Below are 60,948 nucleotides of genomic sequence, written 5' to 3' on the forward strand. Positions count from 1 at the left end.
TGGACCCTCGCCTGGGGATCTTCTCGTCGGTATTAGTCGGCGACTGGCTACTGGAGCTTGGGAAAGACGTGTAGGCTTATATTCATATTAATATGCTTAGTCGTCTTTAGGCTATAACACCCAACGAAATACAGCTTGAAACGACAAGTCGCTGTTTTACAAGGGATTGACCTATAGCCTATCTGTAGTGCAATTCTCATTGCGCAAAAATGCCACAATACGCCACAATATTACAGTCAAGAGTCGTAGCATATAGGGCTGATCACAATGTTCCATTGACCAATGACATCATTGGACGGTTTTTGTGTTCACAGAATGCGGAGAGAGCTCGCATCTTGAGTCTTACAGGACATGCAGGAAGATCCACTCATGTATTAGCCTATAACTACCATTAAATAGGTTAATTTAGCAGACACTTTCATACAAACTGGAAGATAATCTCACCAGCGCAAGGAATGTTTATTAACAATACATTGCCATGCTGCAAACTGTTCTTTGGTTAAATTGATTTCTTTATATTTTATATTCTGTGTTTCAATTTTTAAATTCGATAGCAAAATGCATGAATATAATTGTATCTAGTACATTTTGTATCGAAAACATTAAGATCTCTTCTTTTTTTCCCCTTTCCCTTTCTCTCTCTATCTCTCTATATATCTCTCTCTCTCTCTCTCTCGCTCTCTCTCTCTCTCTCTTTTTGTGCCGCATTGCAGTTGGTTGTAAATTCTTCTGCAGCTGCCTGGCCAGTGAAATACTGTCTTTGTTCGCGGTTTTACACCCTCAACGTCAGACGGGAGCTCTGCATTCTCCGTTTTAAAGTCACACATTCGAAATTATTCTTTTGCATGATTTACATTTTTAGAGGAATATATTCATTTAATCAAAAATCTTGTTTAAACTTCACACCTTACATGTTGTCATTTTTGGGCCTGCATGTAAGATGTTTTACAATTAAAATTAGGATGCATTTTAATGCAAGTTAGAGCAAAAACAAAGATTTTTTAAAGATTCAAAACGATTCATTCTACATTTTGTCTTGCATGTTGGATACATTATTTCACAATAAAAGTAAATTCAAATGAAAGAAACTTAAAATTAAAACCCTTACCCAACAAAATACAGTAGCCTAACCTTGATCATATTTTCGTTAGGGCTTTTTTTAGTGAATAGCTAGATGTATTTGCCTAATATGCTACATCCAAAATGTTACGTTTTACATTACAATTCTTACCGATTTTATCAAAGTAACATGACAGAAACGAAGTAATCAAATTGACATAGGCTCTAGTGACATGGAAATCAGGACAACCGTTGGACTAAATAAGCATATTAAATAATACTGTTTAATAATCTATGCACAACCCATTATATGAAATGTTAACACCGTATTTTTCTTCAAATAAAACCCAAAGTCGGCATACCATAAATCAATCAAATAATATAATCTGCACCATATTTCGGTAGGCCTAGTTGTTATGACATATTTTAAACATTCATAATTCTATAGTCAGTGCTCATGCATCTCTTCGGGTTTGAGCAGTTAGTCACGTCCTACCTGCTGTCATCGAGACACACGAGCTCTCCATCTTCCGCTCGCTTTGCAACACTAAACGCTGCTCGGGCAGGAGCAGACATCACAGTTTGGTGACCCTGTGCTTCCAAATGTGACAAGCCTGTTGAAACATACAGTTGCCTTTCTACTGGACCAACAACACACTTTTAGTGCATCCGGTAATAAGCACGGACTCAGCAAGGAGCAGATCGAGCAGTGGTTCGGGTGTTCCACCGAAGCGCGTGCGTGTGAAATGAGAGGGGTGGCATAGTAAAGGGGCCCGCAAGGAAATCATGCTCGCACACATGACCAGAGCGGCCAATTGCGGAGAAGAGCAGCTCGTAAAAAGCTCTGTGTCCAAAGCTGTAAATCCTCTTCCTCCGGGGAGGAATGTGGCTGTCTGCTGCAGACCGCAGTAGCTACTTTTCCTTCCTTTGGTGCATAATGGCGGATGCCTTTTCAGCAGGGCATCCAGGCTCGGGCCCCTCACCTGAAAATTGTCAGATGAGGTAGGCCTATACTGGACGGTGCAGGATTTGTCCCGAATACCACACAATGTTCTGTCATCTCCTGAATGTAAGTCTAGGTCTTTGTCTTATGAGACAGCCTGGAAAAGTAGGCGGTGTCTATGCTCCTCTCTCACACATTCACAATGGCAAATACATAGCAATGCACAACAACATCTGCATTGTCAACCATTCAGAATATGAATAACACCAGTAGACAGTAGATCTGCAGCCTTCCAGTCCCAGAAACAAAATCCCAGAGGCATTTTTCTCTGCAGAATCCGTAATTTATGTTTGTCCATCTATGGTATTTGATGAGAAGCTTTATTCCCATCAGGTTTTTCGTCTGCGGAATTAATTAGCCTATAGACATGTAGTTCTGGAGTGTCTGGAGGCGGGCTAAATGATGATTGTCCTCCATTAGCCTATTTATCTTTCTCGAATCTCTTCAAACGGTACAACACCCACTTCTTAATGTTTGACAGGTGTATTGTTGCACTCGGTATAGCCTATTGTAAAACGATGTCAATGATGGTATTCGTGCTTTTCGGTTGCCTACGTGGGATACCTTCTCATTGATTGTAACCCAGAAGGCCCAGAGCTCGTGCACTGCAATTAGGCTACTCGAGCGGATCCACATTCACTGAGACATGAAGTGGAAGAATATTCAGGAAAGCAACCTTGCCGCGTTTCCCAGATTCGTTAAGAAGCTCTTAACGACGCGGCCAGCTTGGACAGACTCCCTAACGACGTTTTTACGATGCACTTTATAAAGATGGCTCTATGAGCTGATTTGGGCCTACCTCCATCGTTAATAAATCCAGCTACTAGGCTACTGGACCAGTAGTAATCTGAAGTAGCTATAGCTACTATAGTCTACTAGCGCGTGACCAATGTCTTATTACCGACCAATAGACCTGTCGTTATGACAAGGCGAAGGCCGCGTTTCCCAGATTCGTTAAGAAGCTCGCGTTAAGAGCTTCTTAACGAATCTGGGAAACGCGGCCACTGATGGCAAGTAGGCTATCTTCTGGTGGAAGCTGAACCACCTTATGCTCGTTTTGAGAAGCGCTGTGCGGCGTATGTGCCACGCAATTAAACTTCAAGTGGATTTTACGAAAAATATAAGACCGTATTTCTTCTGATAGCCTATAGGCCTAATTAAATCATATTTAATCTAGGCTAAATAATGTCGGAAATCCTTTCAATGAATACCTAATAGGCCTATTGTTTAGATTATTGTCTGAGAACGAGCTTCATTAAGCTAATAACACGCAAACATTAAATGATTAATCGAATGGGCTGATGGGCATTGATTTATATTAGACTAGGCCTACTACGCGCATTTTTCGCCTGAATGAGGTGGTAGAGTGCAAAAGCAGTAGCCCAAAGACCATGTAACGAACAATGGACTAACGATAGGTCTGAAACCGTCAAGATGTTAGGATGGATTTAACGTGCCACGTAGCCTAAGTAAAGATCGGGAAACGCATCTTTAAGAAAACGTGGCAACAACGATGACATCCTATATCCACGTAGGCCTTGTGATTCGGGAAATCGGGCCCTGGACGGTCTACATTGTCATGGCCTGCCTCCTCCAAAATGTCGTAGGCTAGGCTATATCTTTTGGTGGCCTATTGGAGCCGTGGCTTAAGCATAGGCTAATTAAAAACTCCATCCATGTTGCAGCTAAATCTGGCAATAGACGTAAAATGTTGTAGGCCTACTCGCTATAGGCTACTAATTGCTTAACAAACGAATAACGTGTTTTGGAGGAGATGAGAATGACAAATATGTACGGTGCTTATACAGATATTTAAATTTGACTGACGACGTCCCTGAATTGTTCGGACTCGAGACATGCTTATGATGTAGCCTACCCACCGGTAGCCAGTAGCCTATAGCTTGCTAGTTGCCGAAGAAACTTAGGCTACTTTTAGGCTACTGCAAAATGAATAAATGTAAATGTGAAACGAGATGTGGAATAATATTAGCCTACACATGTGACATATCAGCTAGGCTATTGTGCCATATCCAGTGCCGGTAACACACAAATGGTCCTACATGTGAAAACCTGACCTTAGACCTGACAGACCTAAGAAGGTCGGGGCTGTGTTTCCTGATAATGATTGATCTTAGTTGTTAAGAGTGTTTTCTACGAGCAAAATAACGAACGAATTTTACGTGCGTTTCCCAAAAAGCCTACTCGTACCTGTCTCTTAAGAACTAGGCTACTTAAGACGATCAGGATGCGGAAATCTGATCGATCTGTCGCAACTTCAACCTTTTGTTAAATAAACTTTAACCAAAATAATTGAGTAGCCTAGGCCTAATCACGGTACACAAAAAGTATTAGCCTATTTAGGCTAGCCTACTGTCGGTACAGAAAACGTTTATGGGCAAGCCTAGGCTATAACATGATGATTATGATCGTTTTTTATATCGTAGTCCTATGTGGTTAAAAATAGTTTAGGCCTATACGATGTAGGCCTAGGCATGTGCAAAGCCTAGCAGGTGTCATGAATTTACAATCAACATGATGCATTTATGAAATGCTTACGTAATTTGCATACCATTTGATTTAAGGTAGGCTATATAAAAAACAATGATCCTTTTTAAATCTCGAATTATCTTTACATCCATTCAGACTTGTTTTTAGGGTTGGCCTATGGGGTCTCCAATGAGTCACTTTGCTTAAAATGCATTTAGCAATCTACGACTGAGCTGGAGCTCTCGTTAATGTACGATCATTTTCAAGAGTCTTTTTAGCTCTAGCTACGATGGCTTTGGCAAACGGCCCGTAGCCTAAAACTAAGATCCATCGTACGATGGATTCTACGATCAATTTGGGCTTAAGATCAAGGCCGTAGCCATGGACTCAACATGGGGGGAGGGGGGGGCGAAATCTGCTGGGGAGTCTGAGGGTGAATGATGAATATGATTACATTTTTATGATAATTTCGGACAGCGTGCGTGGTTGCCTGTCATAGCGTAGCACATTTATATTTTAGCTATTTATATTTTTATATCAATATATTGGGGGGGACATTTTTAACCAAATTTGAATATCGGGGGGATGTGTGTCCCCCAATAGGCTATATATTATGATTACAGACCTGCTTACAATGCTTTCGGGAAACACAGCCCAGTCCATCTGTTGACCATATACCGTTCAATACAGGGCAAGGGCGTCATCTAGCGGCTGTGGAATGTATCAAAAACCTGCAAGCATCTAAGAGGCGGGACGGTTCAGATGCAGGCCACACTTTGACAGTGACCACCATCCATAAAAACGGGTTTAGACTGCGGTTGCCTGGTCCGGAAATATGTGGCCAAAACCATTAGGTATATTCTAGCATGATAATAGCATACATAGTCGTCTAGTATGGACTATACGGACACCGTTATTTGCTGTATTTTGTTATTTTAACATGAAATAGGCCTAGTCTTTGTTTTAATGGCCAAATCTCCTAATTATTTTATTTGCTGTGGATCCTCGTTACTTTATAACGGCTTATGTGGATCACCGAGCTTCACCGCCTGGAGTCAGACATGCCGCTTATACCGGCTGTAAAGCTGCTGCAGTTGGTGAATAAACGTGACTTTCTGTTCATTCAGATCTGACTTCCCCCTCCGACGCACAGACGGACAATTCATCCGCCAGACACCCTTAGAGAAGTGACTGTCTTTTTGTATGTCAGCAACAAAGTCCAACAGCCAAGGAAAAGGGTTTTCAAAGAGGAGTACAATTACCTCTTTGCCCATAAACTAATTTGGCTCAGACGTCTGGCAGACACTGGGGCTTTATGGTTCAGCCGGTCTTCCTGTTCTAAAGACATTACTGCAGAACTGGACAATAAGGTGCCTTGAAACACCTAGCCTATTGGAGCCAACCCTCGAGCCAAACATCCTATGGGCTGCTTAAACTATATAGCCTAGGCCTAGTAAATGTATTCGCTACCTTAATTTAAATGTAAGCAATACACTAGTCCCACCATCAAACTCAGTTTTAATCCATTCCATTTAGTTTCGTTTAGAAAATTGCAGAGCCAAATTACAAAATTGTTGCAAATCTAGCAAATCCAAAGCCTATTATACTGTAACTCAAGGACAATCTCTTAACGACCCAGATGCAGAGCAAGAAGTGACAATTGCACGTTTTAGCCTGACAGTTGTAGTCTACGTGTCACGCGCAAGACCCATAATTAGATCATAAAAAACACAGAACACAAGCTCTATTCACTCGCATTGCATAAGTGCTTTCACAAAAGTAAACAAATATATCAAACGCAGATACTTTAAAATTGACAAGAGCATTTTGTCAAACTTTTTAATTTGGCCCATGCGCAAAGCTATAGCCTATGTGAGGCCTGTTTGTTTCTGCAAACCATAAGACATTTAGAACATTCTCAGCAGCCTACCTTTAATTTATTTCGACAAAAAGGGGGAAAAACACCAATATGGGAACAAATTACAAAATAACAGTTTCATGAGCGCCTATCTACATTTCCTCCCAGTTGGCTGAAGCCTAACCACAGAACCACAAGCTAGGCACGGGCCGTACTGTACAATTTGATATTGAAAGATTAAACTCATAGCTTATTCCTAATATTTCTCTCGCGGGTCATCTTCTTCATCTTCATTCGTCGGTTCTGAAACCAGATTTTGACCTGGCGCTCGGTAAGGTTAAGTATCCGAGCAAGCTCGTAGCGGCGCTCCCGGGTCAGGTACATATTGAAGAGAAATTCCTTCTCTAGCTCCAGGGTCTGGTGCTTGCTGTAGGGGCATCGCTTCTTCCTGCCGGCCCTAGCGTGGATCCAGTTGGACGAAGGGTTGCCTGCAAGAGAGGGAAAGGACCCTGGTGTTTAGGCCCACAGCACAAAATAAAGGTAGAAGTTCTGCAGTCGCCAAATTGTGTTTTGGTAATTTGCAGCTTATTACAGGGCTACGACATAACGAATAGGCCTTCTTATCTATTTTTTATGATGTGTGAAAAATAATAAGGCACCCTACATCCAAAGATGCCTCACGTTCAAAGGATAACAACACTTAAAATTCGTAAAACATACTCCCTTGTTGACAAAATCTCACATACCTTGTCAAACCCTAAAGCATTAAGTGGTGAGTAAAAATACATATCCTTCAAGATTGGCAGGCAAAGTAAAACAGGTTTAAGCCTATTCTGTTAATAAACGCTATTGTATTCTATTATAAAATTATCCGGCTTCAAATGTCTTTATCGGATGATTTTTTCACGACCCGCATTTTAATGATTCAGAAGGATATTTTGCCGATATAGCCTATACGGGTTGGACATTTATAGGTTAGTAAAAGTCGTGCTTTTACACAGCCGTGGTCGTGGCATTCCTTTGGCAGTAAATCAGACAGCAAAATATGCTTACTTGGGTCAAGTTGCTTTTCCTCTTGGGGCTCGCTGTGGTTCGACATGTCACTTTTGGACTCTTTGGAAGTTTTATCCAGGGCTTCTGAGTCCTTGTTTTCGCAGATACATTTAGGGGTGACTGGGACTGTATAAGAGAGACATTCGTTGTTCTTCGATGGAGCTGTGCTGTCCGGCTTTGTCTGGTAGGGCGGGCTGGGGGGGTGATATCCGGAGAGGGGCAAGGAGCTGGGGATGGGCTCAAGCCAAGAACGAACAAATCTGTTATCGGATGAGGAAGCAAGGTGGGACTGCGGGACGTAGTGGTGGTAAAGTCCGGGCACTGCGGAGACGGACGGCGGGTGAGCCGAGGCCCAGGACCCGGAGTAAATGGCTGGTTTGGGTTCAAAGCTGCAGGCAGAAAAGTCTGCACTCTCCCTCCCACCTGACGGCCTGGAGGGCTGCCCAAGAGAGCCCTGCGTGAAGCGCGCCCCATAAAGCTCCTCCGTCTCGTGCCCCATGATAGAGTCCACATAATAATTCGCCAGAGCGCTGCCGGTCGACATGCTTTTGATCCATCCAGAGACATATAAAAGGTGGTGCCGTTACGGCTATCCGGCCTCGCAACAATCTTGCATTTTTGCTGGCTTCATCTCCACCGATTGGTTACGTGGATCACGTGATCTTATTTACCAATACAACGAGTAGGGTAAATCAATCCGAATATCACAGCAATTAATGTTTGGACCTTTCTACTGACCAACATAGAAGCATCGCTGAATGAGGATTCATATATGAGCTTTTCCAGCGTTCACTCATGTCACGTGTCTTCAGAGCGAGACCCTCTTTTTTAGTCCGAGCAAATGTCGTTGAATGCTGCAGCTTGTTTCAGTAGTATATCTAGCCTACTTGACTGTGTAGCTCTACATAACGGGCCTAACTTGAGTTTCTGCTCTTGTTAAATATTTATGGGTAAACGGGGCTGTGACTCCACCCCTGTCATCTGTAATAGAACTAGCAGACATCCGTCAGATTTGAATTGCATTATTTGTTCATATGTCCCCGGTTCTAAACAATGGCCCATGGCAAAAAAAATACAAAAGGCATAAAGTGTTTTGCATAAACTTGTTTGCTGTTTGTTTTAGTTCGTAGGCTACCTACTTTTTTATGTCTGTCAATAAAAGGTTTTATGAGGTGTGTTTGATTGTGCACTAATGCGTCTCACTTGAAGCTACTGCCACGGCCTGCATCCGGCGGAACTCCCTTGTCCATGTTTTGTAACTGTGTTGGGCTGGTTGGGCTGTGAACGGGATTGTAATATGTTGAGTTGTGTGCTGTGTTGCATCTGGGTAGGTAACTTTGAATAGCAACTTTGATATCAATTGATAACAACAATGTTCGGTCCCCGAAGGTTCTTCTGTGAAATACAGTTTACAAAAAAATATGTGAAAGTACATTTGATTGAATCTTTCTTTAATATTTTGTTCTGTACACATAAAAACAGACTATTTCCAAAAAACATTGACAGTAGCCTAAAAATAACTAAATTCATCAGGTTGAATTTGAGTTTATTTTTGTCACAATAAAAACATGCACTTCATTAAAGGTTATGTGAGCTTTTGTGTAAAATTAGATCTCATGTTTGCTCATGATAACGTCCATAATTTTAGGCTAAGTGGCATAAGCCTACTTATGATTATTACAATAGGCCTGTTAGACCATGGCTATTACCGTTAACAGGCTTCATAGAATACTATTTCTATAAGACTGTTAATTTAAATATTTCCAAATATATATATATATTGGCTGCATGCCAAGAGGTTTTAATGTGTGGGTATATTGTTGTCTGCGTGCAACAATAGGACATTTTGAGACGTTATCTACAGTAAAGCTCAGTGCGTATTTGAGGCAGCTTATTTTGGATATGCCTATTCTACACCCGTGAAATATTGCATTGACAAAGGATTGCATTGAAACAAGAAAATAAAGCTTTGGGAACATTCATTTGGTCAGTAATATTCTGAATCTATTTAATGGAATACAAGCCACAGACCATGCACCAAAGATACATTCATTTGTGATTTGGCGTAAACAATAAATAGGGCCTACGTAGGCTACATATCAGTTACAAACAATTCACGCATCACGAATATAAAAAAAAAAAACTATTAACACTGATCCCTACTTATTAGTCTGAAACCATAGTCTTTTACGCACAGCAAAACGAATTGTGTTTTATTCATGTCTCGGTGTGGTCACGTTTTTAGATATAACAAATGATAAAGGCCCAAATTCAGTCTCATTCTCATTCTGTCTTTACGGTGTGTAGTAATGACGCACCAGTCCGTTGTAGGCATATGAGAACAGAGAAGACCTACAAGTGATAATGGCTGTACAGCAACTTGGATGTTACACTGAGTATGAGGTCAAGGAAGCAAACAAAGCCCGGTCCTCAGGCTCCAGCGGCCCGGAGTAGCCGAAGAGGAGATGAGGGTTCTGACCAGCAGCAGATCTCAGGAGAAGGTAAGGCTTGAGGTAAGGTCCCGAGCCCGGTTCTCCCGAGTCTCCCGGCTTAGCTTCTTCAGCTTCATCCTTCGGTTTTGGAACCAGATTTTTACCTGTCTGTCCGTCAGGTTGACGCTATGGCTGATCTCTAGCCGCCGCTCCCGGGTCAGGTACATATTGAAGAGGAATTCCTTCTCCAGCTCTAGAGTCTGGTGCTTGGTGTAGGGGCACCGCTTCTTCCTGCCGCTCCGCGCTGTTAACCAGTTACTGGTGGGAGCATCACTTTTAGCTTCTGGAAAACATAAATATTCCAATGTACAATTGTCACGAACACATTATTTGCAATAATTTATGGAATAATAACTAGACTTGATAATTGTGTCAATGTTCCTTCAATAAAGCTAATCACATTTACAAAATAAAATTGTTTTTAACAATACAATTAAATCTACTAAGTAATCAAGTTAATGTTCAACCCGTTACCTTTTCTTTGAAGAAAAGAATAGATCTTTTAACGAATATTTGTTAAGAAATTATGACAATATGTGCGTAAAAAGGTGCGCGTTGCTTTGAAGTTACAGTTAGCGCCATATGGGTTTAGCCTATCCATGCTACAGAAGCAATATTGCCCAAGGACACAAAGTGCTTTGGTGTGAAGAAAAAACAATAATCCTTTAAAATGCAAAGAAAGAAGCAGCAGGACGTATTAACGGCTCCTCAGGACACTGCGGTGGAAGCCTAGTCTAGTCTCTGTAAAAGCCTTTTACTGCGACTCGAGGAGGACTCTCATTAAACGTTACGACTACGGGGCTGTTTGTGTTTTATATAGGGGTTTACGGCGCTAGAGCCTTGCGTTACATTGCCTCTCCCTTTATCATACCCACCTCCCGCTTCTCTCACAGGCAGGTCCGGGCTAGCTGCGGAGACATCGGACGAGGAGCTCTGGTCCTCCTGCGGGCTGGTCTGCTGGTCCGGGCTGGCCCCGGCGGCACCCGTGACCTCCCGTTCTCGGGTAAATGGAGCTTCCCCCGTTTGTTTTTCCACCTCAACAGGAACAGACTTCTGCGCGTTGGACTTTGGGGCTGCTACGTTGAGCTGCATGAGACTTTCGATGCCTGCCTGATCACCGTAGTCTTGGTTTTTACCGGACGAGTATGTTTGGCTGAGTCTAAAGTACCCCGGGACCGGGATCTCAGGGCTCTCGACCGGGCAGGAATCTGAGATGAGGCCGGAGTAAGACGTGGAAAGCCTGGGCTGAGGCGAGCCGAGTCGCCCACTCCTGTCGGAGTACATGCAGCACTCACTCTCCTCTTTGATGCAGGGGGAAGGAGTGCTGCTCGAACCTGCCAGTCCTGCCAGGGTCCGGCCAGCTCTCATAGGGGGGAGGTAGGAGGAGTGGACGGCCATGCTTGTGCTGAGATGACCCACCTCCCCTCTCCGAGCCAGGGAGGGCACCACACCGCAACTCGCCATCCCATATCCTCCCGTGTCGGTACCTGGAGACATATACATGCTGTTGGAGTACAAACTGTCTGCCCTGCACGCACTGATCAAGGAGTCTACCAAGAACGTACTTGCAGCTGGTGAACTGTTGGAATAAGACATTTTGGAACGATTTCAAAGAGAATAGATAGACGTCCTTTGTATTAGCTGACATGTTTGAGACATAACAATCCTTGCGTAAAGTGGGCTACCTCCTCGCAACCACATGACAAGCACACCAATGGGGTGTGAAAATGGCCTTGAGTCGCTGTGTCACGTGGACACTGGGGCGGTTGATGGAGATTCCAGATGCAGCGAACAGCGACCCCCAGAACGCAGACTTGAAATTGATTCTTCGAAACATCCGCGTATAGAGAGTTTCCACGGGTGCGGTGTAATGAGAACATACTGTAAAGCCAGGTCCGCACTGCTTGAGGCACTTTATAAAAGTGACGCGACGATTAACTTGCCTTGTAAATGTCAAATTTATACGCTTCTAAAATGTCGATTCAAGTTCAAGATAAAATGTTTCGAAATGACAGGACACATTAAGAAAAATTTAAGCGATGCACACCATCATTGTACTTCATTAGTTAACCTATATGAAATATCAGTATTTTGGGGGAAACATTCGCTTTTTGTTGATAAACAGCCTTAAACACATTAAAGCAGCATGCTGTTCATTCTAAACGCCATACCCCAGCTTTTAAAAGGAAATAGGCTTTCTGTATTTAATAAACTGGGATGGTATTAATTTGATTATTACAACTGTAATTTTGATTATCACTGGGATTGTAAAATATAAATAACTGTTCATGAATAAATCTATAATGCCAAACATGACCGGTTCTTCCGAGTTTACATGGAAACATTCGTCCACGACAAGAATAGAGAAGGCATTAGTTTACAGAATCCTCACCATGTTCACCATGTCATCCACGTCTACGTCTCAAACCTACTGGTATTGTTATTTATTTAAATTGGTGTTTGGTTTAACATGTATGTACAGAAATATAGGCCTACATATATATGGCTGGTTTAGTTGTTTTTTACGCATTGCGCAATACAGGCGCATGTTCATAATAAAGCTCTATAGCGATACCCATTTATTATTTCAGTTAGTATGAAAAGCGACAGACAAATAGTATAATTAATAGCCCTACAAATTATTAATTATCGGTCTTTTCTTGATATTTTGGGTATTCTCGGTATTTTCACCAACATCAAAAATTAACACATTAACACATCAATTAACACATCAATGACACAGCCAATGTTGTGGTGGGTCAATTTATAGATATAGCCTATACAAAAAACACTGTGAAATCAATTACAACTGATATTGGCATTTGACAGTGCACCGCGTATTTGGAAAAGGCTAGTCATGTGTTGTTTTTATATCGGGTTAGATGTAGGCTATATAAATATATTTAGCGTGTGAAAAATTCTTACACCTCCAGGTCCCACGGTTCCGTTTCCCTGGGTCTCGTGGTTATGCCCTGATCAGCGGATCACTGGAGATGTCTCAGGCCTCAAGCTCCATATCCCTGGCCCGTGTCAATGCACCGGGACTGACAAGATGCTGTTCTGTGAAAATAACATCATGTTCATGTCACCTTAGGCACAACGAATCAATGTCTATATTGACTAGCCTGTACAGGAAAAACAGAAGGGAACACATTCACATGCGTTCAGTTCCGTTTCTGTTTATTGTGTTGAGGTACGATCACTCGCAACCGGTATAGGCTCTGAACTGTGGTTGTACCATTAGGCGTCCATGTTTCAAGGTTGTTGTTTTTTTACGACAAACTTCTTTAAGTAACTCCGCTCTATATAGTGAGGCCAAGAACATTAGCATTTAGGCAGCTGAACGACCAGCATGATCATAAACAGTTGAAAAACGTTGACAACAATATTAAATCATGTAACAACTGTCACATTAGGCGAATATCCCAACAGGAAAATAAACAAGTAGTATACATAATAAACACTTACATACACACACAAACACACACACGCTCACAAACACACGCATACACACTCACACACATACACACATATGGCCTACGCCACTATGTATACCTATGTGTTCTCTTCACAGAAACCAAAAAACACAATTAGCCTACCATCAATGAATTTTGTTATTTACGTTTAAGTTATTATGGACTATCAGGCTTATCGTTATTCTACTTTTACAATAAATTTAATATAGGCTAGCCTATAGTTATTTGTAGTAGTAGCCTCAGTACGCATTTTATCTGTGTTACTCTTTTAAACGTCGAAGAAGGCCTATTATTGTTTTAGGCCTAATGATTGGAGTCTTACAATGCAAATTTAGAAAATAATTCCAATCACATCGTAGATCTTTCTATGAAAGATCTTTCTATGAAAGATCTATGATCTGTAGTCACGGCAAAAACAAAGAAATTAATAAAATAAACAAAATGATATACGTTTTTGTTATTGTCTTCATAGTGTAGCCTAGAGGCTAAGACGATTATGTATGTCATGTGCATGAATGTATTTTTATATTTCCATTTTAAATGGAGATGGATCAATAAATGGAAATCCGAGAGTAACACTGATTCTTCCAACCAATGCATTAAAACAACATATCTATCTTCGGGGCTGGCCCTTTTTGTGTCGTTGTCGACCAAGGTAGGATTAAACCGTGAAGAGACATGGTCGAAGAAGGTGATTTTATTCCAGTCATGAACGATGGCATTCTTTGAAACAGATAACATGCACATCGTCACATGTAAAAATACATCCAAATTATATAGGCTACTAAACACAAGTTGTGTGTTTCTGGTTAAACTTTGTTAATTCTCAAACCTTTTACAACCTGCCAAATGTATTCTGTCGTATTTAGTGTTTATGGTTATACTTCAGACTGGACTGGAGACGGGATACACAGAAACGAAAAACATGCTCTCTTGATAGGATAGGTACTGCCCTGCAGCCTTGCACCTGGCCCTTTTGGTCGAACAGCAGACAACTGGGTTGAAACTCATATACCTTAAGTATTCACAATAACACGATAACCGTACAGCGCTGTCTGACAATGGAGCTCTTTGCTTGCCTTCATCTCTTGTAGCTGCAAAACAAGATCTGGGCCTTCTTGATATCACTTGTATTCTTTTGCTGGCACCCTCTTGTGGCGAGATTGTAACATTCCGTAGCAGCGCTGTAACCAGGCTATCCCATCAACAATCAATTGTCCAAGCAATCAAATATTTCCGTTCATATCAACCGTGTAATCTATCATTATTAGGATAATAATTTTGGTCATTTATGTTATTTGAATAAATATAGCCAATATTGTCTAGGCCTTTGTAAAACGCATGGTTGTCACCAACTGATATAGGCTATTTATCAGTTGGGCTATACTAGGCTATGCATAGGCTACTAGTATAGCCTATTATATAGGCTATTACTAAAATATCTGTTGTTCAAATCATTTCAATATCTTTCAACCTATATTAATATCTAGTAATTTCAAAACAATCTAAATGTAAAAAAGAGTGTGAAAAGTGAGTGTTTGGAACCATAGTTACTTTTCTTTTGTTTATCAATTCCCATTGCTGTGTTTCTAAAGGATCAGCAATATCGGATGAAACGGAAGAAAATTAAACTTACTCGATTCGATTTTGTGAATGAGAACAAAACGACACGATTATAGTTATTTAGTTCAATGCTAAATGACGGAGGACCAGACGGCAAGGAGGACCAGCAGAAGTTCGTAGCGTGCACCTTTTTGCGGTTCAACAAAAATCTCTCCTTGAAGAGGAATTGAGAGCTAACTTCAGCTGTTTTCACGGAGCTAATATGAGAGAATTCATAAGTAAAAAAAATAGTAAAGGCTAAATGTTGGGCTATCAACACAGGGCTATCTAAAATAGTCTAGTTTTGAGGTGGCTGGCTATATGTTACTTAGAACACTATACTGCTCCAATTGACCACTGACCAGATGCAGTGTAGTTAAAGTGGTTTGTGTTCACTGCGTTGTAGGCCTACACCACGGGATAGATCTATGTTCTCTGTTGCCCAAATGCCCCGTGGAAACCTATACTCTGAAAAAAAGCAATAATGGATGGTTTCATCTTCTATCCGTTTTCTTTGCGCGTAAAAGTGCATTTGAAGAAACCAGACGGCCTGAATAGCCCCAATTTAGACGTTTACAGCCGCCCTTACTGGATTGTCTAGACGGTTCAAGGTTTCCTAAATAGCCTTGGACTCACAGCTTATAGTGTGCAGGAACACAAAGCCTCCTTCAGACCTTTTAACCAGTCCGTTATTCTCTCCAGATTGGTGCCTAAATAAAACGTTTATCAATTAATTTATCAGTGTTTTCTCGTTATTAGATAGCCCCTTTGTAACTAAAGAAACATATCCGTAGTTGATTTGCATTGGTTTGGTTTTATTCAATCCTTCCATATTATATCACACGCGGACCACAAAAGAAATGACCAAATATGCCTATAATTAAATTGCATGTAGCCTATATGATTGTAGCCTACACTGGAGGTGCTCTCCGCAGGAACGCGCTGAAGCATCAAAGCTAACCAAAGAGAACAAAAACGAAATAAATAAAACCAGAACGATGTAACGTTTTAGTCACACCGAACTGAACAAAAACAGATTGTCAAGATAATATCTCTCCAAAGAACCACTGAACATACATTTTTGCGAGGTTGTGATTGTTGAGGTATACAGATACAGCATATGCTTATTAAAGACGCTTTGTAGGCAACACGTAGGCTAATTCCATACATTTGCATAGTTTGCTGCTGTTGCAGCTATTATTGCAATGATCGATTTACAGTTCTCCTCGCCTTATCATGTGTCAGTGTAAGAGCCCCTGTCCCGTCAGTCAGAAGGACTAGCGTATTGTTTCAGGTCCACCTCGGTTAGAAAAGAGGGTTCCCATTGAAATACTGAAGCCGGTCTCGATTTAGCTTTTTCTCCTTCATCCTCCTGTTCTGGAACCAGATTTTGACCTGTCTGTCTGAAAGGTTCAGCATACGGGACAGCTGCAACCTCTTCTCTTTGTTGATGTAAACGTTGAAAAAGAATTCTCGTTCAAGTTCTCGGATCTGGTATTTGGTGTAAGGACATCTTTTTTTTCTTGACTTTGACGAGTCTGGACAGAAACAGAAAACAAAAAGTTTTACTGCATTGAGAACGCCACACACAGGCTACACGCACACACACACACACACACACAATTAATTTAATTTCTGCACAATCTCGAAACTCATAGTGGATAGAACTCATGCACACAAACAACAAACACGTTATTTGTTTGAAACTATATACTCTTTAGAAAAACCTACTCCAACAGTAGGCTATAGTAGGCTAATGAACCAACTTTCTATAGATGTTGGTCTACAAGTTACAAGATACAGCCCATGAATCAGCATAACAGGATGAGTTCAAGCACTCCGCTTGAAACATTTTACTAATAATATCTGAATTAAACTTGGTACCGATGTTATTATTATTTTCTATTTCGATGGCGAAACATTGACCAACTCCCTAAAGTCCAACAAACCCAGTTTTTCCTCGTAAACATTTTAACAACATGGCTACTCATCTGAGAACCTGTGTAAAAGGTTTGCATGCTTATAAAGAGACACATAAAAACACACGCGAATAACCGATAACACATATTTAGTCCAGAGTTTACATACCAGATCCGCCGGTTCTTTCCTCTGTGTAGTCAGACAAAGGCTCCTCGGCCTTATTTAACTCCTGGTGCTCCGCCGTGGAGTCTAAAGACGGTTTACTAGTGGACTCCACTCCGGTTGGACTCGAGCTGTTCTTGCCATTGGAATGACTCGGTGGTCTCTCGGCGCTGGCAGCCTCGAAAAACTGGTCAAATCCAGAAGGCAAAACGCCATTCCTACCAACATTTGGGAGGAAATTGCAGGACGAATTTGTCCCGCCGTGATGTGGGTACACCGCGTCGTTTTTGAAAATCATGTCTGTCCGCCCTGAAGACGAGAAAATGTCTCTTTGCATAAGCTCCTCCGCTGAATAGTAAGAGGGGTAATTGCTTCGGTAATGCCATTTGCTTGGATGCTCAAGACCATAGTCCCTGTAAGACATTTCTCGCACAGGCTGCACTTGAGCTATGTTAGAGGAATAAGGAAGATTCATTTGGCACGCGGTACTCTGTGGTATAAACGGTGAAACGGACGAAAAATCTGGTCCCGAGACATAGTATGTGCAATTTGGCAAATACATATTTGACGTACTGTAGCCACGTTCATCATACTCCGTCATGTCTCCTAACAGCGAGGTCTATGAATTGCAACCGTGGAGTGCTAAACTTTATCTCTCTATTGCAGGCTTGTGGATAGAATCCGCGAGGGAGGGAAATTAGAAACGAAAGAGAACGTGCAATTCATCTTGATCGATTCTTGAGGTAATTGTGTCATGTGATCCGGTAAAGGAATGACCATCTATCAATATCAGCCATTAGGATCTATCTAGAGATATCGACTCGAGATATGAGTGCGCGTCTCTCCATTGGTTAGTTGTGGTCTAGTCTTGTCGAACAGCTCCACATACCCTCTGCGAGCCAGGCAGGAGCAATCGCTGGCTCGTGTGATCAGAGCTGAATCTGTCTTACATCAACCACACAGGCGTGCTTTAATGAACACGAGTGTGCACATTACTGGGGATTAAAAGAAAAGGACAGATTCCCATAGGCTACAGTTTTTGAGACTCTTAACTATTAATTCATGCGCCTTTTTGACAGGTGTTGCTGTAGTGAGCATGGTTTACCGTCTGTCCTTTCGCCTACAAGCTATGACTGAAGTTTTGCACTCACACGGAAACTTCATAACGACATTCATTCAGTGGTTGTGAATCTACACGACGCACAGGGATACATTCATGTAGTCAATTCACACATTCATATAAAACAAGAAACAATAAAACAGCCACAGCCTAAATAACCTAACATATAGGCCTACATTTAAGTTTCAAATGCTAAAATTCCTATTTAAAATATATTTACATCGTCTAATGGGAAAATGTGACACAAATGAGAGTTAACTCTTTGCAGACTTCGATGAAGTAAAAGATTAACTACAAATTAATTCATTAGGAGTAGGTAGGGGTTGTCTCCTATTTCACAAACGTCCTCAAAAACAACCTCAAACCCCAATTATTACATCATGTGTTATTTTATTTACCGTATAAGACGCATTTCTGTCCGGGACAAAAAGTAATCCTTTAAAAAAAAAACAGAAACCCAAACAATTCTGGGCAAACCCCGCGTCCGGTGTGATGTCCATCTGTTCTCAATGCGGCGGAGCTGCGCTTCACACAGCCAAGTCTAAAACATCTTCTCTGGTGTTGAACATCCCGTGGTCTGGGGCTCTGACTGTCCGGTCAGCTCCAATAACTCAGCTCCCATCACTTTAGTCACCCAGACAAAAGGAAGCGTCGAGGTGAAGTGTACATGCACACTGATTATGCTAGCTAAGATACATCCGCGCCTTTATTTGAACCGAGCTGGAATGTGTTGGTTATAACAGACAACTGGGGGATGGATGTTTAGGAAACAAACAATACATTTTCTCAGCATTTCTGTTGGTGTGAGGGATAGAGCCTGACGGTGTACCGTTTACAGAAAGGCACAAAAAATGGATAGGCTACTGTATGGGTTCAAACAGGCGTTGACAAACTAAGCCTATTTATCCTAGATATGTTAATTTCTCCACAGAGAAATGTTGCTATGTTCTGTAATTTGAGAGAGAAAAAGTACATTGTCTTGAGTGCATCTCTACTCAAACAAAATAATTTTCCATAATCATTGAATGACTTTGATATAAAAATCTATCAGCAAAGACCCATCAAATCGAATTTGAAGAGCCGGCCTTGTGCATTTTTGTTGTCTTATTACCTTTAACTTTATGTTATTAACACACAATAGAAATATATCAACATTGCCTCTGTGTAAATTGTAAAGAAAAAGTGCGTTTTGAAATCTTTGTGGCTGAGAATTTGCCTCAATGTTTGACATATTGCAGCAATGTCTGGTTAGTACGGGATGTGCCAGGCCTATATTTATTCTAAATCACACTCAATTATATTAAAAACGGATTCATTTGTTTACAAGCAATTCTCAGAGGTATTCACACGCTGCCAATTGGGCCTATATTCTGTGTTATTACCAAATACAAGCTTTAAGCACTGAGAGAAGACATGGGAAAGCTCCCATTTATTTCTGACTCGGCTACTATTAATTCTATGACCCTGCATCCAGACCGTATTACTCTTTCCCACCGGCACACATTTCCCTCTGCTCTGACAGTTTAGTTTTATACCATGTTTTTTTGTGTGCACAACACAAGGGTAATGTAATACAAGTTTTAAATTCGATGTTGCAAGTCTGTATTTTTTACTGCAGTAGGCCAAAGTGTGCCACTGAAATATTGCACATTTGCCATCATGCCTAACAAATGCGAAACCTTCTCTTTGTGATGTGTGAGCGACCTTGGGTGTGCACGCCTTTCAACTTTAAAACAGTGTTCCTTTCTGTATTTTATCAAAAAGGGAATATCTTTTGAGTGCATTTACAATGTATAAATACAACATATTTGTCACTGATTATACATACGCTACAACATTTACATATATTGGTTGGCTTATATATTGTCTCTTTGGTGTTGTGTTAGCCTTATTTGGCTGCGTGTAGGCTATAGCCTGCAATAGGCTGCAGAAAGTCAAAGTCAGCTGACATTTACGTCACATTTTATACCCCTAACATATGTAAAACAAATAAATACAACAACGAGCGCAGTCTTATTCCGGATTCTCATAAATATGACTTTGTAATGTTATTTTATCAATTGCTTTATTTTATTCGTGCAGCTGATCAACGTATCGCACAGAATGGATGGCAATGGCAAAATAATGGCAAGACCCAGGTCCAGGGTTGGCCTTTCTCCTACGCCGTTTCTGAAGATAACATCAGAACGTGTCTGCTGGCTATAATAAAAAGCTGCTTCCTGTCCGAAGTTTCTAAAGAGCTCATACCAATAAACTGCGGACAAACTGTTGTTGTTGACGTTCGAGGACCGTCACGTGATGTCTGATAGCACAATTACGTCCTGAAACAGAAGGCCAAAGGCACGGACGTCAACTTGCACTGTTGATCGTTAGAGACGTTTTCTTTCAAGGAAAATACCATATTCAATATGTTTAACAGACTACCCTTATGTGGTGTTCTGTGGGACCCTTTTTTAATTATTATTATGTTCAAACAATGTTTGTTAAATGTTTAAAATAAGCTAAAATGAAATAATTCCACCTGGGACTTATAGTCTAGGAATTTTTAGGAATTTTCGGTAAAGAACATCAAAAGAACACCCCCCTCACACACACATTTATTTGACTACATATACTATATTGTGGCGTTTCGGCTTGGGGTTATGGCCCGGACTCGGGGGCAGTTAAAACGTGTGTAGGTGAAGTCAAAATATAAATTCCCTCTGCCTTCCTCTTCCTAGGTTTTCTGTTTCAACAAAGAATCAATAACCTGCGTGTCTTCTTGCCTAGATGTCTCTTGATTTTGTCTAAGTATTTATTCTTTGTGGTGTCTGAAAAAAAAATGGCTGGCGGGATCATTGTAACATATTTACGTCTACTGTTTTCCACTGCCCCCACAAGGTGAAAATATTGAATTTTAAGCACAACATGAGTTGTTAATACACCTAGGTATATAGCGATAAATAGTTAAGTCTAAAGACTGCACTGGTCTGCTGAGTAGCCTAAGCTAGTTTATAAGAGACGTTGGCCTAAATATAGGCTACATCATAGTTGACCGTCTTTTAAAATATATGTGCCCACTATCAGCCTTGGTCTGCTGGGTAAACAGACATGGTGTTATAGAATATCTTGATTAATGTGTTTACTGCTGCTTTTCCCGGCAGGCTGTGGTGAAGTCTCTTATGGTTTGTTCATGGTCTGTATTTTAAAGCGTTACCATACAAGTCTGGAAAACGAATATTCACAAACCACAGCGTTGTCTCCATTTGAGTATGAATAGTGTGTAATGTGCGTGTGTTTGTGAAGTAACCATAGGCTATATCTTAGCTCGAAAAAGTCAAGGTCAAACAGTGTTGATCCAACTGACGTTTCCTTCTCAGTTGACGGCTTATTAAAATGTCATTGCTTTTACACAGGTCTAGTCGGCCAAATTAGGTTATATTGACTGGATTTCTGTCATCTGTAAAGCATAGGCCATAGCCTACACGAGTAGTTGTTTCTTATGGAACTAACTGACAAGATGTTTATGCTGGGGCTCTACATTAAAGCACAGTCATTGATTTAAAGCTAAATACAGTTAACCTTTTGCATTATTGACCTGAAAAATAAACCTGCAGAATAGCGCGGACGACAAGGGAGGATTGTTAACGGTATTTGAAGATAGGTTACTGTCTAATCAAATCGAGCAGTTCATAAAATTATAGTCCAGGCTTAAACCAGTTCAAAAACACATGGAATTGTAGCCTACGGCTTTATCAGTTTTGCTTACTGAATAAAGCGTTCTGGTTCACTTCAAATGGAACATTTTACACCCCAATTCCCGTCACATAGCCTAGGCTATGAAATCGTTACGCATGCTGCCAAGATAAACGAAGTCTAAGTCATTTTTGATGAATTTCGTTGCAAATACGGTTTAACTTACACAATGAAGAATTAATACTTACATGTATGTTACACGTCTTTAGGCATCTGAAAGCATCAGCCACAAATATATCTCCATCCCTTCGTGATTAGGCTACCCGTCGAAGTGTAGCATGAGGTTCAAATTCAAATACACGTCTGGAGGCCGACTAGTTGCTGCAAAAAACGCATCGTCTTATTTACAAACAATGTAGCCAATTCGTTATTGATCATCGTTATTATAGGCTATCTATGCCTCATAGAAGTAGCCTATTTTAACATTTTAAATCAACTATATAAAAGGCCAAATAGTCTTGGCTGTGGGGTTGCGTTTAAGGCTACTTAACCAGCTCGAATAATATTGAAATGAACGCATAGGCTATTAAACACGAATTCATAAACATGTTTAAGGTACACCTGCTGAACGTATTTTCTCCCAAATATAAATTGGAGGGATTTATTCAATTAGGCATGTAGCAAGCCAATTAAGGTAGCCTATAGCCTAATCAAAATGAGTTTACTGGCAGTGCTGCAAATGAAAGACTAGTTTAACACCACGTAAAAAAGACACATTGCATAGCTTTATTAAAGCTTTGAAATATTTAGCCTAAATGTTTCATAAGAAATGCAAAGTGTTTGCATTTTTGAAAAAAATATCTAGGCTTTATCACGTTTACTTGGGCGTATTTGTTTAGTTATGCAAGTTACTTAACGAATAAGCTACTTGGCTATTTCTGAGGTCGTTCACATTTGTGACATTAGAAAGCCCATATGTTTTCTAAATTGTAGCCTACAAAATTATTAAATAAAAAGGGCAGTATGGTTGGTTACTAGCCCAAAACACTGTTAAATCAGGAGATATCGATTCACTTCTATATGAGGAGGTTAAAACAAATCAATTTGTAAATATTACATTGTTAATATAAATAGATTGTTTTCATTTCATAACCCATCCACATGGTTTTATCAGTTTAATTAGCATTACAGGATGATTTCTAAGGATAGGCTCAACATGGCAAACACATATCAACATCGGAAACAATAGGCCTATAGTAGGCTATTGCTTAGCCTTCACGTAAATGTCTTACGAGACAATTGTGATTATTCGGTTGCAAGAAACGATAAAGTTTCACAAATAGGGCCTACATTAATTTGCTTTGAGCACAACAACAGTAGAGTTATAGTTATTTGCATGTGATGACTGTTTAATCCAAATAAAAGCAGTTGCAGTGTAGACAGTAGCCTATAGCCTAAATAAACTGGGTCATGCATTAAGGACGGGAATCTGGCGGATTATGGCACATTTCTGAAGAGAAGTAGCCTATAATTGAGCCAGTGTCTCAGGAAACTATGGAGAGGCAAGATTAAGGACATTTATGATAGGCTATCTATACATTTGTTGAGGTGAATTATTTTGCAATTATACTTATGACTTCGATTTTACCTGATCTGTGCCTTTGTAGCCTATCCAATTTAAACAGTTTACCGCAGACGGGAATCACTTTTTGGGGGCAGGCCTTTGATCTGAATTAGCTAGCTCTGGCACATTGGCTACCTAAAATCCAGTCTTTGGAAGCAGTTGATACATTTGCAGTACACAGCTAAGGTTGAAAAGAGCCAGTAGCCTGGCATCTGGTCCCCCTCTGGTGCCCATCCCTCACACACCCCTCCGTAAGCCAGACCCACTGCGGCCAGCCTGGGAGAGTGGAACGTCTCCTCAAAGTGAGTTCCGTTCTCTGTTTCAAAGGTTGTGTGTATCTGTGTCTGTCTGTGTGTGCGTGTGTGTGCGTGCGCGTGTGTGTGTGTGTGTGTGAGAGAGAGAGAGAGAGATAGAGAGAGAGAGAGAGAGAGAGAGAGAGAGAGAGAGAGAGAGAGAGAGACAGAGAGACAGAGAGAGAGAGAGAGAGACAGAGACAGAGACAGAGAGACAGAGAGAGATGGAGGTGGATGGTGGTGAGGGGGGTTGCATTCCAGAGAAGCGGAGGGCGGTGGGATGAAAGACCACTCCTCACACATGTGGACGATATGCGTCCCCAGCGACATTCACGGTCATGGTTTTGATACGTCATGTCCATGGCGTTTTAGTCCGAACTGCAAAGTCCGCAAGTGTTTATGCGGTGAACGAACACTAACTGAGTGGAGTTGACACGCCATCTAGTGGTAAAGGATGGGACACTTTGCTGTCTGCAAAGGCCCTTCTAATCTTCTTGACACAGAATTCTGACCAATTGAGAAAGTAAATGAATAGAGTAGTTGGAGTCAGAAGGAAGGATGGAAGACAGGACTTAATGAAGAAGGATGAGAGAGAGACGTTAAGGAAGCAAGGAAGTGTGCTTTGAACAATGAGTTTCAGATTGCTTCAACCCAAGACCACTAGATGGTGCCAACAGTCCAACACACAGTCGGTTTGACAGAAATATCTCTGAGCCAAGCTCTACTTGACTACTTGTAGTTGACCCTAACCCTGTTCAAGGAGATTGCATTTAGGGCTCAAGATGGACACCAGTTCACTGGATAGCATGTAGGGCCATGCATGTCTGTCCGACTCTATAACAGCTAACAAATAGCCTACAGGCGCTCAGCAGAAAACCGTATTTTTTTCAGATAGCAGAAACCCAGTATCCTTGCATGGAGCAAAAGTTTAGTTCTGGACATCGTCAACTGTAGATCAGATCCCCATAATTAGGAAAGGGGGAGGAGAGGAGATAGCTGGGCTTTCATTCATAACCTGCCTGTCAACTCGGCGCTATAGTGACCAGACTTGAGAGAGGAGGGAAGGCACAGTGACGTGCTGGTGAGGAGGGAGGAAAAGAAGAATCATATCTTGCACGTATACCTGCAGGCCAATCATGTACATCTAGGGATCTCTGAGTGTGTATTTTTGTGGATTAGAAAGCAGTCCTTTCTGGAACTTTGAGATGCAGAATCTGGGTCTGGAGAAGTCACCCAAAATCAAAATTCAATAGACTTGGGGGTAAAGCTTTAATTCTGTGAGTTGAGTCAGTCGTTCCAAGCAGCCTGATGGATAGTGCGCAGAAGGAGCTTGGCCTGGTGGAGCGAGCCAGGCGTCACAGCTCCATTGGCGGGAAACGTCCCACTTGCCTCTCAGAGCCCCGGGAACACGCAGTGTTAGGGACGCATGAGAGCCTCAACCCCATGGTTTCCAGTGGACATGTCAGTCGAGCCGCTGAGTTTGGAATCAAGAAACTTTTAAGCCCGTTTCACACAGGAAATGTGGACGCTCGTGTGGAGATAACATCATCCACTGACCAGACGAGGAGTGTGAAGTCGGAGCTGTCTCCGGAGTCAGACGCGGACAGCTTTGTGGAGGTTGGTTGTCCTCAGTCACCGGACAGCCGCAGCTCGCCAGAAGTCGGAGGTAGCCTTACATGTTTCTATAATTGGAGCCTGAAATAAACCCAATATAACCTAAAGTTTACGGTATGTGATTGGTGAAATATGTTTTGCCTGTTCAGAATCAGGAAATAGTAATAGTCAACATGTGCAGTTTTACAGGTGATTAAATAAACGTTTCCTAAATATTGGTCTGTTGGAGTGTACGCATTATACTTGGAAAATTCGTATGTGTCTCCTTGTCTTCATATATGCTATAAAAGCTATTCTTTGGGTTTTTCTCTCAGGGTTCTCTCACAACAGTTCTGAATCCTTACACACCATAAGCACATCCTTTAACGGCTGTTTGAGCTCGGAAGTTAGACGGTACCGTACAGCTTTCACCAGAGAGCAGATTGTGCGACTGGAGAAGGAGTTCCGCAGGGAGAGTTATGTTTCCAGACCAAGAAGGTGTGAGCTGTCCTCTGCTCTCAATCTGCCCGAGACAACAATTAAGGTGCTTCCAGCCGTTTGGTGGGGGGGGGCTTGACAATTTTATTTAAAAAAAAAAACGTCACTGAACAAGCGAGTAGCCTAATTTCTAAATTGATTAGGAGAGAGTGGGAGATGGTGCATTGTCCCCATCAACTCTGCATTGGACCCCTCATGGTGTCCAAGTCATCAAAGTAAATAAGATTTGAGGAAGCTATTACTTCTGTCCATTTGGCTGAAGCCTAAACAGCATCATACTGTTTCCATAGACCCTCAGGTGTAACTCTGTTGTTGTCATCTTTCAGGTGTGGTTTCAGAACCGGCGAATGAAAGACAAGCGTCAGCGCGTGGCCATGTCCTGGCCTCATCCGTCTGACCCAAGCTTCTACACATACATGCTTGCCGGCGGCATAACGCTCCCATTCCAGCCTCACCTGCCTCTTCCCTATTTCCCACACCTGGGCATGACTGGGGCTGTAACACCAATACACCCACTGGACTCTTTCCATGCACTACCTCACCCTTACTCGCGCCCGGAACTACTCGGTAGCCTCCGGCATCCCAGTTTCCACCAGTCTCACAGAGGACTCGAGAGCTGCATCCCAGCAGTGTCTGAAGTGGTCAGTGTGCCATTAAACCACCACAGGCCATGCTTGTGTCTTGGCTGCAACAGTAGCAGCCCTGGCCCTGGCCTCCTACACAAAAGGAGCAGCAGCTCAGAGTTCACATGCCCAGCAGCAAACCAGCAGTCAGATGCCAGATCTCTCTACTCTGCGGCTGTCCTCAATACGTCATCGCAGGTCCCGAAAGAGGAGTCCCCGCTTACCAGAAAGGGATTTCTGTAAGCCGCCACATCAACCACCCTTATAAAGCCATCGCCAAGCATATATTTTCTGTCAATCTGTTTTGATGCTGCTCCTCTCTTTTGTGATGAATTTAATCGTACGGTCTCGCATGGGAACACACGGCGGAGCCGCAAGCGGAGAGAAAGGAGTGGCAGCTTCACGTTGAGCAGCTCACACAGGGACAGACCAATTAGAGACGTCATGTCAGGGCCCACAATGTTCAGCTTTGGCATGCTGGTCTGGAAACACTCACCAAGGGCACCCAGACAGACACGTGACTGACACCTCCAGGGGCATCCTGTCATGACAACCCACGAGGGACATCATTAGGCCGCCGAGTGACTGCATTTCCATAGAAAAGATATGCAATTGCGCCTTTTAGAATCTCACATGCACACAAACTGTAGAGGCTACTGTTTTGGACTATAAATATTTTATGTAATTAGCCCTGACCAAAGGACATTTAAAACACAAACTCAAAGACAAACAACTATGTTGGATAGCAAACTGAACAGCTTTGGTCAGCTTTGAAAATCTAGAAATTCAGATTCATCCAAACAAAGGCCTTTTACATTCAATGATACAAAAGGAAAGTCTTCAAATGACCACCACAACATGCACAAACAATGGTTTGCCTGAACACACCCATTACACTTGTTATAATATTGTATTGTGACTGTCAAACACCATGTAGCCTATAATGAAAAACCTTGTTAGTATGGGTTGTGGGGATCTTTAAAATGTCTTTTAATTGTATGATTTTCACAAACACATTTTGTTTAGAATACACATTTGTTAATCTTTTAAATGGTATACGGTTGCCTATATTGTGTGTATAAATTAATTGCAGGCTATTTATTTTAAGTCTGAAAATAAGAAATGGAATAGGCCTGAGTATTGTGTCTATTTCCTTAAAATTTACAGGCACTTTGCCGATTCATCTCTTTCAGTTTTCATATGCGGGTTTTGGTAGTCCTAGTATGAGAGCGTCGACAGACTGCTAATAGCCTACATTATTAGATTGTAATATGTTATAATAGCCAAAAAAGCTTCTTCATTCAGGAATTTAAAGAAGAATAGTGGTCAAATAAATCAAAGACAAACAAAAGCCAATAGGCTCGAAGTTAGCTTTTAGAAACAATAAACTCGTTGGAGACTGCGTACTCGTTGGAGCCTGCATATCTTTGCATCTTTCTTGACATTTCTTCTCCGTTTACAGAAACTCGCCAGTTTCGCTCTTGATTGATAGGCTTATTAGCCTAACATGTGCTCATGTAAGCGTGACCGGGTTGCTTGTGTTTGGAATAATGTTTTATCCTACTTAACGGACTGTGAGCCAGAACCGACAACAGCTAGAGGTTCTCCCGTAGTGCTAGCCTATACATTCAACTGCACGTGCCATTCATGTTTAGGCAATAGTTTGGGCAAACCTTAAAAAATTGTGAAACATACATTTCGATTTTTTTTCAGACAACTCTGTCAATTATGATAATTATCAAACATTTATGTCACTTTAGTCAAACGAACGTCCCCGTCATTTCCAGAGACATCCAATGTAAAAGTGAAAAAGAAGATGCCGTTGCCGATGTCCCCATTTAAATGGCATGCATTTTAAATGCTGATTAATGTCATTAAATAAAAATAATGGCTTATCCAACTTAATAGCCTGATGAAACCAACACTAACAACAGTTTGATGGAACAATATATTAATGGAAACGAGTTGTAAGCTACAACAGAGGCTACTCTGTGCCAACTGCCTCTAATAGCCCTACTCACTGTTTATAGGTTACTATTGTCATTTCTATATCTGTGTTAAAACGAAAGATTTCATACAGCCTATTTGGGACCACTTTGGGCATCCTTTCAGGTTTTGGACCCCACAAGGGTATACCCTTGAGGTGTCTCATCAACAATTTCATGGATATTGTTCAACTTTTTACGGTTCCAGTAGGCCAAGAGACCTAGATTTATAATGCCTTAAAGGTGACATGACATGAAAACTTCATTTTATGAGGTTATTTAGCATTAATATGAGTTCCCCTAGCCTGCCTTTGGTCCCCCAGTGGCTAGAATTTTCAATTAGTGTAAACCAAGACCTGCGTGTTCTTCTCCGCCTTTGACAAAATGAAGGCTCAATTGCGCTGTTTGAAAATCTCCCCCGAGTGACGTAGATCGGGGGAAGGTTACCTCCCCTCTCTCTGCTTTGCCCGACCAGATCATCTGGCCCGCCCATGAGAAACAGAGCTACCACCGTGCAAGGGCGAGTGCGATATCGGTTTTTCCTGGAGATACATCATGGCGAGCAAACAAACGAAGCATAACAGTTGCTCAGTGCTTGGATGTACAAATGCAAGCACAAATCTTTTTTTAGTTCCTTCATCGGAGCCTCTGCACAACCCCTATCTTAATTGTATTTTCGCTGGAAATGCGCCGACACAACTTCCCAAAGTGTTGTATGTCTGCGCCAAACATTTCAGCCACTACTGTTTCCTCAACTTGAGCCAAGACAAATCTGGCCTTGCTGAAATTAAATTCTGGATCATTACTAAATCTCCTTAGAACCTTGGATGAGTAAGTAACTAACGTGATCATTTTGTTGCTTTACTGTATATGGTTACCTAGCTTACTACCCTTAGAATATGGCTGTAAAATTAGCTCTGCAGCTAACAGCTGAGTTACTGTTGCTAACGTGAAGATAAATGCCATCAAGTATGTATGTGTGTGAATACAAACGCTGTAACGCGAGTGTACACTTCTTTGTTATTTGATAACCGTTCTGCTGTTGGTGTTATGGCTCGCGATATCCGCCTTTCTCCACATTGAAATGACTGAGTGTGCACCTCTGCAAACCAGGGTGATCAGATGAGAATGGCTAAATTCGAGGCATCTTACAGCAACGCCGGGGGCTACGAACCATTGCGATACATCCGTTGTAAACATTAGCGCATGTTGCCGCCCCTCCTCTCCTCATTAGCATTTAAAGCTACAGACATAGAAACAGCGCGTTCTGAGGAAAGCTGATTGTGGGACTACTTGTAGCGGCTATAATTTTGCACCATGGCTGAATTTCGGGAAAGATACTTCAGATACATTATTAGGAGACCACTAAGGCCTATATAAAAGCATCCAAAAACAGCATTTCACCTATTGATGGTTCTTGCTTTTAGCGCTCCACTTGCGAGATTGAAACTCGACCCAACACATTTAACCATGATTCAAAGGGGATTATTGCTTTGAGCTAGGCTATATATAATTTATTTTTAACTCAAATCCTTTTGCCATCGTAAAAAAAAAGAAGAAAAAAGGTTAATCAGTGGAGATATGTTCTTCTTTAAAATCCACAAAAGGGGGTTGTACCCAAACTACAACGCAAAGGGCTCTGGGAGAATCTCTGTGTTGTTGTCTGTGGCACGCTGGCATAAACTACGTCATTTTACCACAAGCGCTCGCTGCAAGGCACCCGGTTAAAGCTGAGACGTGAGTGATGTGATCTAGTAGCTAATGTTGAGTTGGCTGACTGGCTTGCTGGCATCATAATTTATCTAGACGCAAACTGCTAGTACATCTGGAATTAAACAATATTTGGCGAATTTAATTAACCAAGTTTTGGTTTGAGATTTGCTAGCATTGATAGCTAGCCAAGGTAGCTAGTGCTAACTACAGCTACAGTACATAAAGCCATTTTCGCTTGCTTGTTAGCTGTTCTTCTAGCAAGCCAGCATCAGCTGTCTCGTGTCCTTATAACCCGTTAGCTAAAGTTAATTATCATCGTAAGTAGGGCCAGAAAATGCTTGATAGCTGACTACGCTCATCTAATGTTAAGCTCGTTTTCAACTGCCTCCAGTTAGCTAAGATCTAGCTATCGCCGGTGAAGGCAGTCCCTGGGAACGGAGATATCTTGTAGGGGTGTCTGCAGACATGGGGGCTCTCTTATCCCGGTGGAAGGTACGTATGCACCATTGCCCTTTAATCACTTTTGTGACATGCCTCCTTTCTGTCTTCCTGGTCACCTGGTCCTTAGCCCTAGAACAGAGGTAACTCCATTAAGATCTGACCACAATCAGCAACTGATCGCCTGCTGCGGGCATGAGACTAGGACCTGGCTGATCTGGCCAACATTGTGTTGAGATCACAGCTGAATTTCGCTTCACCTTATATAGTCACTGTCTGTTGTAAATATTGCCCATTGGTTGTAATTTGATATGAACATTTAATTAGGCTTCAGCCCCAGCAATCATTTGTTTAAGTGATTATAATGGTATTGATTGTTATGACTAACTGTATCTGGTGTTGCTTAAGACCAAGCAGACCACGGTGGAATTGCTGGAGAGCCTGGATAAGGTGAGTGGTGGCTGCATTACTGCATCCCTTCACTACCTGGCTGGGAAAACAGTCACCAAGCCGTTACCCCATATCTACCTGTCTGACCTGCTTCACACACTCAGCTGTTTGGCTGTGTGCGATTAGCCTTTCTAAGCAATGGTCTCACCTCTGCACAGGATATCAAGGACCTGGAGGAGTTTCGAGCCAAAAACCAGCGCCTGCAGAAGCTGTGGGTGGGCCGCTTGCTTCTCTACTCCTCCGTGCTCTACCTGCTGGCCTGTCTCTGGGTCTACTGCTGGAACCTGCCGGAACAGTGGAGCTCAAAGCTCCTGATGGCCCTTCCCCTCCTCACCTTCCCCATCCTGTAGGTACTGGAGTAGGAGAGGGAGGGAGGGGTGGAAGAGGCAGTGCCGGTCCTTCCTATAGGCGACATAGGCAGCCGCCTAGGGCGGGGTAGGTAAACCTTGCCTAGGACTCCAAATGTGCTAGGACCGGCACTGGGAAGAGGTGAAAGGTGGGATGATATTCTAGATAGGAGGGTAAGGGAAAGGAGAGAGGGAGGCATCTTAAAGGAGGGAAAACTAGGGAGTTGATTTTACTTTCATTCTTTCATCTACACTAAATGCAATGAAATGTTCCATTACAAGCATTCAACCCATGCCCAGCTAACGCTAACTGTTGGTTGTCTACACAGAGTGTGGTTCATGAGGAAGCTTCTGCTTTTCCTGTTTACCAAGCGCACAGAGAGAAACAGTAAGCATGGCTCCTCCCGTCCATCCTTGACCCCACCGTGACGAGTGTGACATCACGCCTTCTTTCGGCATCTGGCACTGTTCACATTCTGAACGCCTGTTTGTCTGTCTCTCTCTGCGACTGGCCTGGGAATGTCTCTCTGTATAGTTATATTGTCTCATCAACTGTGTTTCAGATGACAAGCTAGAAGATTTGAAAGTTGAGAAGAGAAAGACCGTAAGTATGTGTGGGTGTGATGAGTGTTGCAATAGCCAGCTTTCCATGTCAGGTGAAACTAACCTCTCCCGATCTTAAAAATCCCAGCTGGAGGAGGTGATGGAGAAGGAAACGTACAAGAACGCCAAGCTGATCCTGGAGAGGTTTGACCCAGAGGCCAAGAAGAGAGCAGTGAGTGCCAACTTCTCTCAGTCTCACCTTTTCTTTTTTAGAATTTGACCTTGTAGAGACCATAGCAAGTCTAGTGGTTGTTTTGGGGTCTTTTTAATGCTTTACAATGCTAGTCAGAATAGATAATGGTTGATGTTCTGGTTGCCTCTATCAGGAGATGGAGTCTACACCTGTGAGGCCTCAAATGACGCCCAGACCAGGACAGGGTAAAGTCCTTAATCACCACACCTATTACACATGCCACACAAACAAACACACACAGTTAGAGAGAGAACAATTAGAGAGGTGATTGATTTTCTTGCCTTGAGATCGGTCACCTGTCTGTGCCTGGTATCGATGAAGACGACGATGATGATGATATTTAGGGAGCCGTGGTAACCAGTTCCTATCCCCCTCAGAGCTCCGTCAGAGAGGGTTGGCCATGAGACCCCCTGTCATGGGGACACCCATGACCCCCCTGCCAGGGCTGGGTCCTGGAGCTACTCCTGCGGGGCCCCCCCTCCACGCGGCCCCTGGAGGGCCCCCAGAGAGGGGCCTCTCTGCCACCCAGCAGGACCTGATAAGGAGACCCCCTCTCCACATGACCCCCGGCACCTCCATCCCTGGCATGGGTGAGGACACTCCTGACCCCTGACCGCAATGCCTGTTAGGGTTGAGTTCAGCCTTTACACCTTCTAGGCCTAGCCCTTACTTCATAACCCCTGCCTCCTACCTCCTGCTTCCTAACTCCTGCCTCCTAGCTCCAATTCTCAGTGAATGAGTCTGTTAGCTTTAGTCCTCTTTCAACTGGTGATCCGACATTCCAGCTCGGATGTAGTCATGCAGGCACTTGAATAACATGTTGATCCCCCTCGTGGTGTGGATTAGATAAGCAGACTGTTGCATAAGCAGAGTGGTGAGATCACAGAGTGTGGCTGTTGTGCTGGTCCTAAAGCTTGTTTATTCTACACATGTCCATCCCAGGGGGCACAAACCTCCAAGCACCTCTAAACAACACCTCTGGAGAATGTATGGACACACACAGACATACTGGTCAATGAAAGATACAGCCTGTATTGCTTCTTGACGTTTCCCTTCCCCTTGTGCAGGCTTCCACCCCCCCGGCCCTCCCCTTGCCAGGCCAGTGTTGCCACAGGAACGAGGTACGGTGGACCGTGTCATAGAGTACCTAGTCGGGGACGGACCTCAGAACCGGTGAGCAAGGGCCACCTACGTAACATCAGGGGTAGGGACAGTACCTCCCCTTCAGGAGAAGGAGGGGACACCAGGTCATCATCTGTCTCTATACCCCCAGGTATGCCCTGATCTGTCAGCAGTGTTTTTCCCACAACGGCATGGCTCTGAAGGAGGAGTTTGAGTACTTGGGTAAGATGCCTCTCTGGTGCTACAAAATCAATGCATCTACAGTACCTTGGCTTGATGTGGAGAGTCCTTTCTGATGGTCAGTTAACTGTACAACTATAGTTTTAAAAACCCTCTTCCCGTACTGAGTGGCTTTGGATAAAAGTACGCTAAATGAATACATTGATTTAGCACACATTTGCTAATAACTGTCACTATGTATTTCCCTCTCTGCCTCTCACTCTTTAACCGTTTGTCTTTCTCTCAAAACGGACTCGCTCTTCATCACTTTCCGACTTGATCTCTTCAACTGTCTCCCGCCCAATCTCTGTCTTGCTCTGTCAGCATTTAGGTGTGCCTACTGCTACACTCTAAACCCAGCCAGGAAGACCCGCCCCCAGGCTCCCCGTCTCCCAGAGTTCAGCTTTGAGAGGAGGCTGCGCTCAGAGTCTCCCTCCCCAGGGCCCGCAGCTGGTTCTGGAGCCAACACGGATGACAGTGCCCCCCCCTCTGGAGGTACGGTGGTTCAGTGTTTCCTCTCGCTCTGATGGGTTATGTTGTGATGTACACGTGTGTGTTAGCAAATTAGCTGTTCTTTAGCAACCTAGTTAGCTCTCATTTCATAACCCTAAAATGTGTCATAGCGCAGTGCTCCATGTTGTGTGTACACTGTGTGTGTGTGTACGCTTTACGTATTTTTGATCAGTAACCATGGCTTAATCTGTTGTTGCTGTTGTTTGTGTAGCTGTTGAGAGTCACAGAAGCTGTGCTCCCCTAGCCCCTGCCCCTTGGAGTTCAGTCCATTCAAGCCTCCCCCTTCTGAACCTGGAGAACTGTCAGAACCAAGGTTCTACCCAAGCTCAGTTTGGGTCACTACACAACCTCTACCAGCAGCCCCCCTCTTCTGGTCCAGGACTGACCAGTCCACAAGCTGGTCAGGCCATCTAGCTACCTCTAACAAGCCAGTTAGCCAGGCTACATAGCTGCTGCTGCTTCATACATCTAGCCAAGCAAGCTGGCTACTGCTAATCAGCTAGCTGGACTGGTCGCTGAGCTGTATCATTAGCCCACTTCTCCGCCACTTCGGTCTATGCTCATAGACCATCTGCCAATCACCATCCTCTAAGCTCAGGGTTGTCAAATCAACTGGCATGTTTTTTTTTTTTACCAACCAGATTATGGTTCCCTAACCAAGTGCGTGTGAAATTGTGCTATTTGATCCCACTAACCATAAGTGGTGATTGTTGATCCCTGGGAAATCAAGAAAAAAATGAATTTTGATTGCTTTTATTCCTTATTCCACTGAGCATGCTGCTGATTGTGTAATCTTCTATCTTTTAAAACCTCCTTCCTATAGTTTTCTATTTGTCTTTTCTCTCTCTCATTGGTGTATTGATTGACCTGATGTTGTGTGTGCGTGTGTGTGTGTGTTCATATGTGTAGATGAGAGGGAGTGTGAGGGTCCGTCAGAGGAAGCCAAGCCCCAGGCTGAGGCCTCATTGCTGGGAGAAGAGGAGTTGTCCCAGCTAGAGGAGCCAGAGCAGCTGGAGCCTCCTGAGAACGAGCATGGCGCCACCTGGAGGCAGGAGGAGGAACTACACCCACCCCAGCAAGATGTAGTAGAGGACCTCAGCTGAACACCCCATTCCTGTCTGGAAGACTTCCTATTCCTGTCTGTGCTCTGCATAGCCTGCTTGTTGACTGGTCTTTTTACAGCTTGAATTCATTCAATATTTAAATTCTCTTGTTGGCTAGAGATTATACTTTGGGCTTGTGATTTGATTCTGTATTTTCTTTCTAGTTGCACTAAATCTGCATAGATGACCAAGATTGTTCCTTTGTAAGCATACCTTTTGGACTTGATTATTAAGGGGTTTTTCCCTGCATCTCTGTGTTACAAACCTCCATTATATGTGGAGATGCACTGCTCCCCCCCCCCCCGTCCACTCTCTCTCTCCCTGTGTGTGTGTGTGTGTGTGTGTGTGTGTGTGTGTGTGTGTGTGTGTGTGTGTGTGTGTGTGTGTGTGTGTGTGTGTGTGTGTGTGTGTGTGTGTGTGTGTGTGTGCGTGTACGGTTCTGGACTACGCTCATTGTGTGTGTGGCAGTACTGTTGTGCCTTTCTGTAAGGATTGTTATGGCTACTCTTCAGCCTAGATAAGCCCAGTGTGTGTGTGTGTGTGTTTACATGAGGAAACTAGAAACAAGAGGACATCAGTGTTTAATCATTTATTTATGCTTTTTTAAGGTACAGTTTACACCTCTCGTCCTCTGCCTATGATCTGTAAAAGAAAATCTGGTTGTAATGTGTCAAAGCAGCTCGAATGCCCAATTACAGCAAACGTCCCTGTATTTTGTGTGTGCATGGCACGCCAATTAAAGTTTTAAACTGAAACCAGTGTCCATGCCTTGGATCCCTTCACCTTGGGTGGCATGCCTGTCATGTCTGGAGACACCCATTTAAATCTCTCTCCAATCCTTCCCTCCACTCCTGTCTGCAGCTGGAGTAGGTTGTCTCCACCAGGTAAGCCCCCCTATATGAACCAGTGATCTTAGGAGGAGTACAAGCTCTCTGGGGTAACCGCTTCGCGGAGTGTTCACTGGTGTGGTTCAGATCGCAATATGTTCCCACTCGCGTGTAACCTGGTAATGAGACTAGGGACATGCACCAACATGCACATGTTCCAACGAGAGGCTCGCACACACAGGCACATCGTACAGTAGAAAGACAGAGCAGCTGTGGCTACAGATGGTGATTCTATGGGTTAATTGCCACACCCCTCCTAGACTCAACATCTCTTCACAGGAAGCAGCCATTGAGATAGGAAGCCACTTACTCACAATGCTGCAAAGGGACCTTTGGGTCGAGAACTAGGAGCTACGGGCTCAGAAAGGAATTTCCACTTTGCTCTCTTATTCCATTCTTCTCACTATTCCTTTTACCTCCTTTTCTCCTCTAATGACAGACTGAGAGAAGCCTCTGACTTAGGTTGCCTGCCATGACTGGTATATGCTCACAGAAACACACATAAGCACACCTCCTGGCCCAAGATCTCCACAATATGCACAACAGTCAACACTGGAGAAAAGAGAATATATATTAGCAAGACACACACTTCTGGCAGGGGGAGAGAGTGAGGCTAGGCAGGTGGAACAGATCAGTTGAGAGATGTCTAGCTGTCTAAATGTTAACAGAGGGATTAGGTCAAGTCCTTTACCCTTCTCAGCTGCCCTCCTGTAGATGACAACATCTTGATAGGAGACACGATCTCTCTCACATACTCGATTTCTTTCTCTTTCTTTGTACACCCTCTTTTACTTATACTCTTTCATTATCTCCCCTCACATATGCTTTATAGTTCTTTTTCTCTCTCTCTTTCTGCATGATGTAACTGGCAAAGCTTTGATGTGAGACAAGCCCCTTGTCAGCGGCTCTGCAGACAAGCTGGCTTTTGCGATTGACAAGCGGCTCTCTGCCCTGGTCGCACCTCCCATTAGAGCCTTATTAACGCAGAAAGACTGACGGCCCAGTGGAGCGAGGAGGCGGACACGACTGAAGACACCGGATCAAATCCCGTCCGCTGTCAATGCCGTTCTGTTCCCGGTAGCACACACTAAACTCGATAGGTAGGCCCAGTTAAGTAGAATGGGAGATTTCCAGTGATACTTGGGAGGGAGACGATGAATGAAAAGTCTTCTGCTGCCCCCTGTATGTGAAATGTATACAGTTAACGTAGCTTTAATTGTATTGTAAAAAATACTCTAATTAATCAGACATACAATGAGGACAATATTATGAATTGATATGATAGATAAAATAAAAACAGCCTCTCCTGTGTTCTGTGTCTTTTTCTGTGGCTGTGTAAGGCCGGGACTAGAGCATGTTTTATTTAATAGGCCGATTACAATTGTTACCATTTAGCCTATGTCAATGACTACACAACTTCAGAGTATTTGTATAACTGAATGCTTGACGTAATGATAAATAACTTTCCATTGAAGTTTTAATTGACCTTTGCCGTAAAAGCGAGCATCCGGGATTCGAATCTACTGCTTGGAAAGGGCATGCGCAGTTGCATTTCAGCGGTACGACCTCTGCAGCCGGTGAGTGAAGGGGATGCAAATGGAGATCTGTGTTCTCTCAATTTAATAATCGCTTATCATCCTCTGTCTGGGTAGCTATCGCTGCAATACTGCCATACAGCATATGTAAAGACTGCTGTTTTGCATATATATACAAGTTATTGAAAGGCTGCTTCTGTGATTTAGCACTGAAATCTATTGACCTTAAACTGCTCTCTCTCCTCTACAGAGACCAATACAGGTGCCAGTTTCCGAGTTGATTGTATCAGTCAACGTATTAAACCAATATGTACGCCTGTGCGAAGTTCGTCTCCACGCCTGCACTGGTGAGTTGAAATGTCAAAATTGTTTTAATGTGGATAGCTTTTCTAGCTAGCTATTACGGTCAAACCTTAGTTGAGGGCCCTACTGAATTCTGCCATTGCGTATATTGCTTGTTCTCTGGGAGGCTAAATGAATAAGTACATACAATGTAGCCTACAGTGTGCATGCTGAACTGTATTCGACCTGTCCAATTCACAAACTGATACTGTCACCTTGTCTGCATATTACTATCTAGTAATCGTAGTAAGCTAAGCGCTAGCTAGGTTGCAGCTGGTAGCTAGCTAGATAGCTGGTTGGCTATTGAGCTTTCTCTCCCATTTCAAGGTCATTATGAAAAATCACACGATCAACCGTTGTGCTTGGATACAGATTTATTTATGACTAAATAAATAGGCAGCTAGCGTTGTGGTCTCATCAACATCAATCGTTACTACAAGCTTTCCCTGTTTGATGTGATGATTGTATTGGGCCCGGATTGTAGCCCTTTTTTAAGTGATTTGGCCGGCTTAAGCTGAGTAGTTGACCGACGACATTGGTAAAATGCATTAAGGCACATTTTAGCATAGATGTACGACTTGACGGCACAGATATCCATGCATTTAAACGATTTTGTCCAACGGTGTTGGGTATCCATTCTCCTCTAAATGTCCTAGCTGGTAGCTAACCGTGAGCATGTAGGAGGGCCCGCCCACTAGGTCCAATACGGTGGAAGCCCAAGCTCTCAGCGTTGACCTGCCCCGTAGAACGGCTGCTTTCACCTTGACCGTCCACTTCATGTTTTTAATCATGTCGGGAAAAAGGTCTCAGTGCAGGCAACTTGATTATATCACAGGTTCTTAAGCAATGTAAACGTAGTGACTGCCACATTTCAACTGTGTATGAATGTCTTTGTGCACACAGGTTCGTGCTGGATCCAGGGCACTGTACAGGCCCCTGTCTGCATCAGTCCTATCAAGGCCAGATGCCAGGACAGGAGAGGTAAGTGTCTGTCCGTCTCTTGTGTTTGCCAGTGTTTCTGTCCCTTATTTACAAGCCTGCTTTCAGTCTTTCTGCCTATGTGGTTGTCTTTGTCTGTGTCTCTGTGCCTGTCACTCTTGTGAGCTTCTGACTTCCTGCGTGTCTTTCTCTCCCAGCCTGTCTGCCTGTATCATTGTCTGGCTGCTGTGATTGCTACTATCTAGGTTCTTTCAGATCTTCCATTACAGTACAGTCCAAAGGTGAAGTCTGACTTTGGACGTTTGTTTTGCAGTCCGATGCAGCCCTCCTGCCACAGAGCTACATGTCCCAGGTTGCGCTTAGAGGTTTCCAGACCAGTGCTGTGAGCCGAGACATTGACACTGCTGCCAAGTTCATTGGCGCTGGCGCCGCCACAGTTGGAGTGGCCGGATCCGGGGCTGGAATCGGAACAGTGTTTGGTTCTCTCATCATAGGCTATGCCAGGTAACCACCCCCTTCTCAACCAGCACCACCAGGAGGGTTCAGTTTGTTCTTAAATATTTGTATGTCACATTACTGGAACTGTTCAGTGATACAGTAGCAAAATAAACCAAAGTAATGAGGGTTTGCAGCAACAGGAAAGGGGTGATTGTTTGCAGTGGGAGGGTTAGCAGGAGCAGGTTGATGAACTGTAAGGTGGCTGTCTCTAATACACACCTCCCTCCCCAGGAACCCCTCCCTGAAGCAGCAGCTGTTCTCCTATGCCATCCTGGGGTTCGCTCTGTCTGAGGCCATGGGTCTCTTCTGTCTCATGGTGGCGTTCCTTATCCTCTTCGCCATGTAAACAGCTCAGCCTCTGCAGATGAACATCATGACCCTGGGCCTATAGAAGTGACGACTCATTTTACTCCGGCAACCAAACTCGTTCCGTGTTGAGTGGTGTCACAACATTGTACATTTTCCTATTTTTTTTGTTGACAGCCGACAAAAGAAAAAACATGTATTGTAAAATGTAATCAATTACAGAATTAAAGTACATGTATTTCACTATTTAATACGTGTAGTAGTGCTGTATTGGGGTATGGTTGTAAGCGCATGTGAACAACTAGTGACAGTTTCCAGTTGAGTCTTGGCATCAGATCCTTGATAGGTGGACCAAACGTCTCAGCAGAAGCACTGATGGAGGATCACTGGATGAGGCACATAGATCTCCAATATAGTACCAGTGCCAAGCTAACTATAAACACAGGTTTCATTCCCTTTTGGATGTTGTGTATGGCACTGTGTGAGAGGGCTAGACCATACTTTGCAGGCGTCCCATGTAAACATTTTCATTAATCAAACAGTTTCACCTATTCAATTTGTCTGCAAGCTTTCTGGTGTACTCTGCCTGGGCACACTAACCTGATGCACTCTGAAGAACCTGATTGAAGTCAGATTCAAAGAAAATAGTTTAGAATGCCTTTGTTGTGGATCATATTTCTTAGTTACACATTTCTTGCATTGAAAAAACAATTGAATACAGAGTGGGAGAGCTAACTGGATTGCTGATGAAAGGCTTGAGTTTGCTCAGATCATTGCAGACTTTACAGAGTTACAGTAGGATTTACCTGAGTGGAAAATAAGACATCATATGAACAGATAAGGCAATGGCTGATCTTCTGAGTGTGATTAACATTATACATCCCTGTTTTTATGCACAAATGGTGTCCAGACATCCCCCCCACAGCCACACTATCTGAGACCAAGCGTTGTGCTCAATAAGGAGTCCTGCTCAAGTAAGAACACTCATCATGTGGCAGGCTTGAGCTCCTTTGTTCAGCACGGCATTGATGACGTGGCAGGCTCTCTGCCTGCTCAGCGATGGCCTTGACAGACTCCTCCTCTTCCTGCGTGATGACTCCATGCTGACGGAGCCCGTCCAATAGGCTGTTCAGCACGGGGACCGACACACGCCTCACAAACTCTGACCTCACAGCCTTCAGCTGCTGCTCCGCACGTTCACTCTGAGCGCGCTCAGACAGTCCCTCTGACATCGCCCTGGTGACAGCAGCACCTGCAACCAGTCAGTGACATCATCAGTGCATTCTAAAGGAGAAACAGTCCAGAGCAGCAGAATCAGCTAACAGACTAATGATCCACCTCAGACACTCATTCACCTTTGTCATGTTATGACAAAAACCCTACTAACCAACAAAAATTGTTTTACAAATGCATTGAATTGGTGGTGCTGGTGTTACCTGTCAGTGGGACCAGCCCTGACCACACCTCCACCCCCTCCAGCCTCTTTTCCAACAGGATGAGCTCCACCTCCTGTGTGACAGGGGGCAGGAACACCTGGAAGGTGGGGTGGTAGTTGGGTCCGTAGTTCCAGTCCATCACAACACACTGGAACAGGGATGAACCCAGTCATGAGTCAGCATCTACTGTAGCACAACACTGAAACCACATTGTTGGAACTAGTGTGACCCAATGAGTCACCTACCTTTGGTTGTATCCTGGGTGTCTCTTTCAGATGACAGGTGAGACTGTATCTTTCCCCCTTAGCTAGCCGGCAGTCAGAACTGACAAGCAGGTAGGTGGTTTCCTTCTGTTTCTCCCTCACCTGCAAACCAGACAGAGGAGGCTATTATCTTCCCTGAAGACTATCATGGTAAGCTCAGCATTCCATGATTCCAGCAGGTCACTGTGGATGTGAAGCAGGGATGTCTGGTTTACCTCAGAGAGAGGCACGTTGCTGGGCAGAACCATCACATTGAGGATGGTATACATGGGGCTCAGCTGCTGGAGGAAGAGGAGACCTTGGCACTTGATGGTGAGGGAGGGTAGAAACCACCTGACCAGGCCCCACAGGGACAGGTCTGTCACATCCACCACCACATGAGAGTCTGTCACCCTCAGTGGAGGCTCAAGCTCCATGCTGCCTCCAGTAACATGAGCCACAGACAGCACCTCACGCCCCTCTCCTGAAACACAGTAACCTGTCACTCTCACTGTGTTACCTCATTGTCTATAACAGACAGTCTAGGATAGGACATCTTGGACAGATAGAAGTCAAGCACATACAGTCTGATGGGTGAGATGTTTCTAGCGGGACAGCTCAAAGTAGTGCGAGGACACTGAGTTCGAACATAAACAAGGGGTTTATTAAAGGTCTTCGGAATTAACAAAACAATGTTCTAAACTCACAAAGGTTAACTACGGCTCAGGTTGGTTGGTCCTCAAAAAAAACATATACGGTGCGTCTTCTTGGCAATTAACTCCTAATCCTCTTTCAACCCCCCACACCACCTAACTGTGGCTCTCCCTCCTAAAAAACCCTCAGGTCATCAGGGTCTGATCAGTCCCCGGCACGTGGGAACGCCCCACTTTGAGGGAGGGGTGGAGCTCCCGACTCCCCCAGCAGAGGGAGCCACAGTTGCACAGCTGCTTTTTGGAGTTTTGGAGATATCAGCCAAAGAGATGTCTGCTGCCTCTCTTATGTAATGGAGCTAGATCGCACTTGGCTTATTCCTCACACTAAAATCTAGATGGATGGATAGTAATATGGATACGAGGATTTTCTTCTTTTTAATTAATTTAGCATAATCTGTCTGTTTAATTGTGTACTGCAGTTATGAAACCCACTTTCTGCTTACAACACATTTTCTAAAACTATTACATCTGTGTTACCCTACATCTAGACTGTCATCATTTACACTACAGTTTTATGATAATTTCGAGTTCCTCCATTTATGGATTTACTGTAGATAAGGGGGGCACATATCTGGCTGGGGACATATGAACTGTTTTTGTGTGTTGTTCTACTCTGTATCACCTTCTGTGATGATCCTTGTTCTCTCTTTCTACATCACTGAGCTCTATGAGCTTCCTGCCTCATATAGATGTTGCTGCCTCCTAGATCTGGTGACTGTTCTTGTCTGATGTAACTTTTCTTCTCTCAGCTGACTGACAACAAGTGTATAGATGCCAGACCTGAATCGATGCCACACCTTTGGTGGAGATGAAGCATCTGCTCCCACAGAGGTTGTGCTGGAGAACAAAATATGTTTCTATGCACTATGCAGTTTAGATGTTACACTTTGCAAGAAGGTGAAATATTTGCACATCACTTCGGATAAAAGCGTCCGCTAACTGAATGCATGTAAATGTAGGATAAATTCACCCATTAGTGATCTGAGAGTCTCTCTTTGTTTGTGCATTTTCACCAGCCTCTCTTGAGTTACCTGCCATTCACATTTAAATTGTAAGCTAATTTTACATTTTATACAGGAATATTTTACCATATTCAGATTTAATCAGAGTTCATTACCTGAACTATACCATGGGCTTCCATCGTTGTCTTCGCCTTAACGTCAGATCTGTCTCACTCCAGGAGAACTTTTGTTCAGACTTATATAGGCTCTCAGTCTCAAATAATTAGGCCTAGTAGCCTGTTCAGATACTAAGTCTGCCTCAAGAACAGGCTATTCGCCTTTTTACCAACACTTCAGGCAAAAATTCAGTTTAAAATGAATCTGAACAACAATAAGCATATGTGAAAAAATACAGTAGACTTCGTTTCGCTAAAGATTGGTCGTACAATCTCCCGTGACAAAATCGGAGAAATTAGACTTTCAGGAAATTACAGTCTATGACGTAGTGAAGCTTATAAATCCAGCAAAGAAAAAAAGCTCAATGTGGAACATTTGTGGTTGTAGACCTATTTAATTCGAAGTAGGCCTCGGCAATAGTTATTAAAATGTGTGTGAAAACGTAGAGCGGGGGTAGGCCTACTCATGATGAAAGCGAAGTGGAAGTGGAAAAACATCAGAAAGTGATGTTCGTCAATTAGCTGCAACAGTTCGATAGGCAACATAGTCTCGCTTTTCACAGTTTTCCTAAAAACCATGACAGGTAGGCCTAATGTTTCACAAATGTGCCATCTAGAGTAGACTTTGTAACAATGCCCAATAAGCACACGTAGCCTACGTCTCATTTTTCCTACAAGGTGGAAAAACTACAAGGTGCTAGACTATAGTCTTTGTTTTAGAAACAGCAGGGACAGTAGCAATAAAGGCCTATGTTCGTTTGTCATGTCATGAACGTAAAAACGTTCATTACAACATTTTAAAATCTTCTTAAAATAACGGGAATAAACTCTATAAACAACATTTTATGTAGGCTATGTGTGTGCAACCATGTACAAAACTGGCTACATCATGGCAGATTATCAAGCCCTTTCTCCCTGTGCTCAGTCGCAGGGAAATTGGCGATCGGATATGTTCCTTTTGTGCTTGTGCCCTGTTCGTACCGACGAGCTCAGTTCCAGGCAACTGTTCTTGGCGTAGGCTATACGCACATAGGCTACATGGTGCTAGTTTACCCATTTCAGATTGGTTTCAAATGTAGAAAAATCTGCAAAAATTCTTCTATGAATAAGATAGTAGGCTAGTTTGAGCCAGGTTCGAGAGTATAATTCTATTAACTCAAGTCAACATATCTAAAACTATTGGCAATTTGTTTAAAATAGGCCCCTACTGAGAAATTATTGATTGCTTTTATGATGCGCATAAGTGACTCAAGTAAATGAGGTTCAACAAGTAGCCTACTCAGAGATGAGAAATATAAGCATAGGTTCCAAAACCACTGAGAATAACTTATCACTAGCTGCATCAAGGGCACACTTATCTATCAATAATTTCAGGAATCTGTGTGTGCCACCAACTTTATCATGTACACTAAGCACTAGCTATAGTTCTCACCAAATCTCACGCCAAGGTTTTTGGAAAAGTTGGCAGCTCTGAATTAGTATGCATTAAGCATTAACTTGTTTGATTGAATAGTGCTTTGACTTGTTTTACTGCCAGACTTTGTCCCCTCATCCGAGGAGCGAGGACACCCCCTCCCGCACCCAACATTGTAACCATGGTGACACCAACACCGTCTAGTGCCAGAGTGGCGACTGGAGGGCAGGATACTAGTCACGTGACGATGCAAGATGGCTACTTGGAGTTGGACAGCGTAGTGTTCTGGATGTTATTTGATGTTCTCAATGTGGTGTGAGTATTAACGTGTTTACGTGCACGACATATTAACAGAATCCCTATTCACCTTTTATTCAATATGTCTCTGTCAATGGTTATGCTTTTGTGCACCGCACCTAGTCTCTTTGTCTGCGTGTGTGTTAATAACCAGCTAACGTTTGCTAGCTAAGTACAGGTAACAGTATGAATTAAATTAAATCTCACCGTTAACCTTTGTAACCAAACATGAAATGTGGCTTCTATGTATAGCCTACATTGGACGGGATTTACATTTCTCTGAGCATGCATTATAATGTATTGTCAATGTTATCTGCGTCCATTTGTTCTTTTCATCCAGAGTAAAAACGTTTTATTGGTGGAGATAGTAAGCAAATACGCAATTGTGAATCAGCCCTGGGAATATGGCTCTAAATGTGTTCGGTAAGTACATTAGAGTTGTTTGTGTGTGGTCTCACTAGCTTGGCTAACTGGTAGAATACCTAGAAAACGTTATTATTGTGGGAACGGTATTAAATAGCTGTTGACAACAACGTCAAGTTAACTTATTTTACTAAACATAAAGAAATGTAATCCAACATATCAGAGGAAGGGGGGTCCCGCACATCACTGTCTGAGAGAGAGCATTAAGAGTCAACGAATATTTTAAATAGAGGGTGGAAGAGTACAGTATGTCATTTGCAGGAAGCAGAGAACAGAACCAGTGTGCTGTAGATATAGCCCCAAAACAGAATATACTGGAAACAGCTCGACTGACTGACTGACTGACAGGCAGCATCTCCATCAGAGCTAGTCTAGTTAGCAGACAGCTGGAGCTGAACTTCACAAGCATCTCTCTGTCATCCTCAAGACCTATGAACTAATGCACTAGGTTCTCTAGGAGTTTCACCCATGATAAAGGAGGTTCATGATTTGCCATATTCATTTTAAGGTTCTATAGAATTTCACAATCTGTGTGTTTGTGTGATAATGCCTGATCCCATGTATTCTATGATTATTTATGTCACATCCTGTGTTTCCCCTCAGACCATGATGAGTACAGGCCGCCTGTCTGGAAGTCCTACCGTAAGTATAAACACATTTAAACCCCACTAGCACCCCGGTGATTACATTGACCCTTAATTATGAACTGGAGTGTAAAGTTGGTGCTGATCTAAATATGCTGATTATGTATATGTGTGTGTGTGTGTTTGCGTGTGTGTGCTGCACCAGTTTACCAGCTCCAGCAAGAGGCCCCCCACCCTCGTAGAGTCACATGCACCTGTGAGGTGAGATCTCTCTCTCTTGTCTGTCTCTCTTTCTCTCTCTCGCTTTCTCGTCTGTCTGTCTTATATCTCTTTTGCGCTCTCTGTCTAGATGTTAGAAGTTCTGATGTTCTTATTCACTTCCAGGTGGACAGCAGACCCAAGCACTATGGCAGAGAGTGAGTCAGCACTTCATTAACCAGTATTATTCAGTACTACAGAGTACTACACAATAAAACGCCAGAATGGAGTACTACACAGTAACAGACTGCAATACACAGAACTACATACTGTTACTCAGGACAACACAGGAAAACAGCAATACCAATTACTAGACTGGTACTCATAGTCAACTGAAGTGCCCATTACTGCACCTCCTGGTTGCAATAAACAAATGTGTGTGTTTGTGCCCCCCAGGTACCATGGTATGATTTCCAGAGAGGAGGCAGACCAACTGCTCAGCGTTGCAGAGGGGAGCTACCTCATCAGAGAGAGCCAACGACAACCTGGAACCTACACACTGGCCCTACGGTACACACATACACTGCCCTGTTGTGTTTACACTAGTGATGGGCATAATTAATCGACGATCGATTATCGATCAATAATAATTTTGTCGATTACATGATTTGTTCATCGATAAAACTAATGCGCGTTCCGTTGCATAGTGTGAGTCTTGAAGGAATGCAATGGATTTCGCTATGTGGCAGGATTTAAACATTTTACCAAACGAAGCCAACGTTTGGAGGAAAAAAACACCACAAGCCTACTCAGTTACCGGCGAGTTTCCATGTATTTCAAAAGTAAACATATAAGAGGTCACGGCGAAGTGTAGCGTGAGACCATTTTGAGGTAAAAATTACTTTGTTGACTGCCAACACTGCAAAGCTGAGTATAAATACAACTACTCCACGACTCAAATGATGTACCCCTTGAAGAACGTACATCCGACCCTGGTTAGTGGCGGTGCATCCTGCTCTCGGTGTTAGCACAGAGGAGCTGCGATGCACAACGAGCAGAGAAAATTACCCAACGGATCTGCAAGTCTATCGAGATGGATATGCTACCCTTAAGTATTATTGAGGGCGACGGTTTTTATGAAGATTTGTTAATTAGATGGAAAAAAACGAGGGTCAGTTGTGTTTGAGCACCGGCTTCTAGCTGTAGGCTCCACTTCTAGGAGTTACAGAAATAGTTGTTCTTCTTGTAATACAGATGTCAATGTGGAAACACGTTGTGTTTTTTCTATTTTCACTGCATTTTGATATAGCCTTTAAATAGTGAATATTAATATAACATTTTTACTGATTAATCGAAAATTGATCGTTAATTCTCCCAACAATCGATTAAGACAATTTAATTGAATGCCCATCCCTAGTTTACACACACACACACACACACAGTGGCGGCTGGTCAATAGAGGGTGCTCGGGCGCCCCCCTCCCTGGTGAAAAGTGTTGTAGATTTTTGTTTTTCATGTAATACATTTTCTAAACAATAACTACTCATTTTAAGCATGACTGTTAAGAAATACACAATAATGTGTTTTGTATATATATATATACAAAAATTCTGTTTTGGGATCAATTTACCTCATGCTCAACATCTGGGGCGCTAGAAAAATTGCTTATCGAAACGCCTATCAACCTGCTGGCGATAGGTGAATTGCTGACCGTCGCTAACAAGAAACACATATTTAGCCAATCAGCGTCCTTAAAATGATGCCTAAAGGGCACTGAAATTATCGCTCAGAGATGTGTTGTGTAAAGTCCATGGAATTTAAGAAATTCACAAAATCCCTGGCTTCTTCTTCTTCATCCGTGGTTATGGTGGCTGTCCCGCCCCCTTTTTTTACCAGTTCTAATGGACTGAAAAAAGCTATAATTGGGAGGGGACACTTCAACAAGAGCTGCAGACCCATTTTTGTTTTGCCAAGTTTCTGTTAAAAACATCTAATTTCGTCTAATTTACGTTCACATCTAAGATCGTTATGAGAAATGTTTTGCCTGAAAGTGACCTAATATTTAGTATTGCCATTGAAATATATTCTGGATATAGAGGCTCACAGGAAGGAGGAATATGCCAGGGTATAGATATAATATTTGCTGGGCTTCTATTGTTACTATTGTATCTATGGCCTTTGTTTTTAACTATGCGTTGGGTAGAGATTAAAACTGGAATAGGATTATAGGTGCATGCCATACTATTATATGAGGCAGCCTGTTGTGAGGTAGTGGTGTCATGTATTGCTCTGTAGAAAACATTGACAGATTCAGATTCATTTATATAAACAGTGTTATTGGAGTTACTGCCTGGGGGGCATGATTCTGTGATGTTTGTCAGATATCCTCTCCAAAATCCTTTTAAGAGGAGAACTTTAGTGGAGAAAATAAAAACGAAAGAGTTTGGCCCAGATCAACCTGACATCAAAATTACGCAACAGGCGAGCAAAAAGGGTAGAGCTAGATCATACACAAGAGGTTTCTCTTTTGATTGGTAAGCTACAACAGAAAAGCCTGGCTAGCTGGATGCAGTCATGTCAATGCCTTATTTTGCTGCCCGTGCTTGCTTTTTATAACATGCGGAACAGATACAGCATGGACTGTTACAGGAGTTAAGGACATTAAACATTTATCTTAGAAAACAAAACAAGTGCACAAAGGCACACATGGAGAATACAATCAAGCTAGCCATGCCAGGCCGAGACAAGTTTGCTATGCAACTGGACGAAGTTCACCGGATTGGAGTGAGGAAACACAATGAAAAAGTGGATTAGAACAAGCCTGACGTTGTCATACTCATTATTCTAGTCAGAATATGAGTCTGAAAACTCTCCATTGGGCTTTGACTATGGGGCTTGTTTCAACCGAACTCGTAAAACAAATGCCTCTTCGCTCAATTGGATAGACCTACAACCAATCAGAGCAACGTAATATGTTGTTTGTTGAAAACGAATTCAACCCAAGGGCTCTTTCGTGACGTTTGTGATTACGTTACTGTTGATCATCTGTCCATCATCGTATAAAGCCCGCCCTGGCAATTTCATTGGTCCGCCCAGATCCTGTAATAATTTTTACCAGCCGCCACTGCACGCACGCACACACACACACACACACACACACACACACACACACAGTACAACAGCTTTTCTTCCTTCCCTTTTTGTGTGGTCTGCCAGATTTGGGAACCAGACCAGGAACTTCCGCTTGTACCACGATGGAAAACACTTTGTGGGGGAGAAGAGGTTTGAGTCCATCCATGACCTGGTGACAGATGGACTCATAACCCTCTACATAGAGACCAAGGTATCAGTCAGTCACACTGCGCATCAGTCAGTCACTGCCAAACAACACATTCAGTCAACTGATAAATACATCCACAAGTTAGCCAATCAGCCAACAAGTCAATTCATGAATTAATCAACCAACTGATGACCCGTGTGTGTTTGTGTGTGTCCATCCTAGGCTGCAGAGTACATTGCCAAGATGACCATCAACCCCATCTATGAACATGTGGGCTACACAACCCTGAACCAGAGCCTGGAGGGTAGCCTGAGGAGGCCGGACCCCACCCTGAAACCCCCCGACACACCCGATTGTCCTGCGCAAGGGGGAGACGCCACAGACGAGAGGGTGAGGGAGGGAGGGGAAAGGACATGAGCTACACTTTAGCTCATCTTCCATGGCAAAGCACTGCAAAAGTTAGAAAAATTCAACTCATGCGACACACCTGCCATACCCCATTGAAATCTGTCCAGGTGCGGTAGATTAGCCGCAGCGGTGCGGATTGCATTCTTTTCAAACGAATGGACTAGAAATAAGTAATAGAAAAGCAAATATATTGTGACATATAACGTTTCCGTCCATGCAACAGAATTATACCGTGATATATTTTAGGCCATACCGCCCAGCCCTAGTTCGAAGGATGGGGTGCCACAGTGGTTTTAGCTGTAGAGAGGAAGTGGTCAGGATCAATTTCCTGCCTGCAAACCCAATACAGTGCCACACAGTTTGTCACTTACTTTCTAGCAGCCAGTGAGACTGTTACTAGTGTGTTTGTTCATGTTGTGGCAAATTCAGAAGGTCTATTGATCATAGAGAAGACACAGAGTTCCGGAGCTCTTTGAAATGAAGGCATTGATGGTTTATTGAAGCTTCAAGCAGGATACAGGAAAATATATGAGCTAACATCTTCAGCTTGGTCACAATATTTATAGGCATAAATGAGTGAATTTCCCCCCTCCCTCAGCATGAATGAGTTGATTCCCACCCTCCCCCAGCTAAGTGTCCAGGGAATTTCACAAAAGTAAACTACCGTTCAGTTTGGGTAAAATGTACTTTGTACGTCTTTAACTCTCTCTAGTGTCCCTTTCTCACGTAAACAGATGCAGCTGCATCCTGTTGTGGGTATCAGTCGCCCACGAGAATGTGGTTACGTTCTACTTTGTGTGTTCAATATCAGTCTCTGCTCCCCAAAACCTGAGCTGACCTTTCCGTCTGACTCCGAGGGGCCTACAGAAATGGAACATGTTTCGACATTGTGCAAAGGGAATAACACATGTTAATAATCATAAGTTCATTTCAGCACGTAACCATATCACGGGTTGTAATTCTGCCATGACATTCCCAGCTGACGTCGCTGGTGAGACGCGCCACGCTGAGGGAGAGCGAGCTCATGGCCAAATATGAGAAAGTCCACAACTTCAAGGTAAGACGGCGTACACAACATCCCTCCTACAACCTGTCTAGCCTCTCTCTTGGCCTTTCCTCTCTCTTGTATTCTCTCTTCCTTTCCTCTCCCTCTATCTCTCCTTGCTTCTAGCTTTCCTTTGACTGTCCTACAACCTCCCCCACCCCCCATTTGTTTCTGCCTTTTATATACCTCGAACCTGTCTTCCTCTCTCTCTCCTCACCTCCTGCCGTCAACCCTGTTTGTCTTTTTACCGTCCCTCCCTCACCCTCTGCTCTTCAACCAACCCATGTCCTGTCACGACCAGGTGCACACCTTCCGAGGGCCCCACTGGTGTGAGTACTGTGCCAACTTCATGTGGGGGCTGATCGCTCAGGGAGTCAAGTGTGCAGGTAAGAAACTGTCTGTTGGTAGCCCCCCCCCCCCCCTTTTTTTTTTTAAGCCTACACTGCTTAAGTTTACCGTAGCCTTTTCAAACTAGTACCAGGCGTCTTGCCAAGTGGTTACCCATGCAAATGGCTTCAGCCTTGGCCTGACTCACTCAGATGTACTTAAAATCATGACACATTTCATGACATGCTACATTGCCCCATGGGTCAGTGAACACAGCCAGACCATCTCACGGCAACAGTGTTTGGCTTGTGTGCATCTATGTTTTTTGGGACCGTGTGAAAGACAGAAAGATAAAGCAACTCATGCTCGTACTCCCCTTTGCCTAGACTGCGGCTTGAACGTCCACAAGCAGTGTTCCAAGATGGTCCCCAACGACTGCCAGCCCGACCTGAAGCATGTGAAGAAGGTGTACAGCTGTGACCTCACCACGCTGGTCAAGGCCCACAACACCAAGAGGCCCATGGTGGTGGACATGTGCATTCAAGAGATAGAGGCCCGGGGTGAGTCTATAACCTGGAAAACAAGCTCCCACCGACAGCTGTCTGGTAGGGGGAGGCGGTTTTGGAGAAGTCTATAGTCTGGAAACAAACATGGCGCCAGCTGCTGTCTGTCTTAGCATGATCTGTAATGGGAACGGCAGGTTAACAGTCTCTGTCCTTCCCCAGGGGTGGAGTCAGAGGGTCTGTACAGGATATCAGGGTTCAGTGAGCTGATAGAAGATGTGAAGCTGGCTTTTGACCGTGGTGAGTCAGCGGGTGCCGTCACTCTCTCATTCTTTTCTCTCATGTCTCTGTCTCGTACTCTTTCCCTTTCTCACCCTCTTCTGTCTTTTCTCCTCTCCCTCGCTATCTCTCTGTTCTTTCTCTTTCTCTCTCATTCATTGTCTCCCTTTACCTCTCTGCCAATTTGGGTTTAGAACATCTACAGTGTGGATGTTCAGTCAAAGTCCCTCCCTTCCTCTGTGTGTGTGTGTGTGTGTCAGATGGAGAGAAGGCAGACATCTCAGCCAATGTGTACGAAGACATCAACATCATCACTGGAGCCTTGAAGCTGTACTTCAGAGACCTGCCCATCCCTCTTATAACCTACGACGCCTACCCCCGCTTCATACAGGTTGCACGTGAGTTCACCCCAGCTCTAGATGGGTGTGTCAAGGAATGTTGTAATTTCGGAGGGGGGTGGGGGGAGGGCGGGGGGCATATGCAAAGCGTCAAGGAGATACTCTAATATATTTGTGCGTGTGTAGAGATCACAGATGCTGACAAGCGTCTGGAGTCCCTCCATGAAGCCCTGAAGCTGCTTCCTCCTGCCCACTGTGAGACCCTGAGACACCTAATGGGCCACCTGAAGAGGTCAGCACACACACACCTCACACACACCTCACAATTACACCATGCACACACGCACCTAACAATAACACCATACACAATCGGACACACAACGCCACCATAATACTCACACAAACACACATCAATGCTTACTTGTGTGTGTGTGTGTGTGTCCCCCACACACACACACACGCACACCCCAGGGTGACCCAGCAGGAGAAGCAGAACCTGATGAGTGCTGAGAACCTGGGCATCGTGTTTGGCCCCACCCTCATGAGGGCACCAGACCTGGACGCCATGACGGCGCTTAACGACATCCGCTACCAGAGGCAGGTGGTGGAGTCTCTCATCAAGAACGAGGACATCCTCTTCTGAGCCCAGAAATGGAGAGCGACGCCAGCGCCGAAGAAAACCTCACCGCATCACATCCAGTCCAGACCTCCCGCTCCTCCGGGGAGTCAGAAGGGTGAACTGTTGGAGAGGCTTCCAATGTGTGATGGCTCTGACGCCTTCTAATTCCTATGTTGTTTTGTTCTAAGCAGAAGTTTGGGGTTGGGGTGGAGGGGGGGGGTCAGGCACACGTAAATGTTCCCCTTATGTCTGACCCCTGTCCGGACGGTGAGGAGTACATGATTGGACCTGTATTATCTCGTGACCAGAGGACCTGAAGGAGGGTGATGATGCTATGCTAAAGGAGACACGCACATGCAGTATTAGAAAGGGACATGAAGGAGCACCATATGAAGGACTCTCACTGATGTTTCTCATCCACTATTGACACCACTGAGCCACTTAGGGACCTGCATCTAATATAGAATAACATGTTCTTGCTGTAGGTGTTCTTTGATTTTTTTTTACAAATGTTTGTTTTTGTTGAACTTAATTTTTTTTCTGTTTTATCTGTCCTTTTTTCTACGTGATAACTTTTTTGTTGGCAGGGTTGAGAGGTAAGACCTCAGACTGAAGTTATTTGAGGACTTTAAGGCCACACGACAACCCCTCTCACACACTACAAGACCTGGCTGTTGATGTAATCATGGTTGTAAAGTATTTTCTGATTTATGCATGTTAAGATTAAATTATTAAACATGGCTTTTGACTAGAGTTTGTGTGTGTGTATGGGGGGGGGGGGTATATAATCTTAGATGCTGGTCATTTTATTGGCCAAAAAGGATACCTGTGTGGTGCTGAGGCATAAAGCTGGATTCCAGAATGGTTGACCTCTGTCTCCTTTGTGAGTGTCTGTATGGACTGGGGTGATCTAGTGAAAGCGGAGGTCTGGGTTGTGAGGAGTGATAAGACAGTGCATGTTGAGGTAGCCCTTTACTGTGATGGTGTAAGCCGGCATATGTGGTGATTTCATATTTCATAAATTGAGAGTGTGACTTTGTAATGTGTGGTGGTAGTGGTCAACAACAGGCTTGTTGAGTGGATGAGTAAGCTAGAGTGGATGGTTGATTAACCTGGATGGAACCAAGTAAGATTCTAGGTTTGTCACGTATAGGTAACCTAAGTATACTGTTAACACCTGAGTATTGCACATCCACTATTAGAAGGTGTTAGTGTATAGAGCTGCATAGCCTCGAGAATTACAAAAAACAACGAAAACTGGGATTCTGTCGCTATGATGATAGCTCCTACTGGTGCCTGCCAGTCTAACTAGGACAGGGGTAGGCAAACCTGGTCCTAAAGAGACGCTGTCCAGCATGTTTTAGATGTTTCCCTGCTCCAGCACACCTGATTCAAATGAATGGTCATTACCCGGCTTCCACAGAGCTTGATAACGACCCATTCATTTGAATCAGGTGTGCTGGAGCAGGGAAATATCTAAAACATGCAGGACAGCGGCTCTCCAGGGTTGCCTACCCCTGGACTATGATCACACAACCGTATTTAGTGACACAGTTACGATAGTTCTGGGCTGCCTCATGCTTGGCCACACGAAGTTGCAAGGCGGCTGTTGGTAAGAAAAAAAGGCTGTTGGTAAGTCGTGTTATAAGATGACATGTCATGAAAAACTTTAGATATATTTCATCAAATCATTTATTTATTTTTACTACATTAGTAATATTTCCTCACAGCCCAATGATTGTGGAATGGAATAGTGTCAAAGGTTAATAATAATGGAAAAGGTTGGCATAATTATATGAATTACTGCAAACTTTACGTTGATATATAAAACCTAGAGAAAAAAAGCTTATGAATTAGATCGCGAGACTACGGTGCTCATTGTTAGCCCATGGCCTGTAGTTAATAGTTGTGCACGTGCTTCTCCAGACCCGATGACGGAACATGTGTTACAGCGTAAGTTTACTGATGTTTAAGAATAAATAAGTGTACATGTGATGTGAATTTAGATTGTAGCCTCATTTGGATATAAGCATGTAACTACGTAAACTAATAACTTTACACGACACAATTATGCCACGTCCTTCGCATGCTCGATTACATTTTTACTGTTCGGTTTTCTCCATTCGTGTAACGCTAAGTGCTAGAGCTAGCTCTGACTCCTTCCCCCCCCCCCCACACACACACACACATATAATTCAGAATTGTAACATTTTGTGAAAGACATAGATATATTTGCTTAATCTGTTTATATGAATTGTTTTTGTTTAGGTTCCTATTTTCTCAATGACGGTGTAGTAGGCATAGCCGGATAGCATTAAACAGCGAACCAAACCACAACCCATGATTGTTGAACGGATACGTGTCTACGGTTAGCCTAGCTGAATATGATTAAATATAGCGCAAACCACATTTGATTTGATGTTGAAGCTCTGCTAGTCCAGAGGTTCCTGCTTCATCCGGACGGGCGTGGTGAGCGTGGAAATAACGTCGAACCTTAGGTTCAGGTGGTGTTGACCTAGCTATCTTAAAAGTTGTGCATGTGTTTCTTCTGCCCAGCTGAAAGATATACAGCGTAAGTTTACCAATGTTAAAGAACATAATAAGTGTACATGTGATGTGAATTTAGACCATAGCCTCACTTGGATATAGGCACACTAACTACGTTAAGTAGTAACTTTCCACAACACTACTAGGTCACACAATTCGCAGGCCCGCACCATTTTTACTGTTCAGTTTTCTCATTTCGTGTAAGTGCTCGACTTACTCATTTTCCCTCCCACATAATTCAGAATTGTAATATTTTGTGAAAGACGTGAAGATATATTTGGTTAATCTGTTTGTATTCGAATATTATGAATTAAAGTGCAAACGACATTTGATGTTAACTTCCTCAGGAAATTGCGTCGTAGCTAATCGATAGCGTTGATAAACGACGAACTAGCTAAACCACAAGGCCATGCTTGTGGAATGAACATGTCTAAGGTTAGCGTAGTAGTTAGACTATTTTTTATTAAAACACAAACGACATTTGACGATTAAACCTCAGACTCCGTGAAATTAAGTCGAACCTTGGGTTTGGGTGTTGGCGACCTAGCTGAAAATTGTGCACGTTGGCTAGTGGCTGTCCATGCTTAAGCCACGTGCTTCGCAGGCCTGCACCGTTTACAGCTAGCCTTATTGCAGCCTTTATCCCAACTGCTTGTTATTGAACATATATGTTGTATAATTGTCGATGTGGGCTGATTATAGGTCAGTGGGTGATTTCATTAATATTTTAAACAAAACGATGTATTTTACAGTATTTGTTTGAATAGAAATATTAAAGAGTTAAATTTGTCTCGTCTCACACAGGTCTCGTTTCAACATATGGAAGGTCGACGCAATGCTGCCGCCCAGTGGTGAGTAGTAGCAACACAAACTCACAACCGGACATACAGTATTTACTACGAGTCTTATTTCTTTCGGTGCACAATTGCTGCGCATCAACTTGAACATGAAGAAAATGATACTTTTTGTTGTTTTCCCGATATGGTTGTCTCTTTCACTTCAAAATTACGTCACGGGGCACATTGTTTCAGGCCTCGTTGGCGCAGTAGGCAGCGCGTCAGTCTCATAATCTGAAGGTCGTGAGTTCGAGCCTCACACGGGGCATGTTTTTTTTATTGCCTGTAGGATGTGTTATAGAACAGTTTACTTTTATCCACTAACTAATAATGCTAGATACCTAACTGAAACGACTGTAGATTTATGATAACTAGGATTTCTGGCCAACATTGCTCTAGCTAAGGTAGCGCTAGCTTAGCACTGCCACCCTTGATGTCTCTATTTAAAGGGTGTTTAACTATATGCACTAAAATTTGAATGGCAACCATGGTTGACAATACCGTATTTGTCAACTTATTATTGTCCAAAATAATAGCATCTGTGTGAGCAGTTTTGAACTCAGAGATAAATCAGCTCACTCATGGCCCGGCTAGCTCAGTCGGTAGAGCATGAGACTCTTAATCTCAGGGTCGTGGGTTCGAGCCCCACGTTGGGCGTTATTTGTTTTTATGGGCTTTGAGGAGTGTGATTCAGTTCAGACTCGAGGCAGGTCCCTTGCCAACTATCCCATACTCGCGCAGAGTTACTGTAGAGATAATCCTATTACTGATACTGGTCATTTCCCCAAATATTTGGGTGTGCTCAAGCGAGCACAACCATTTGAGGGCTTGGAGCGAAAGGGATTTTACAGGATATCAAAAACAAACTTTTGATTTAATTATTTAATTTGAATCGGCACTAGGGGACTAAAGAAAAAACGAACGTGGACATAATAATAACTAGACTGATTCAGTGGGCGCGGGCAGCTGATGGTTTGCTAGTCAAACTGCAAACCTTGATCATCACTTGTCTGCTGTCCTTCGCATATTCACCTCATACATTCAGCCAGATTTTGATGCACTTGTTCAAGCCCACTAGATTTCTCACAGAACAAAATGACCTGAAAAAAAGTATTGCTTTTTGTATAAAGTTGATCCATTGCATATTATTGCAATGGATCATATTATAAACATACTGCAAAACAACTTTTCAGTGTTTGTGAAGATTAGCTAGTTACAAATAAAATGAAACACTTTGTTTTTACTGTTACTTCTATAGTCTTTTCCTATTTGACCTACACCTAAATGTAAAATATTTATATAACTATTTACAGAATATCCTTATTCTTCTGATAACCAGTAGCAGCTAATCAAAATATAGCCTATTCTTTACTGCTTTTGGTAGAAAATGAGTAGTGAGCAGAATTAAGTTCAAGTTATCATTGATGCGGCCCTCCAACACATTTCAGGTTTCTTATGTGGCCCCTTGAAAAATATCATTGCCCACCCCTGAGTTATGGAGCTGGGCCATGGAGCTTACCCATGGAGCTAGGATTTTGATGCTAGGGAGAGTGTGGCAAGCTGGTTTAGCCAAGGCCAAAGGGCAAGAAGGCCAAATTACAGGTGTATGCGACAGCAAGGGGAAAGCCCGCTATAAGACTAAGCCATGAAATGTTAGGTCTCAGTTCAGGGAAGCACTACGGAGCCCCAGACATGACATCTGAAATAAAATGTGTTCACACGAAATATTATTTTGAGGATAATGATGTAGCCTAACTATATTGCGGGTAGTGTGGGGCACATATACCCAGACCACTCTAAAGGTGCAGTCATGGACAGAGCTGATTTGATTGTATTTTAGACTGATGAATGATCGTGGTAAAGTTGGTTTGAAGTTTGATATTTAACAGATATTCTGACGCCCAGTATTGTGTTATTTTAATCAGTGTTAAAACCGCTACAACCAGCCGCTTTGCAAATGCTTTTGGCTGCCTAAACAACGTGTATGTTTAGGGACCATCAACAAATTACAAGTTTCAAAAGTCAATAGCTTCTCAACCACATGAACTAGGAGTGTCAAAATAATGTTAAACTGTTGAAGATTTATGCATTCATACTGCACAGCCTTTTTATTTTGTTAATTTTCATCAAGTTATTGGGGTAAAGGCAAGCACAAACCATTGTTATCTCACATATATTATTATTATTATTATTGTTTATTTTCACGCCACTAAGGCTCAGTCAATTTTTGGACTACATAGACAACGTCGATGTCTAAAGGTTCGTCTTGGTCACGATTGCGTTGGTTCTATTGGGATTTATGTTCCGTTGCACGGTTTAGGTTTTAATTAAGTTTTTGTGGCAAAAGTGAAGCTAACGGTGGCTAACTTGCTAGCCACAGTCACTGACGCTACTGACGTCACTAATGTCACGAAATATCGCGTGACTACCTCTAGCAGAACATTAGTTTAGCAGCTCGTTAACTTCTGGGAGATAGCTAGGCTAACTGCTTTACTGCAAGGGAGCTGCAGAAACGCCACAAGCAAATGGGACAGGTTGATAACTATTTACTAATTTTACTTTGATATGAAAACCAATATAAAGCTGTTTTCATTACAGTAGCCTATGTAGGAAGTCAAACGGCACATGTTCGGCACTACCATTACTTAAATCAAAAGTCTTTCAATAGGTGAAACTGACTAGTGACTACTAACCTGAACTCCATTGCCACAGCCTAAACTTCAATCTGTTCATTAAAATAATACATTTCAGCCTAGAAAGTACAACGGAAGTAACGTTAAATCAAATTCAACAGTGGCAGTGGCAGTGGCAGTGGCAGACAATTTACCAGGGCAGCTTCTCCACACAGCAGGCCTATATCGCATTTTGCCTTTTTACTGACGATGATTGCTACCAGTGACATTTTATGAATGAGTGATTTTCCCCTAAATAAATGTCAAGCTTATTTACGTTTTTGGGGGCATATTTTCAGTTAGCAGATGGTACTATTTGAATCGCGATTCCTTCTGAGAAAGTTGCTGGTAACGTCGTTGTTAAAATAAGCTTCAAAGGGGGTTCTTTATTAATGAATGAATGCAATATGAGTAGGCTAAATGCCTGAGAATATTACGAGAAGGGAAAAACTTACAATGACGTTTAGTCATAGATTAGGTCAATTTTTACACCGGTCTGCCAAATGTATTCGTTTTGATTCAACTATGAGGTTCAGTGTTTCCCCTATGTTGATTTTGTCGTGTTTGGCCTGCCACGGCTAAATTTCTGCTGCCACGGTATCAGAAATAGGGCTGTTAAGATTTTTGGCCGTCTATCAGCAGTGATTGTTAAAGTGCATGTCGGAGAAAAGCAAGGACACGCGCTTCACAGCGCAGTTGAGATTGCTTTGAGAACTTTAAGTCGTATAACTTATGTTTTCAGTTCATGAAAGCCTGTTATTGTATTAGTCAACAGTTATTGCGAATTTAAGTTAACTGGTGATTTTCGTTGTTTGTATTCTTCCCCTGCTAGCATAATTGCATGCCTGTTGAATCGATAGCGATTGCTGCCCTTGCTCACGTTAATATTTCAGGTGCGTTATTATCCTGTATGAGTTTTAATTAATAGTGGGTATATTGTTATTTGCTAAAGAATGTTTAGCCTATCAAGATCAAATGAAGCCGACAGTGTATGCTTTCGAGTACCTTGATCGATAGGCTAGGCTACTGACCATTTACAATAAGTTGTCACGTTAATTATTAATTGGCAGCATATTTCTGCGATTTAGAAAATACTTTAAATAGCCTAACTATATTGCTTTACGGATTATAGGACAAAAATATATGCAATAGTACATTTGTTATTAGACTATTACATTAACCTACTCCAAAATATAGGGTTAGAATTGTATTTCAGCCACGGGGGAGGGGTGGGGGTCGGACAGACCTGCCCCCACTGCCCAAAAAAATCCTAGGGGAAACACTGAGGTTGCTGATCACCATTCCCTCTTGCAGGGGAAATGAGTAGACAACTATTTCATTCTACTTTTCACTCTTAGTATTTTGAGTTGTAAATGAGCTGAAAAAAATATGCTTTTAAATCTATGTAATCTTTATAAATAATAAGTAGGCTATGCATTTTTATATAAAGTATACAGAAATGTAATTTAAATACGGACCCCTGCAACTAACGCAAGTAAGCAAGCACACCCTACAATTTACCCAGAAATTGTACCCTCTAGATATTTTTTTTTATTTTGTATTCAAAATAAACCTTCAAACGTCAATAGCTTTTTGGTCATGTGACATAATCCTCAAATTCATTTCAGTGTTCACTGACTATGCATACATGTTGCACAGCTTTTAGGTTTTTCATTTCTATCTCACATTATTTGAAGCATGTTTTTGAAAATGTACAACCGCCACCTCAGAGGCTTTTCCCCCCATAGGGATTTTGCCTGCATATAATACAATAAAAAAAAGGATTATTCATTTCACCATGGAACTGATCTTCGGAGTCTTCTTTCACATGCACTATACCTTTGTGTTTAGCATGCGATATGCTCAGTGTTTTTTCATGTTTGACGAGATCACCATCCTCCTTTGAAGTGAAAAGTACACACGTGTTGGATCACAGGAA

At 42.9% G+C, this 60,948-nt stretch overlaps 7 protein-coding genes and 2 non-coding genes across 13 annotated transcripts; 6 read left to right on the top strand and 3 right to left on the bottom strand.

Annotated features, from left to right (window-relative positions):
- Nucleotides 1-6,352: 6,352 nt before the first annotated feature.
- LOC146261209 (homeobox protein Hox-D9a-like) lies at nt 6,353-8,177 on the bottom strand. The gene is made up of 2 exons (XM_084668016.1): nt 7,461-8,177; nt 6,353-6,895 (listed from the first exon to the last, which is right to left on the bottom strand). Exons 1-2 carry the CDS (start codon nt 8,002-8,004, stop codon nt 6,651-6,653), a joined length of 789 nt encoding a protein of 262 aa, XP_084524142.1. The 5' UTR covers nt 8,005-8,177; the 3' UTR covers nt 6,353-6,650.
- Nucleotides 8,178-8,927: 750 nt separating this feature from the next.
- Nucleotides 8,928-11,761, bottom strand: LOC146261210 (homeobox protein Hox-D10a-like). The gene is made up of 2 exons (XM_084668015.1): nt 10,828-11,761; nt 8,928-10,235 (listed from the first exon to the last, which is right to left on the bottom strand). Exons 1-2 carry the CDS (start codon nt 11,546-11,548, stop codon nt 9,952-9,954), a joined length of 1,005 nt encoding a protein of 334 aa, XP_084524141.1. The 5' UTR covers nt 11,549-11,761; the 3' UTR covers nt 8,928-9,951.
- Nucleotides 11,762-15,645: 3,884 nt separating this feature from the next.
- LOC146261211 (homeobox protein Hox-D11a-like) lies at nt 15,646-17,958 on the bottom strand. Its single transcript, XM_084667932.1, has 2 exons — nt 17,119-17,958; nt 15,646-16,568 (listed from the first exon to the last, which is right to left on the bottom strand). Exons 1-2 carry the CDS (start codon nt 17,711-17,713, stop codon nt 16,336-16,338), a joined length of 828 nt encoding a protein of 275 aa, XP_084524058.1. The 5' UTR covers nt 17,714-17,958; the 3' UTR covers nt 15,646-16,335.
- Nucleotides 17,959-25,132: 7,174 nt separating this feature from the next.
- On the top strand, nt 25,133-27,812 carry LOC146261212 (homeobox even-skipped homolog protein 2-like). Its single transcript, XM_084668603.1, has 3 exons — nt 25,133-25,490; nt 25,753-25,961; nt 26,242-27,812. Exons 1-3 carry the CDS (start codon nt 25,133-25,135, stop codon nt 26,779-26,781), a joined length of 1,107 nt encoding a protein of 368 aa, XP_084524729.1. The 3' UTR covers nt 26,782-27,812.
- A 1,213-nt stretch (nt 27,813-29,025) lies between these two features.
- Nucleotides 29,026-35,979, top strand: lnpk (lunapark, ER junction formation factor). Of its 3 annotated transcripts, none has more exons than XM_084668394.1 (14): nt 29,026-30,260; nt 30,628-30,728; nt 31,083-31,124; nt 31,283-31,470; nt 31,801-31,859; nt 32,035-32,075; nt 32,163-32,246; nt 32,401-32,452; nt 32,645-32,857; nt 33,335-33,440; nt 33,541-33,611; nt 33,933-34,103; nt 34,333-34,521; nt 35,031-35,979. In XM_084668394.1, exons 2-14 carry the CDS (start codon nt 30,702-30,704, stop codon nt 35,222-35,224), a joined length of 1,437 nt encoding a protein of 478 aa, XP_084524520.1. In that variant the 5' UTR covers nt 29,026-30,260; nt 30,628-30,701; the 3' UTR covers nt 35,225-35,979. The 3 variants fall into 3 exon arrangements, with proteins under 3 accessions (XP_084524520.1, XP_084524521.1, XP_084524522.1); XM_084668395.1 differs by having other exon boundaries at nt 29,028-30,260; nt 34,333-34,434; XM_084668396.1 differs by lacking the exon at nt 34,333-34,521 and having other exon boundaries at nt 29,035-30,260.
- Nucleotides 35,980-37,633: 1,654 nt separating this feature from the next.
- Nucleotides 37,634-39,982, top strand: atp5mc3b (ATP synthase membrane subunit c locus 3b). 3 transcript variants are annotated; one of them, XM_084667618.1, is made up of 5 exons: nt 37,634-37,688; nt 37,897-37,993; nt 38,892-38,969; nt 39,241-39,431; nt 39,657-39,982. In XM_084667618.1, the coding sequence occupies exons 2-5, from the start codon at nt 37,955-37,957 to the stop codon at nt 39,769-39,771; spliced, it is 423 nt and encodes a 140-aa protein (XP_084523744.1). In that variant the 5' UTR covers nt 37,634-37,688; nt 37,897-37,954; the 3' UTR covers nt 39,772-39,982. The 3 variants fall into 3 exon arrangements, with proteins under 3 accessions (XP_084523744.1, XP_084523745.1, XP_084523746.1); XM_084667619.1 differs by lacking the exon at nt 37,634-37,688 and adding an exon at nt 37,689-37,759; XM_084667620.1 differs by lacking the exon at nt 37,634-37,688 and adding an exon at nt 37,774-37,793.
- Nucleotides 39,983-44,842: 4,860 nt separating this feature from the next.
- LOC146261215 (N-chimaerin-like) lies at nt 44,843-53,707 on the top strand. The gene is made up of 15 exons (XM_084667617.1): nt 44,843-44,968; nt 45,291-45,373; nt 45,977-46,015; nt 46,163-46,218; nt 46,342-46,373; nt 46,612-46,725; nt 49,372-49,498; nt 49,658-49,825; nt 50,823-50,900; nt 51,190-51,274; nt 51,602-51,775; nt 51,941-52,018; nt 52,258-52,395; nt 52,522-52,627; nt 52,807-53,707. Exons 2-15 carry the CDS (start codon nt 45,355-45,357, stop codon nt 52,976-52,978), a joined length of 1,386 nt encoding a protein of 461 aa, XP_084523743.1. The 5' UTR covers nt 44,843-44,968; nt 45,291-45,354; the 3' UTR covers nt 52,979-53,707.
- A 2,825-nt stretch (nt 53,708-56,532) lies between these two features.
- On the top strand, nt 56,533-56,605 carry trnam-cau (transfer RNA methionine (anticodon CAU)). Its single transcript has one exon. It is a non-coding gene; the product is annotated as a tRNA-Met (tRNA).
- Nucleotides 56,606-56,921: 316 nt separating this feature from the next.
- trnak-cuu (transfer RNA lysine (anticodon CUU)) lies at nt 56,922-56,994 on the top strand. Its single transcript has one exon. It is a non-coding gene; the product is annotated as a tRNA-Lys (tRNA).
- The last annotated feature ends 3,954 nt before the right edge of the window (nt 56,995-60,948 follow it).

Source organism: Hypomesus nipponensis, chromosome 12, assembly GCF_054491055.1.
Source record: "Hypomesus nipponensis isolate SF chromosome 12, ASM5449105v1, whole genome shotgun sequence".
NCBI classification, from domain to species: domain Eukaryota; kingdom Metazoa; phylum Chordata; class Actinopteri; order Osmeriformes; family Osmeridae; genus Hypomesus; species Hypomesus nipponensis.

Bases quoted from the DNA above. Each gene is read 5' to 3' on its own strand.
- LOC146261209 (XM_084668016.1), bottom strand. From the start codon at position 8,004: ATGTCGACCGGCAGCGCTCTGGCGAATTATTATGTGGACTCTATCATG. The intron at 6,896-7,460 runs GTAAGCATATTT...CCTCTCTTGCAG, and splicing joins GGAAAAGCAACTTGACCCAA to GCAACCCTTCGTCCAACTGG.
- atp5mc3b (XM_084667618.1), top strand. From the start codon at position 37,955: ATGTACGCCTGTGCGAAGTTCGTCTCCACGCCTGCACTG. The intron at 38,970-39,240 runs GTAAGTGTCTGT...TTTGTTTTGCAG, and splicing joins CAGATGCCAGGACAGGAGAG to TCCGATGCAGCCCTCCTGCC. The intron at 39,432-39,656 runs GTAACCACCCCC...CTCCCTCCCCAG, and splicing joins CTCATCATAGGCTATGCCAG to GAACCCCTCCCTGAAGCAGC.
- LOC146261212 (XM_084668603.1), top strand. From the start codon at position 25,133: ATGGATAGTGCGCAGAAGGAGCTTGGCCTGGTGGAGCGAGCCAGGCGT. The intron at 25,491-25,752 runs GTAGCCTTACAT...TTTTTCTCTCAG, and splicing joins CAGCTCGCCAGAAGTCGGAG to GGTTCTCTCACAACAGTTCT. The intron at 25,962-26,241 runs GTGCTTCCAGCC...GTCATCTTTCAG, and splicing joins TGCCCGAGACAACAATTAAG to GTGTGGTTTCAGAACCGGCG.
- LOC146261210 (XM_084668015.1), bottom strand. From the start codon at position 11,548: ATGTCTTATTCCAACAGTTCACCAGCTGCAAGTACGTTCTTGGTAGAC. The intron at 10,236-10,827 runs GTGGGTATGATA...TATGTTTTCCAG, and splicing joins GCCTGTGAGAGAAGCGGGAG to AAGCTAAAAGTGATGCTCCC.
- LOC146261211 (XM_084667932.1), bottom strand. From the start codon at position 17,713: ATGACGGAGTATGATGAACGTGGCTACAGTACGTCAAATATGTATTTG. The intron at 16,569-17,118 runs GTATGTAAACTC...GTTTCTGTCCAG, and splicing joins GGAAAGAACCGGCGGATCTG to ACTCGTCAAAGTCAAGAAAA.
- LOC146261215 (XM_084667617.1), top strand. The intron at 46,726-49,371 runs GTACACACATAC...GTGGTCTGCCAG, and splicing joins ACCTACACACTGGCCCTACG to ATTTGGGAACCAGACCAGGA. The intron at 51,776-51,940 runs GTGAGTCTATAA...GTCCTTCCCCAG, and splicing joins TCAAGAGATAGAGGCCCGGG to GGGTGGAGTCAGAGGGTCTG.
- lnpk (XM_084668394.1), top strand. From the start codon at position 30,702: ATGGGGGCTCTCTTATCCCGGTGGAAG. The intron at 32,453-32,644 runs GTAAAGTCCTTA...TATCCCCCTCAG, and splicing joins GACGCCCAGACCAGGACAGG to AGCTCCGTCAGAGAGGGTTG. The intron at 32,858-33,334 runs GTGAGGACACTC...CCCCTTGTGCAG, and splicing joins CACCTCCATCCCTGGCATGG to GCTTCCACCCCCCCGGCCCT.